The sequence below is a fragment of the Phyllobates terribilis genome, unplaced genomic scaffold (assembly GCF_046119375.1).
Source record: "Phyllobates terribilis strain yellow unplaced genomic scaffold, ASM4611937v1 Scaffold_593__1_contigs__length_1005967, whole genome shotgun sequence".
Lineage (NCBI taxonomy): Eukaryota > Metazoa > Chordata > Amphibia > Anura > Dendrobatidae > Phyllobates > Phyllobates terribilis.
Genome location: NW_027363353.1, coordinates 584,651 through 656,739, shown reverse-complemented (window position 1 = coordinate 656,739; position 72,089 = coordinate 584,651).

Here is a 72,089-nt window from a genome sequence, read left to right as displayed (position 1 = left end):
CAGTGTTATTGGGGTTCAGTAACGTCGGCTGATCCCCTGCTGTGTGTCCGGCAAATTCTCCTGCTCTGTCCACATTGTCACTACTACTGATTTTAAAGTTGCTCCAATTAGGCCTCTGTCTGGCTCCTCTCTGTTTTCATTATTTACCCTGGGCTCCAATACCACCAGTTGCTGCTCAGAAGTGCCGTCTGCACAGTCAACACTTGGTCCAGTGTTATTGGGGTTCAGTAACGTCAGCTGATCCCCTGCTGTGTGTCCGGCAATTTCTCCTGCTCTGTCCACATTGTCACTACTACTGATTTTAAAGTTGCTCCAATTAGGCCTCTTTCTGGCTCCTCTCTGTTTTCAGTATTTACCCTGGGCTCCAACACCGCCAGTTGCTGCTCAGAAGTGCCGTCTGCACAGTCAACGCTTGGTCCAGTGTTATTGGGGTTCAGTAACGTCAGATGATCCCCTGCTGTGTGTCCGGCAATTTCTCCTGCTCTGTCCACATCCACTCTGCTACTAATTTAAAACTTGCTCCAATTACACCTCTGGCTCCACTGTTTTCAGTATTTACCCTGGGCTCCAACACCGCCAGTTACTGCTCAGAAGTGCCGTCTGCACAGTCAACGCTTGGTCCAGTGTTCTTGGGGTTCAGTAATGTCAGCTGATGTGTCAGCTAATGTCAGTAATGTCTGCTGTGTGTCCGGCAATTTATCCTGCTCTGTCCACATCCACTCTACTACTAATTTAAAACTTGCTCCAATTAGGCCTCTGGCTCCACTTTGTTTTTAGTATTTACCCTGGGTTCCAGCACCGCCAGCTGTTTCCCAGCAGTGTCTTTGGCACGGGTACTCCCTCCTGCCCAGCCTGGTTCCAGCACGCCATCTGTTTCCAGGTAGTGTCAACGTCACTTTGCCTCCAATACGTTGTCCTGTTGTGTTGCGGTCGGGTTAGCCGACTCTATGGTGCCTGCAGTTTAGGTGATTCCTATGTGGGTTGCGGGATCTAGCAATGAAGGCTGGTTCCATAGTGCCAATAGGACAAGTACCCCCTGTAGGACTGTGGGTTTCGGTAACTTCAGCCGGCTCCCGGCCTTGCAACTTTTTTTTTCATGGGTACCTTCTGTTACCCATCCGAGTTCCAGTACCATCAGCTGGTTCTCAGCAGTGCCTTTGGCTTAGGTGCCTCCTTCTCGGTATCCGAGTTCCACCAACGTCTGCTGGTCCTTGGTAGTGCTTTCTGGCACAGGTACCTCCTGCTTAGTAACCAGGTTCCAGTACCGTCAGCTGGTCCTCGGTAGTTCCATTGGCTCTTGTACCTTCTGCTACCCATCCGGGTTCCAGTACCGTCAGCTGGTCCTCGGTAGTTCCATTGGCTCTCGTACCTTCTGCTACCCATCCGGGTTCCAGTACCGTCAGCTGGTTCTCGGCAGTGTCTTTGGCACGGGTACTCCCTCCTGCCCAGCCTGGTTCCAGCACGCCAGCTGTTTCCAGGTAGTGTCAACGTCACTTTGCCTCCAATACGTTGTCCTGTCGTGTTGCGGTCGGGTTAGCCGACTCTATGGTGCCTGCAGTTTAGGTGACTCCTATGTGGGCTGCGGGATCTCGCAATGAAGGCTGGTTCCATAGTGCCAATAGGACAAGTACCCCCTGTAGGACTGTGGGTTTCGGTAACTCCGGCCGGCTCCTGACCTTGCAACTTTTTTTTTCATGGGTACCTTCTGCTTCCCATCCGAGTTCCGTCAGCTGGTTCTCGGCAGTGCCTTTGGCTTAGGTGCCTCCTTCTCGGTATCCGAGTTCCACCAACGTCTGCTGGTCCTTGGTAGTGCTTTCTGGCACAGGTACCTCCTGCTTAGTAACCGCGTTCCAGTAGCGTCAGCTGGTCCTCGGTAGTTCCATTGGCTCTTGTACCTTCTGCTACCCATCCGGGCTCCAGTACCGTCAGCTGGTCCTCGGTAGTTCCATTGGCTCTTGTACCTTCTGCTACCCATCCGGGTTCCAGTACCATCAGCTGGTCCTCGGTAGTTCCATTGGCTCTTGTACCTTCTGCTACCCATCCAGGTTCCAGTACCGTCAGCTGGTTCTCAGCAGTGTCTTTGGCACGGGTACTTCCTCCTGCCCAGCCTGGTTCCAGCACGACAGCTGTTTCCAGGTAGCGTCAACGTCACTTTGCCTCCAATACGTTGTCCTGTCGTGTTGCGGTCGGGTTAGCCGACTCTATGGTGCCTGCAGTTTAGGTGACTCCTATGTGGGCTGCAGAATCTGGCAATGAAGGCTGGTTCCATAGTACCAATAGGACAAGCACCCCCTGTAGGACTGTGGGTTTCGGTAACTCCGGCCGGCTCGCGGCCTTGCAACATTTTTTTACATGGGTACCTTCTGCTACCCATCCGCTTTCCAGTACCGTCAGCTGGTTCTCGGCAGTGCCTTTGGCTTAGGTGCCTCCTTCGCGGTATCCAAGTTCCACCAACGTCTACTGGTCCTTGGTAGTGCTTTCTGGCACAGGTACCTCCTGCTTAGTAACCGAGTTCCAGTACCGTCAGCTGGTCTTCGGTAGTTCCATTGGCTCTTGTACCTTCTGCTACCCATCCGGGTTCCAGTACCATCAGCTGGTTCTCGGCAGTTCCTCAGCCTTCTTGTACCTTCTGCTACATTTCCAAGTTCAAGCTTTTGAAATGGTTTTTGGTAATCACTCTGGATCTCGCTGACGACGACCCTGAAGACGACGACCCTGAAGACCACCTCGAAGAAGACAAGGACCCTGAAGACGACGACCCTGAAGACGACGACCCTGAAGACCACCCCAAAGAAGACGAGGACCCCGAAGACGATGACCCTGAAGACGACGACCCTGAAGACCACCCCGAAGAAGACGAGGACTCCGAAGACAATGACCCTGAAGACGACGACCCTGAAGACCACCCCGAAGAAGACGATGAGCCTGAAGACGACGACCCTGAAGACCACCCCGAAGAAGACGACCCTGAAGACCACCCCGAAGAAGACAACGAGCCTGAAGACGACGACCCTGAAGACGACGACCCTGAAGACCACCCCGAAGAAGGCGAGGACCCCGAAGACAATGACCCTGAAGACGACGACCCTGAAGACCACCCCGAAGAAGACGAGGACCCCGAAGACGATGACCCTGAAGACCACCCCAAAGAAGACCAAGAAGATGACCCTGAAGAAGATGACCAAGACGACATAGAACAAGAAGACAACCACCAAGATACAGAAGAGCAAGAAACAGAAGACCAAGAAGCAGAAGAACAAGAAGATGCAGAACAAAAAGCAGAACATTAAGCATAAGACTAAAAATCAGAGCAAAATATATTATCTAAATTATAAGCAGGAGAAGACTAAGCAGTGTATGGGGGTGAGTCCGTTCCTCCTCGTGGTGCCCCTGGAAAAGACCTGTTGCTGCAGGCCAAACTGAACGCGGACAAGTCGGTGAGCAGGAAGCTGCAAACTCTGCTGAAGCACGGCAAGTGTGGCGGAAGCTGTAGCTGACTTTCTAAAATGAGCACACATGCGGCGCACTTTGACAAGCAGATGTGACAGATCTTGGTAGGTTTGAGAAACCGCTGAACCATGAGGTTAAGCACATGGGCCAGGCATGGTACGTGTGTGAGCTCGCCTTGCTTCAGAGCCACCACCAGGTTCCGGCCATTGTCACACATGACCATGCCTGGCTGTAGGTTCAGCGGTGTCAGCCACAGATATGCCTGCTCTTTCAGAGCTGTCCACAACTCTAAAGTGGTGTGCGGTTTGTCACCTAAGCATATTAGCTTCAGCACAACCTGTTGGCGCTTGACTGAGGCAGTGTTGCAGTGCTTCCAGCTTCTAACTGATGTGGTCATTTTGGAGATAGAGGCTGAAGAGGAGGAGGAGGTGCAGGAGCTGTAGAATGTGGGAGCAACCCTGATTGACCCAGGGCCCGCAATCCTCAGCGTCAGGAGGACGTGCTCCGTCCCAAGGTCCGACTGGGTCCCGGCTTCCACTATATTAACCCAGTGTGCCATCAGCGAGATGTACTGTCCCTGCCCACAAGCACTTGTCGACGTGTCCGTGGTTAGGTGGACTTTCCCTGTAACTGCGTTGTTGAGGGCATGGCCAATGTTGTGGGACACGTGCTCGTGTAATGCGGGGACGGCACACCTGGAGAAATAGTGGTGGCTGGGAACAGAGTAACGAGAGACAGCCGCCGCCATCAGGTTGTGGAAAGCTTCCGTCTCCACAAGCCTAAAAGGCAATATATTGAGTGCAAGCATTTGCAAAATGTGTGAATTTAGTACTGTGGCCTGTGGGGCGTTGACTGCATATTTGCGCTTGCGTTCCAAGGACTGGAGTAGGGACAACTGAACACTGCGCTGGGACAAGGACGTGGATGTGCTTGCTGATGGTGCTAGTTGAGAGTGTGCAATGATACGTGCAGGGCGTGAGGCATCTCGCATTCGCCATGGTCAGGGGATTGGCGTGCACGAACAACAGCGGAAAAAGCAGTGGTGTCACCCACAGACACTGTTTATGGACCCTGGGGTTCGTCCCACTTAGTCGGGTGCTTTGCTGCCATGTGCTTGATCATTCTGGTGGTGGTCAGGCTGCTAGTTTTGCTACCCCTGCTGATGCTGGCCTGGCAGGTGGTGCAAATGGCCTTTTGGGGTTATCCGCAGAGTCTTTAAAAACCAACTAGACTCGGGAAGACCTAACAGTTGTACTGGCAACTTTCGTCGTGTTGGCGTTTGCGAGGAACGCTTTCTCGCCTTGTGTCAGCGGCCACCACACTGCTTCTTCCTGCCTGTTGTAGTGCTATGCCTTCCTCCCCCTGTGTGCTGCTGTCCTTGCTCTGCATGTCCCCCTGCCAGGTTGGGTTAGTTACTATATCATCCACCACCTCGTCTTCCACTTCCCCTCCCTGGTCCTCCTCCTGACTTTCTGGCAATTGTGTCTCATCATCATTCACCTCTTGTGACAGTAATTGCACTTTCCCACCATTGCCTTTGTGGCACGCCAGGGGTCCGGTTGCATTGCCTCCCTCACAAGGGGTGATGCCATGCCTTGAAGCAAGGGGGGTCCCCTAATCATGTTTACCGGCATACAACACTTTCCTGGCTCCAGACCAGGAAGGGGAGCTCTACCCCTTAGCAACTGGAATCTGGAGGCGGGGTTAGTAGTAGTGAGTTGAGAGGAGTGGAAGACAGGACAGCGACGAGGAAGGACCTGGGGAGTGGAGCTGTAAACCAGCTCACCCCAGAGGGAAGCGCAGAAGAACCGGACACTGCAGTCAGAGGTTGTGGGGCACTGAAGGCCCAGCATCAGAAACCGGAGGGCAGGAGACTGCAGGTCTCCTGGCCCCATCAGACGCCCCGAGGCTCAGCAGGACCATAGGACCCAGCACCACCACATGGGAGTGACACTCCAAGAAGGCCCGAGCTGCCTGCCATACGGGTGAGGAACAGACGTTTTACTCAGGGACGAAGGCCGCAGCATATCTACAAGCAGCAGGGCCAAAGAGATTAGCGCAGAGGGAATGCCTACAACTTCACCTGGCGAGGTGGATTCCCAACTTGCTTCCAGGCCGCCCGGACCTCTACTACCAGCTAGTTCCCTTGTCCTGGTCTGCTTAACAAACGGCAAGTAAAGATAAGAGGAAACTGCCATTAAGTTATGGACTGGTCATTATCTGCGCCATCACCTGCATTACACTGCACTAACCACATCTACCCTATAGTATCACTACATCCTGCCCTGGAGCTAAGCTCTGCCTGTGGAGAGCTGAACCAACTCTGCTGCGTCACCATCAGCTCCAGGGGATCTGCACCGCAGCGGCGGCCCCATATAGCCACATACCACAGGTGTCGTCACGAACATTATCTCTATAAAAACTTTATTACCTTTTACTTTTCCCATTTTATTGACCGCCCTGGGTCACGGACCGGGTCACTGCCACTGTGACATCCCCCAGCATCGACCGGCCCGGCTACCGAGTACCCCACGGCCCAGGGGGCGCGTCACCTTCGTGTGACCGTGGCTGCTCAAATATTTGGGCATCGCTACACGCGTTCTCTTCTTGACTCGCTTGAAGCTGGCTGGGCGAGAGCCCCGAATCTACAAATGGAAAAGTGAACAGCTCTTCTGAGGGTCCAAGTGTGGGATCAGTTGTCTCCGGGCACTCGGCATGGTGGAAGGAAGGAGGATCAGGGTGAGGAATATGCAGTCCAGACTCACGGCTACTGAGACTTGACAGTGTGGAAGACAGGATGGTGGTGGCGGATAAATGACTGGAAGCATTATCTGCTATCCAACCAACAACCTTTTGACACTGCTCTGGGTTCAATAGTGGTGTTCTGCGGTCCCCTATTAATTGGGACTGGAAGGTCGAGCGACAAGATGTGGGTGTTTGTTGTGGCACAATTTCAGCTTCCCACGGCCACTGCATGCACCATCACCATCACGTCCACTTCCCTGTCCCTTGCCACGCACCTTGCCCATTTTAAATGGAGGACAATATTTTCCACGTTCACTAGAAATGGCTGATTTAGGAACGCAGTTATATGTGATACGTCTGATAAAGAACCACGGTTTTAAATAATAGGCCTGTAATTTACTAATATTATTCTACACAGACAACTAGTGTGAATAGCTTGACCGACACACTGCAATGAAATGGAAGGCAGAAATGGCTGATTTTGGAAAACTGTTATAGGTGATATGTCTGACAGAGAACCATGGTATTAAATAATAGGCCTGTAATTTAGTAATCTGTATGGCATTGCCTGTTCAGCAGTTGTCTTTAGTTTATGCCATACACCAAAGACAACTGCTTAACAGACAATGCCATACACCAAACACAACTGCTTAACAGGCAATGCCATACACCGAAGACAACTGCTTAGCAGACAATGCCATACACTAAAGACAACTGCTTAACAGACAATGCCATACACCAAAGACAACTGCTTAACAGACAATGCCATACACCAAAGACAACTGCTTAACAGACAATGCCATACACTAAAGACAACTGCTTAACAGGCAATGCCATACACTAAAGACAACTGCGTAACAGGCAATGCCATACACCAAAGACAACTGCTTAACAGACAATGCCAAACACCAAAGACAACTGCTTAACAGACACTGCCATACACCAAAGACAACTGCTTAACAGACAATGCCATACACTAAAGACAACTGCTTAACAGACAATGCCATACACCAAAGACAACTGCTTAACAGACAATGCCATACACTAAAGACAACTGCTTAACAGACACTGCCATACACCAAAGACAACTGCTTAACAGACAATGCCATACACCAAAGACAACTGCTTAACAGACAATGCCATACACCAAACACAACTGCTTAACAGGCAATGCCATACACCGAAGACAACTGCTTAGCAGACAATGCCATACACTAAAGACAACTGCTTAACAGACAATGCCATACACCAAAGACAACTGCTTAACAGACAATGCCATACACCAAAGACAACTGCTTAACAGACAATGCCATACACTAAAGACAACTGCTTAACAGGCAATGCCATACACTAAAGACAACTGCGTAACAGGCAATGCCATACACCAAAGACAACTGCTTAACAGACAATGCCAAACACCAAAGACAACTGCTTAACAGACACTGCCATACACCAAAGACAACTGCTTAACAGACAATGCCATACACTAAAGACAACTGCTTAACAGTCAATGCCATACACCAAAGACAACTGCTTAACAGGCAATGCCATACACCAAAGACAACTGCTTAACAGGCAATGCCATACACCAAAGACAACTGTTTAACAGGCAATGCCATACACCAAAGACAACTGCTTAACAGGCAATGCCATACACCAAAGACAACTGCTTAACAGGCAATGCCATACACCAAAGACAACTGCTTAACAGGCAATGCCATACACCAAAGACAACTGCTTAACAGGCAATGCCATACACCAAAGACAACTGCTTAACCGACAATGCCATACACCAAAGACAACTGCTTAACAGACAATGCCATACACTAAAGACAACTGCTTAACAGACAATGCCATTCACCAAAGACAACTGCTTAACAGACAATGCCATACACTAAAGACAACTGCTTAACAGACCCTGCCATACACCAAAGACAACTGCTTAACAGACAATGCCATACACCAAAGACAACTGCTTAACAGACAATGCCATTCACCAAAGACAACTGCTTAACAGACACTGCCATACACCAAAGACAACTGCTTAACAAGCAATGCCATACACCGAAGACAACTGCTTAACAGACAATGCCATACACCAAAGACAACTGCTTAACAGACAATGCCATTCACCAAAGACAACTGCTTAACAGACAATGCCATACACTAAAGAAAACTGCTTAACAGACAATGCCATACACCAAAGACAACTGCTTAACAGACAATGCCATACACCAAAGACAACTGCTTAACAGGCAATGCCATACACCAAAGACAACTGCTTAACAGACAATGCCATATACCAAAGACAACTGCTTAACAGACACTGCCATACACCAAAGACAACTGCTTAACAGACAATGCAATACACCAAAGACAACTGCTTAACAGGCAATGCCATACACCAAAGACAACTGCTTAACAGGCAATGCCATACACCAAAGACAAATGCTTAACAGACAATGCCATACACCAAAGACAACTGCTTAACAGGCAATGCCATACACCAAAGACAACTGCTTAACAGACAATGCCATACACCAAAGACAACTGCGTAACTGGCAATGCCATACACCAAAGACAACTACTTAACAGACAATGCCATACACCAAAGACAACTGCTTAACAGGCAATGCCATACACCAAAGACAACTGCTTAACAGGCAATGCCATACACCAAAGACAACTGCGTAACTGGCAATGCCATACACCAAAGACAACTACTTAACAGACAATGCCATACACCAAAGACAACTGCTTAACAGGCAATGCCATACACCAAAGACAACTGCTTAACAGACAATGCCATACACCAAAGACAACTGCTTAACAGACAATGCCATACACCAAAGACAACTGCTTAACAGGCAATGCCATACACCAAAGACAACTGCTTAACAGACACTGCCATACACTAAAGACAACTGTTTAACAGGCAATGCCATACACCAAAGACAACTACTTAACAGACAATGCCATACACCAAAGACAACTGCTGAACAGGCAACTCCATACACCAAAGACAACTGCTTAACAGACAATGCCATACACCAAAGACAACTGCTTAACAGGCAATGCCATACACCAAAGACAACTGCTTAACAGACAATGCCATAAACCAAAGACAACTGCTTAACAGACAATGCCATACACTAAAGACAACTGCTTAACAGGCAATGCTATAAACTAAAGACAACTGCTTAGCAGACAATACGATACACCAAAGACAACTGCTTAACAGGCAATGCCATACACAAATACAACTGCTTAACAGACAATGCCATACACTAAAGACAACTGCTTAACAGGCAATGCCATACACCAAAGACAACTGCTTAACAGACAATGCCATACACTAAAGACAACTGCTTAACAGGCAATGCCATACACCAAAGACAGCTGCTTAACAGACAATGCCATACACTAAAGACAACTGCTTAACAGGCAATGCCATACACCAAAGACAACTGCTTAACAGACAATGCCATACACCAAAGACAACTGCTTAACAGACCCTGCCATACACCAAAGACAACTGCTTAACAGACAATGCTATACACCAAAGACAACTGCTTAACAGACAATGCCATACACCAAAGACAACTGCTTAACAGACAATGCCATACACCAAAGACAACTGCTTAACAGACAATGCCATACACCAAAGACAACTGCTTAACAGGCAATGCCATACACCAAAGACAACTGCTTAACAGACAATGCCATACACCAAAGACAACTGCTTAACAGGCAATGCTATAAACTAAAGACAACTGCTTAGCAGACAATACGATACACCAAAGACAACGGCTTAACAGGCAATGCCATACACAAAAGACAACTGCTTAACAGACAATGCCATACACTAAAGACAACTGCTTAACAGGCAATGCCATACACCAAAGACAACTGCTTAACAGACAATGCCATACACCAAAGACAACTGCTTAACAGACAATGCCATACACTAAAGACAACTGCTTAACAGGCAATGCCATACACCAAAGACAACTGCTTAACAGGCAATGCCATACACCAAAGACAACTGCTTAACAGGCAATGCCATACACCAAAGACAACTGCTTAACAGGCAATGCCATACACCAAAGACAACTGCTTAACCGAAAATGCCATACACCAAAGACAACTGCTTAACAGACAATGCCATACACTAAAGACAACTGCTTAACAGACAATGCCATTCACCAAAGACAACTGCTTAACAGACAATGAAATACACCAAAGACAACTGCTTAACAGGCAATGCCATACACCAAAGACAACTGCTTAACAGACACTGCCATACAACAAAGACAACTGCTTAACAGGCAATGCCATACATCAAAGACAACTGCTTAACACACAATGCCATACACCAAAGACAACTGCTTAACAGGCAATGCCATACACCAAAGACAACTGCTTAACACACAATGCCATACACCAAAGACAACTGCTTAACAGACAATGCAATACACCAAAGACAACTGCTTAACAGGCAATGCCATACACGAAAGACAACTGCTTAACAGGCAATGCCATACACCAAAGACAACTGCTTAACAGGCAATGCCATACACCAAAGACAACTGCTTAACTGGCAATGCCATACACCAAAGACAACTGCTTAACAGACACTGCCATACACCAAAGACAACTGCTTAACAGACAATGCCATACACCAAAGACAACTGCTTAACAGACACTGCCATACACCAAAGACAACTGCTTAACTGGCAATTCCATACACCAAAGACAACTGCTTAACAGACACTGCCATACACCAAAGACAACTGCTTAACAGACAATGCCATACACCAAAGACAACTGCTTAACAGGCAATGCCATACACCAAAGACAACTGCTTAACAGACAATGCCATACACCAAAGACAACTGCTTAACAGGCAATGCCATACACCAAAGACAACTGCTTAACTGGCAATGCCATACACCAAAGACAACTGCTTAACAGACACTGCCATACACCAAAGACAACTGCTTAACAGACAATGCCATACACCAAAGACAACTGCATAACAGACACTGCCATACACCAAAGACAACTACATAACAGACAATGCCATACACCAAAGACAACTGCTTAACAGGCAATGCCATACACCAAAGACAACTGCTTAACAGACAATGCCATAAACTAAAGACAACTGCTTAACAGACAATGCCATACACCAAAGACAACTGCTTAACAGGCAATGCCATACACCAAAGACAACTGCTTAACAGACAATGCCATACACCAAAGACAACTGCTTAACAGACAATGCCATCCACCAAAGACAACTGCTTAACAGGCAATGCCATAAACCAAAGACAACTGCTTAACAGACAACGCCATAAACTAAAGACAGCTGCTTAGCAGACAAAGCCATACACCAAAGACAACTGCTTAACAGGCAATGCCATACACCAAAGACAACTGCTTAACAGGCAATGCCATACACCAAAGACAACTGCTTAACAGGCAACGCCATAAACTAAAGACAACTGCTTAGCAGACAATGCCATACACCAAAGACAACTGCTTAACAGGCAATGCCATAAACCAAAGACAACTGCTTAACAGACAACGCCATAAACTAAAGACAACTGCTTAGCAGACAATGCCATACACCAAAGACAACTGCTTAACAGGCAATGCCATACACCAAAGACAACTGCTTAACAGACAATGCCACACACCAAAGACAACTGCTTAACAGGCAATGCCATAAACTAAAGACAACTGCTTAGCAGACAATGCCATACACCAAAGACAACTGCTTAACAGGCAATGCCATAAACCAAAGACAACTGCTTAACAGACAATGCCATAAACCAAAGACAACTGCTTAACAGACAACGCCATAAACTAAAGACAACTGCTTAACAGACAATGCCATAAACCAAAGACAACTGCTTAACAGACAATGCCATACACCAAAGACAACTGCTTAACAGACAATGCCATACACCAAAGACAACTGCTTAACAGACAATGCCATACACCAAAGACAACTGCTTAACAGACAATGCCATACACCAAAGACAACTGCTTAACAGGTAATGCCATACACCAAAGACAACTGCTTAACAGACAATGCCATACACCAAAGACAACTGCTTAACAGACAATGCCATACACCAAAGACAACTGCTTAACAGACAATGCCATACACCAAACACAACTGCTTAACAGGCAATGCCATACACTAAAGACAACTGCTTAACAGGCAATGCCATACACTAAAGACAACTGCTTAACAGGCAATGCCATACACCAAAGACAACTGCTTAACAGACAATGCCATACACCAAAGACAACTGCTTAACAGACACTGCCATACACCAAAGACAACTGCTTAACAGACAATGCCATACACTAAAGACAACTGCTTAACAGACAATGCCATACACCAAAGACAACTGCTTAACAGACAATGCCATACACCAAAGACAACTGCTTAACAGGCAATGCCATACACCAAAGACAACTGCTTAACAGGCAATGCCATACACCAAAGACAACTGTTTAACAGGCAATGCCATACACCAAAGACAACTGCTTAACAGGCAATGCCATACACCAAAGACAACTGCTTAACCGGCAATGCGATACACCAAAGACAACTGCTTAACAGGCAATGCCATACACCAAAGACAACTGCTTAACAGGCAATGCCATACACCAAAGACAACTGCTTAACAGACAATGCCATACACCAAAGACAACTGCTTAACAGACAATGCCATACACCAAAGACAACTGCTTAACAGGCAATGCCATACACCAAAGACAACTGCTTAACAGACAATGCCATACACCAAAGACAACTGCTTAACAGGCAATGCTATAAACTAAAGACAACTGCTTAGCAGACAATACGATACACCAAAGACAACTGCTTAACAGGCAATGCCATACACAAAAGACAACTGCTTAACAGACAATGCCATACACTAAAGACAACTGCTTAACAGGCAATGCCATACACCAAAGACAACTGCTTAACAGACAATGCCATACACCAAAGACAACTGCTTAACAGACAATGCCATACACCAAAGACAACTGCTTAACAGACAATGCCATACACTAAAGACAACTGCTTAACAGGCAATGCCATACACCAAAGACAACTGCTTAACAGGCAATGCCATACACCAAAGACAACTGCTTAACAGGCAATGCCATACACCAAAGACAACTGCTTAACCGACAGTGCCATACACCAAAGACAACTGCTTAACAGTCAATGCCATACACTAAAGACAACTGCTTAACAGACAATGCCATTCACCAAAGACAACTGCTTAACAGACAATGCCATACACCAAAGACAACTGCTTAACAGGCAATGCCATACACCAAAGACAACTGCTTAACAGACACTGCCATACAACAAAGACAACTGCTTAACAGGCAATGCCATACACCAAAGACAACTGCTTAACAGACAATGCAATACACCAAAGACAACTGCTTAACAGGCAATGCCATACACCAAAGACAACTGCTTAACAGACAATGCCATACACCAAAGACAACTGCTTAACAGACAATGCCATACACCAAAGACAACTGCTTAACAGGCAATGCCATACATCAAAGACAACTGCTTAACACACAATGCCATACACCAAAGACAACTGCTTAACAGGCAATGCCATACACCAAAGACAACTGCTTAACACACAATGCCATACACCAAAGACAACTGCTTAACAGACAATGCAATACACCAAAGACAACTGCTTAACAGGCAATGCCATACACGAAAGACAACTGCTTAACAGGCAATGCCATACACCAAAGACAACTGCTTAACAGGCAATGCCATACACCAAAAACAACTGCTTAACTGGCAATGCCATACACCAAAGACAACTGCTTAACAGACACTGCCATACACCAAAGACAACTGCTTAACAGACAATGCCATACACCAAAGACAACTGCTTAACAGACACTGCCATACACCAAAGACAACTGCTTAACTGGCAATTCCATACACCAAAGACAACTGCTTAACAGACACTGCCATACACCAAAGACAACTGCTTAACAGACAATGCCATACACCAAAGACAACTGCTTAACAGGCAATGCCATACACCAAAGACAACTGCTTAACAGACAATGCCATACACCAAAGACAACTGCTTAACAGGCAATGCCATACACCAAAGACAACTGCTTAACTGGCAATGCCATACACCAAAGACAACTGCTTAACAGACACTGCCATACACCAAAGACAACTGCTTAACAGACAATGCCATACACCAAAGACAACTGCATAACAGACACTGCCATACACCAAAGACAACTACATAACAGACAATGCCATACACCAAAGACAACTGCTTAACAGGCAATGCCATACACCAAAGACAACTGCTTAACAGACAATGCCATAAACTAAAGACAACTGCTTAACAGACAATGCCATACACCAAAGACAACTGCTTAACAGGCAATGCCATACACCAAAGACAACTGCTTAACAGACAATGCCATACACCAAAGACAACTGCTTAACAGACAATGCCATCCACCAAAGACAACTGCTTAACAGGCAATGCCATAAACCAAAGACAACTGCTTAACAGACAACGCCATAAACTAAAGACAGCTGCTTAGCAGACAAAGCCATACACCAAAGACAACTGCTTAACAGGCAATGCCATACACCAAAGACAACTGCTTAACAGGCAATGCCATACACCAAAGACAACTGCTTAACAGGCAACGCCATAAACTAAAGACAACTGCTTAGCAGACAATGCCATACACCAAAGACAACTGCTTAACAGGCAATGCCATAAACCAAAGACAACTGCTTAACAGACAACGCCATAAACTAAAGACAACTGCTTAGCAGACAATGCCATACACCAAAGACAACTGCTTAACAGGCAATGCCATACACCAAAGACAACTGCTTAACAGACAATGCCACACACCAAAGACAACTGCTTAACAGGCAATGCCATAAACTAAAGACAACTGCTTAGCAGACAATGCCATACACCAAAGACAACTGCTTAACAGGCAATGCCATAAACCAAAGACAACTGCTTAACAGACAATGCCATAAACCAAAGACAACTGCTTAACAGACAACGCCATAAACTAAAGACAACTGCTTAACAGACAATGCCATAAACCAAAGACAACTGCTTAACAGACAATGCCATACACCAAAGACAACTGCTTAACAGACAATGCCATACACCAAAGACAACTGCTTAACAGACAATGCCATACACCAAAGACAACTGCTTAACAGACAATGCCATACACCAAAGACAACTGCTTAACAGGTAATGCCATACACCAAAGACAACTGCTTAACAGACAATGCCATACACCAAAGACAACTGCTTAACAGACAATGCCATACACCAAAGACAACTGCTTAACAGACAATGCCATACACCAAACACAACTGCTTAACAGGCAATGCCATACACTAAAGACAACTGCTTAACAGGCAATGCCATACACTAAAGACAACTGCTTAACAGGCAATGCCATACACCAAAGACAACTGCTTAACAGACAATGCCATACACCAAAGACAACTGCTTAACAGACACTGCCATACACCAAAGACAACTGCTTAACAGACAATGCCATACACTAAAGACAACTGCTTAACAGACAATGCCATACACCAAAGACAACTGCTTAACAGACAATGCCATACACCAAAGACAACTGCTTAACAGGCAATGCCATACACCAAAGACAACTGCTTAACAGGCAATGCCATACACCAAAGACAACTGTTTAACAGGCAATGCCATACACCAAAGACAACTGCTTAACAGGCAATGCCATACACCAAAGACAACTGCTTAACCGGCAATGCGATACACCAAAGACAACTGCTTAACAGGCAATGCCATACACCAAAGACAACTGCTTAACAGGCAATGCCATACACCAAAGACAACTGCTTAACAGACAATGCCATACACCAAAGACAACTGCTTAACAGACAATGCCATACACCAAAGACAACTGCTTAACAGGCAATGCCATACACCAAAGACAACTGCTTAACAGACAATGCCATACACCAAAGACAACTGCTTAACAGGCAATGCTATAAACTAAAGACAACTGCTTAGCAGACAATACGATACACCAAAGACAACTGCTTAACAGGCAATGCCATACACAAAAGACAACTGCTTAACAGACAATGCCATACACTAAAGACAACTGCTTAACAGGCAATGCCATACACCAAAGACAACTGCTTAACAGACAATGCCATACACCAAAGACAACTGCTTAACAGACAATGCCATACACCAAAGACAACTGCTTAACAGACAATGCCATACACTAAAGACAACTGCTTAACAGGCAATGCCATACACCAAAGACAACTGCTTAACAGGCAATGCCATACACCAAAGACAACTGCTTAACAGGCAATGCCATACACCAAAGACAACTGCTTAACCGACAGTGCCATACACCAAAGACAACTGCTTAACAGTCAATGCCATACACTAAAGACAACTGCTTAACAGACAATGCCATTCACCAAAGACAACTGCTTAACAGACAATGCCATACACCAAAGACAACTGCTTAACAGGCAATGCCATACACCAAAGACAACTGCTTAACAGACACTGCCATACAACAAAGACAACTGCTTAACAGGCAATGCCATACACCAAAGACAACTGCTTAACAGACAATGCAATACACCAAAGACAACTGCTTAACAGGTAATGCCATACACCAAAGACAACTGCTTAACAGACAATGCCATACACCAAAGACAACTGCTTAACAGACAATGCCATACACCAAAGACAACTGCTTAACAGGCAATGCCATACATCAAAGACAACTGCTTAACACACAATGCCATACACCAAAGACAACTGCTTAACAGGCAATGCCATACACCAAAGACAACTGCTTAACAGACAATGCCATACACCAAAGACAACTGCTTAACAGGCAATGCCATACACCAAAGACAACTGCTTAACTGGCAATGCCATACACCAAAGACAACTGCTTAACAGACACTGCCATACACCAAAGACAACTGCTTAACAGACAATGCCATACACCAAAGACAACTGCTTAACAGACACTGCCATACACCAAAGACAACTGCTTAACTGGCAATGCCATACACCAAAGACAACTGCTTAACAGACACTGCCATACACCAAAGACAACTGCTTAACAGACAATGCCATACACCAAAGACAACTGCTTAACAGGCAATGCCCTACACCAAAGACAACTGCTTAACAGACAATGCCATACACCAAAGACAACTGCTTAACAGGCAATGCCATACACCAAAGACAACTGCTTAACAGACACTGCCATACACCAAAGACAACTGCTTAACAGACAATGCCATACACCAAAGACAACTGCATAACAGACAATGCCATACACCAAAGACAACTGCTTAACAGACACTGCCATACACCAAAGACAACTGCTTAACAGACAATGCCATACACCAAAGACAACTGCATAACAGACACTGCCATACACCAAAGACAACTACTTAACAGACAATGCCATACACCAAAGACAACTGCTTAACAGACAATGCCATACACCAAAGACAACTGCTTAACAGACACTGCCATACACCAAAGACAACTGCTTAACAGACAATGCCATACACCAAAGACAACTGCATAACAGACACTGCCATACACCAAAGACAACTACTTAACAGACAATGCCATACACCAAAGACAGCTGCTTAACAGGCAATGCCATACACCAAAGACAACTGCTTAACAGACAATGCCATAAACTAAAGACAACTGCTTAACAGACAATGCCATACACCAAAGACAACTGCTTAACAGGCAATGCCATACACCAAAGACAACTGCTTAACAGACACTGCCATACACCAAAGACAACAGCTTAACAGACAATGCCATACACCAAAGACAACTGCATAACAGACACTGCCATACACCAAAGACAACTACTTAACAGACAATGCCATACACCAAAGACAACTGCTTAACAGGCAATGCCATACACCAAAGACAACTGCTTAACAGACAATGCCATACACCAAAGACAACTGCTTAACAGACACTGCCATACACCAAAGACAACTACTTAACAGACAATGCCATACACCAAAGACAACTGCTTAACAGGCAATGCCATACACCAAAGACAACTGCTTAACAGACACTGCCATACACCAAAGACAACTACTTAACAGACAATGCCATACACCAAAGACAACTGCTTAACAGACAATGCCATACACCAAAGACAACTGCTTAACAGACAATGCCATACACCAAAGACAACTGCTTAACAGACACTGCCATACACCAAAGACAACAGCTTAACAGACAATGCCATACACCAAAGACAACTGCATAACAGACACTGCCATACACCAAAGACAACTACTTAACAGACAATGCCATACACCAAAGACAACTGCTTAACAGGCAATGCCATACACCAAAGACAACTGCTTAACAGACAATGCCATAAACTAAAGACAACTGCTTAACAGACAATGCCATACACCAAAGACAACTGCTTAACAGGCAATGCCATACACCAAAGACAACTGCTTAACAGACAATGCCATACACCAAAGACAACTGCTTAACAGACAATGCCATCCACCAAAGACAACTGCTTAACAGGCAATGCCATAAACCAAAGACAACTGCTTAACAGACAACGCCATAAACTAAAGACAGCTGCTTAGCAGACAATGCCATACACCAAAGACAACTGCTTAACAGGCAATGCCATACACCAAAGACAACTGCTTAACAGACAATGCCATACACCAAAGACAACTGCATAACAGACACTGCCATACACCAAAGACAACTGCTTAACAGGCAATGCCATACACCAAAGACAACTGCTTAACAGACAATGCCACACACCAAAGACAACTGCTTAACAGGCAATGCCATACACCAAAGACAACTGCTTAACAGGCAACGCCATAAACTAAAGACAACTGCTTAGCAGACAATGCCATACACCAAAGACAACTGCTTAACAGGCAATGCCATAAACCAAAGACAACTGCTTAACAGACAACGCCATAAACTAAAGACAACTGCTTAGCAGACAATGCCATACACCAAAGACAACTGCTTAACAGGCAATGCCATACACCAAAGACAACTGCTTAACAGACAATGCCACACACCAAAGACAACTGCTTAACAGGCAATGCCATACACCAAAGACAACTGCTTAACAGACAATGCCATACACCAAAGACAACTGCTTAACAGACACTGCCATACACCAAAGACAACTGCTTAACAGACAATGCCATACACCAAAGACAACTGCATAACAGACACTGCCATACACCAAAGACAACTACTTAACAGACAATGCCATACACCAAAGACAGCTGCTTAACAGGCAATGCCATACACCAAAGACAACTGCTTAACAGACAATGCCATAAACTAAAGACAACTGCTTAACAGACAATGCCATACACCAAAGACAACTGCTTAACAGGCAATGCCATACACCAAAGACAACTGCTTAACAGACACTGCCATACACCAAAGACAACTGCTTAACAGACAATGCCATACACCAAAGACAACTGCTTAACAGGCAATGCCATACACCAAAGACAACTGCTTAACAGACAATGCCATACACCAAAGACAACTGCTTAACAGACACTGCCATACACCAAAGACAACTGCTTAACAGGCAATGCCATACACCAAAGACAACTGCTTAACAGGCAATGCCATACACCAAAGACAACTGTTTAACAGGCAATGCCATACACCAAAGACAACTGTTTAACAGGCAATGCCATACACCAAAGACAACTGCTTAACAGACAATGCCATACACCAAAGACAACTGCTTAACAGACAATGCCATACACCAAAGACAACTGCTTAACAGACAATGCCATACACTAAAGACAACTGCTTAACAGACAATGCCATACACTAAAGACAACTGCTTAACAGACAATGCCATACACCAAAGACAACTGCTTAACAGACAATGCCATACACCAAAGACAACTGCTTAACAGACAATGCCATACACTAAAGACAACTGCTTAACAGACAATGCCATACACCAAAGACAACTGCTTAACAGGCAATGCCATACACCAAAGACAACTGCTTAACAGGCAATGCCATACACCAAAGACAACTGCTTAACAGGCAATGCCATACACCAAAGACAACTGCTTAACAGACACTGCCATACACCAAAGACAACTGCTTAACAGACAATGCCATACACCAAAGACAACTGCTTAACAGACAATGCCATACACCAAAGACAACTGCTTAACAGACAATGCCATACACCAAAGACAACTGCTTAACAGACAATGCCATACACCAAAGACAACTGCTTAACAGACAATGCCATACACCAAAGACAACTGCTTAACAGGCAATGCCATACACCAAAGACAACTGCTTAACAGGCAATGCTATAAACTAAAGACAACTGCTTAGCAGACAATACGATACACCAAAGACAACTGCTTAACAGGCAATGCCATACACAAAAGACAACTGCTTAACAGACAATGCCATACACTAAAGACAACTGCTTAACAGGCAATGCCATACACCAAAGACAACTGCTTAACAGACAATGCCATACACCAAAGACAACTGCTTAACAGACAATGCCATACACCAAAGACAACTGCTTAACAGACAATGCCATACACTAAAGACAACTGCTTAACAGGCAATGCCATACACCAAAGACAACTGCTTAACAGGCAATGCCATACACCAAAGACAACTGCTTAACAGGCAATGCCATACACCAAAGACAACTGCTTAACCGACAATGCCATACACCAAAGACAACTGCTTAACAGACAATGCCATACACTAAAGACAACTGCTTAACAGACAATGCCATTCACCAAAGACAACTGCTTAACAGACAATGCCATACACCAAAGACAACTGCTTAACAGGCAATGCCATACACCAAAGACAACTGCTTAACAGACACTGCCATACAACAAAGACAACTGCTTAACAGGCAATTCCATACACCAAAGACAACTGCTTAACAGACAATGCAATACACCAAAGACAACTGCTTAACAGGCAATGCCATACACCAAAGACAACTGCTTAACAGGCAATGCCATACATCAAAGACAACTGCTTAACACACAATGCCATACACCAAAGACAACTGCTTAACAGGCAATGCCATACACCAAAGACAACTGCTTAACAGACAATGCCATACACCAAAGACAACTGCTTAACAGGCAATGCCATACACCAAAGACAACTGCTTAACTGGCAATGCCATACACCAAAGACAACTGCTTAACAGACACTGCCATACACCAAAGACAACTGCTTAACAGACAATGCCATACACCAAAGACAACTGCTTAACAGACACTGCCATACACCAAAGACAACTGCTTAACAGGCAATGCCATACACCAAAGACAACTGCTTAACAGACAATGCAATACACCAAAGACAACTGCTTAACAGGCAATGCCATACACCAAAGACAACTGCTTAACAGGCAATGCCATACATCAAAGACAACTGCTTAACACACAATGCCATACACCAAAGACAACTGCTTAACAGGCAATGCCATACACCAAAGACAACTGCTTAACAGACAATGCCATACACCAAAGACAACTGCTTAACAGGCAATGCCATACACCAAAGACAACTGCTTAACTGGCAATGCCATACACCAAAGACAACTGCTTAACAGACAATGCCATACACCAAAGACAACTGCTTTACACACAATGCCATACACCAAAGACAACTGCTTAACAGACAATGCCATACACCAAAGACAACTGCTTAACAGACACTGCCATACACCAAAGACAACTGCTTAACTGGCAATGCCATACACCAAAGACAACTGCTTAACAGACACTGCCATACACCAAAGACAACTGCTTAACAGACAATGCCATACACCAAAGACAACTGCTTAACAGGCAATGCCATACACCAAAGACAACTGCTTAACAGACAATGCCATACACCAAAGACAACTGCTTAACAGGCAATGCCATACACCAAAGACAACTGCTTAACTGGCAATGCCATACACCAAAGACAACTGCTTAACAGACACTGCCATACACCAAAGACAACTGCTTAACAGACAATGCCATACACCAAAGACAACTGCATAACAGACACTGCCATACACCAAAGACAACTACTTAACAGACAATGCCATACACCAAAGACAACTGCTTAACAGGCAATGCCATACACCAAAGACAACTGCTTAACAGACAATGCCATAAACTAAAGACAACTGCTTAACAGACAATGCCATACACCAAAGACAACTGCTTAACAGACAATGCCATCCACCAAACACAACTGCTTAACAGGCAATGCCATAAACCAAAGACAACTGCTTAACAGACAACGCCATAAACTAAAGACAGCTGCTTAGCAGACAAAGCCATACACCAAAGACAACTGCTTAACAGGCAATGCCATACACCAAAGACAACTGCTTAACAGGCAATGCCATACACCAAAGACAACTGCTTAACAGGCAACGCCATAAACTAAAGACAACTGCTTAGCAGACAATGCCATACACCAAAGACAACTGCTTAACAGGCAATGCCATAAACCAAAGACAACTGCTTAACAGACAACGCCATAAACTAAAGACAACTGCTTAGCAGACAATGCCATACACCAAAGACAACTGCTTAACAGGCAATGCCATACACCAAAGACAACTGCTTAACAGACAATGCCACACACCAAAGACAACTGCTTAACAGGCAATGCCATAAACTAAAGACAACTGCTTAGCAGACAATGCCATACACCAAAGACAACTGCTTAACAGGCAATGCCATAAACCAAAGACAACTGCTTAACAGACAATGCCATAAACCAAAGACAACTGCTTAACAGACAACGCCATAAACTAAAGACAACTGCTTAACAGACAATGCCATAAACCAAAGACAACTGCTTAACAGACAATGCCATACACCAAAGACAACTGCTTAACCGACAATGCCATACACCAAAGACAACTGCTTAACAGACAATGCCATACACCAAAGACAACTGCTTAACAGACAATGCCATACACCAAAGACAACTGCTTAACAGACAATGCCATACACCAAAGACAACTGCTTAACAGGTAATGCCATACACCAAAGACAACTGCTTAACAGACAATGCCATACACCAAACACAACTGCTTAACAGGCAATGCCATACACTAAAGACAACTGCTTAACAGGCAATGCCATACACCAAAGACAACTGCTTAACAGGCAATGCCATACACCAAAGACAACTGTTTAACAGGCAATGCCATACACCAAAGACAACTGCTTAACAGGCAATGCCATACACCAAAGACAACTGCTTAACAGGCAATGCCATACACCAAAGACAACTGTTTAACAGGCAATGCCATACACCAAAGACAACTGTTTAACAGGCAATGCCATACACCAAAGACAACTGCTTAACAGACAATGCCATACACCAAAGACAACTGCTTAACAGACACTGCCATACACCAAAGACAACTGCTTAACAGACAATGCCATACACTAAAGACAACTGCTTAACAGACAATGCCATACACCAAAGACAACTGCTTAACAGGCAATGCCATACACCAAAGACAACTGCTTAACAGGCAATGCCATACACCAAAGACAACTGTTTAACAGGCAATGCCATACACCAAAGACAACTGTTTAACAGGCAATGCCATACACCAAAGACAACTGCTTAACAGACAATGCCATACACCAAAGACAACTGCTTAACAGACACTGCCATACACCAAAGACAACTGCTTAACAGACAATGCCATACACTAAAGACAACTGCTTAACAGACAATGCCATACACCAAAGACAACTGCTTAACAGACAATGCCATACACCAAAGACAACTGCTTAACAGACAATGCCATACACTAAAGACAACTGCTTAACAGACAATGCCATACACCAAAGACAACTGCTTAACAGGCAATGCCATACACCAAAGACAACTGCTTAACAGGCAATGCCATACACCAAAGACAACTGCTTAACAGGCAATGCCATACACCAAAGACAACTGCTTAACAGACACTGCCATACACCAAAGACAACTGCTTAACAGACAATGCCATACACCAAAGACAACTGCTTAACAGACAATGCCATACACCAAAGACAACTGCTTAACAGACAATGCCATACACCAAAGACAACTGCTTAACAGACAATGCCATACACCAAAGACAACTGCTTAACAGACAATGCCATACACCAAAGACAACTGCTTAACAGGCAATGCCATACACCAAAGACAACTGCTTAACAGGCAATGCTATAAACTAAAGACAACTGCTTAGCAGACAATACGATACACCAAAGACAACTGCTTAACAGGCAATGCCATACACAAAAGACAACTGCTTTACAGACAATGCCATACACTAAAGACAACTGCTTAACAGGCAATGCCATACACCAAAGACAACTGCTTAACAGACAATGCCATACACCAAAGACAACTGCTTAACAGACAATGCCATACACCAAAGACAACTGCTTAACAGACAATGCCATACACTAAAGACAACTGCTTAACAGGCAATGCCATACACCAAAGACAACTGCTTAACAGGCAATGCCATACACCAAAGACAACTGCTTAACCGACAATGCCATACACCAAAGACAACTGCTTAACCGACAATGCCATACACCAAAGACAACTGCTTAACAGACAATGCCATACACTAAAGACAACTGCTTAACAGACAATGCCATTCAGCAAAGACAACTGCTTAACAGACAATGCCATACACCAAAGACAACTGCTTAACAGGCAATGCCATACACCAAAGACAACTGCTTAACAGACACTGCCATACAACAAAGACAACTGCTTAACAGGCAATGCCATACACCAAAGACAACTGCTTAACAGACAATGCAATACACCAAAGACAACTGCTTAACAGGCAATGCCATACACCAAAGACAACTGCTTAACAGGCAATGCCATACATCAAAGACAACTGCTTAACACACAATGCCATACACCAAAGACAGCTGCTTAACAGACAATGCCATACACCAAAGACAACTGCTTAACAGACAATGCCATACACCAAAGACAACTGCTTAACAGGCAATGCCATACACCAAAGACAACTGCTTAACTGGCAATGCCATACACCAAAGACAACTGCTTAACAGACACTGCCATACACCAAAGACAACTGCTTAACAGACAATGCCATACACCAAAGACAACTGCTTAACAGACACTGCCATACACCAAAGACAACTGCTTAACAGGCAATGCCATACACCAAAGACAACTGCTTAACAGACAATGCAATACACCAAAGACAACTTCTTAACAGGCAATGCCATACACCAAAGACAACTGCTTAACAGGCAATGCCATACACCAAAGACAACTGCTTAACAGGCAATGCCATACACCAAAGACAACTGCTTAACTGGCAATGCCATACACCAAAGACAACTGCTTTACAGACAATGCCATACACCAAAGACAACTGCTTTACAGACAATGCCATACACCAAAGACAACTGCTTAACAGACAATGCCATACACCAAAGACAACTGCTTAACAGACACTGCCATACACCAAAGACAACTGCTTAACTGGCAATGCCATACACCAAAGACAACTGCTTAACAGACACTGCCATACACCAAAGACAACTGCTTAACAGACAATGCCATACACCAAAGACAACTGCTTAACAGGCAATGCCATACACCAAAGACAACTGCTTAACAGACAATGCCATACACCAAAGACAACTGCTTAACAGGCAATGCCATACACCAAAGACAACTGCTTAACTGGCAATGCCATACACCAAAGACAACTGCTTAACAGACACTGCCATACACCAAAGACAACTGCTTAACAGACAATGCCATACACCAAAGACAACTGCATAACAGACACTGCCATACACCAAAGACAACTGCTTAACTGGCAATGCCATACACCAAAGACAACTGCTTAACAGACAATGCCATACACCAAAGACAACTGCTTTACAGACAATGCCATACACCAAAGACAACTGCTTAACAGACAATGCCATACACCAAAGACAACTGCTTAACAGACACTGCCATACACCAAAGACAACTGCTTAACTGGCAATGCCATACACCAAAGACAACTGCTTAACAGACACTGCCATACACCAAAGACAACTGCTTAACAGACAATGCCATACACCAAAGACAACTGCTTAACAGGCAATGCCATACACCAAAGACAACTGCTTAACAGACAATGCCATACACCAAAGACAACTGCTTAACAGGCAATGCCATACACCAAAGACAACTGCTTAACTGGCAATGCCATACACCAAAGACAACTGCTTAACAGACACTGCCATACACCAAAGACAACTGCTTAACAGACAATGCCATACACCAAAGACAACTGCATAACAGACACTGCCATACACCAAAGACAACTACTTAACAGACAATGCCATACACCAAAGACAACTGCTTAACAGGCAATGCCATACACCAAAGACAACTGCTTAACAGACAATGCCATAAACTAAAGACAACTGCTTAACAGACAATGCCATACACCAAAGACAACTGCTTAACAGGCAATGCCATACACCAAAGACAACTGCTTAACAGACAATGCCATACACCAAAGACAACTGCTTAACAGACAATGCCATCCACCAAAGACAACTGCTTAACAGGCAATGCCATAAACCAAAGACAACTGCTTAACAGACAACGCCATAAACTAAAGACAGTTGCTTAGCAGACAAAGCCATACACCAAAGACAACTGCTTAACAGGCAATGCCATACACCAAAGACAACTGCTTAACAGGCAATGCCATACACCAAAGACAACTGCTTAACAGGCAACGCCATAAACTAAAGACAACTGCTTAGCAGACAATGCCATACACCAAAGACAACTGCTTAACAGGCAATGCCATAAACCAAAGACAACTGCTTAACAGACAACGCCATAAACTAAAGACAACTGCTTAGCAGACAATGCCATACACCAAAGACAACTGCTTAACAGGCAATGCCATACACCAAAGACAACTGCTTAACAGACAATGCCACACACCAAAGACAACTGCTTAACAGGCAATGCCATAAACTAAAGACAACTGCTTAGCAGACAATGCCATACACCAAAGACAACTGCTTAACAGGCAATGCCATAAACCAAAGACAACTGCTTAACAGACAATGCCATAAACCAAAGACAACTGCTTAACAGACAACGCCATAAACTAAAGACAACTGCTTAACAGACAATGCCATAAACCAAAGACAACTGCTTAACAGACAATGCCATACACCAAAGACAACTGCTTAACCGACAATGCCATACACCAAAGACAACTGCTTAACAGACAATGCCATACACCAAAGACAACTGCTTAACAGACAATGCCATACACCAAAGACAACTGCTTAACAGGTAATGCCATACACCAAAGACAACTGCTTAACAGACAATGCCATACACCAAACACAACTGCTTAACAGGCAATGCCATACACTAAAGACAACTGCTTAACAGGCAATGCCATACACTAAAGACAACTGCTTAACAGGCAATGCCATACACCAAAGACAACTGCTTAACAGACAATGCCATACACCAATGACAACTGCTTAACAGACACTGCCATAGACCAAAGACAACTGCTTAACAGACAATGCCATACACTAAAGAAAACTGCTTAGCAGACACTGCCATACACCAAAGACAACTGCTTAACAGACAATGCCATACACCAAAGACAACTGCTTAACAGACAATGCCATACACTAAAGACAACTGCTTAACAGACAATGCCATACACCAAAGACAACTGCTTAACAGGCAATGCCATACACCAAAGACAACTGCTTAACAGGCAATGCCATACACCAAAGACAACTGTTTAACAGGCAATGCCATACACCAAAGACAACTGCTTAACAGGCAATGCCATACACCAAAGACAACTGCTTAACCGACAATGCCATACACCAAAGACAACTGCTTAACAGACAATGCCATACACTAAAGACAACTGCTTAACAGACAATGCCATTCACCAAAGACAACTGCTTAACAGACAATGCCATACACCAAAGACAACTGCTTAACAGGCAATGCCATACACCAAAGACAACTGCTTAACAGACACTGCCATACAACAAAGACAACTGCTTAACAGGCAATGCCATACACCAAAGACAACTGCTTAACAGACAATGCAATACACCAAAGACAACTGCTTAACAGGCAATGCCATACACCAAAGACAACTGCTTAACAGGCAATGCCATACATCAAAGACAACTGTTTAACAGACAATGCCATACACCAAAGACAACTGCTTAACAGGCAATGCCATACACCAAAGACAACTGCTTAACAGACAATGCCATACACCAAAGACAACTGCTTAACAGGCAATGCCATACACCAAAGACAACTGCTTAACTGGCAATGCCATACACCAAAGACAACTGCTTAACAGACACTGCCATACACCAAAGACAACTGCTTAACAGACAATGCCATACACCAAAGACAACTGCTTAACAGACACTGCCATACACCAAAGACAACTGCTTAACTGGCAATGCCATACACCAAAGACAACTGCTTAACAGACACTGCCATACACCAAAGACAATGCCATACACCAAAGACAACTGCTTAACAGGCAATGCCCTACACCAAAGACAACTGCTTAACAGACAATGCCATACACCAAAGACAACTGCTTAACAGGCAATGCCATACACCAAAGACAACTGCTTAACTGGCAATGCCATACACCAAAGACAACTGCTTAACAGACACTGCCATACACCAAAGACAACTGCTTAACAGACAATGCCATACACCAAGACAACTGCATAACAGACACTGCCATACACCAAAGACAACTACTTAACAGACAATGCCATACACCAAAGACAACTGCTTAACAGGCAATGCCATACACCAAAGACAACTGCTTAACAGACAATGCCATAAACTAAAGACAACTGCTTAACAGACAATGCCATCCACCAAAGACAACTGCTTAACAGGCAATGCCATAAACCAAAGACAACTGCTTAACAGACAATGCCATACACCAAAGACAACTGCTTAACAGGCAATGCCATAAACCAAAGACAACTGCTTAACAGGCAACGCCATAAACTAAAGACAACTGCTTAGCAGACAATGCCATACACCAAAGACAACTGCTTAACAGGCAATGCCATAAACCAAAGACAACTGCTTAACAGACAACGCCATAAACTAAAGACAACTGCTTAGCAGACAATGCCATACACCAAAGACAACTGCTTAACAGGCAATGCCATACACCAAAGACAACTGCTTAACAGACAATGCCACACACCAAAGACAACTGCTTAACAGGCAATGCCTTAAACTAAAGACAACTGCTTAGCAGACAATGCCATACACCAAAGACAACTGCTTAACAGGCAATGCCATAAACCAAAGACAACTGCTTAACAGACAATGCCATAAAAGAAAGACAACTGCTTAACAGACAATGCCATAAACTAAAGACAACTGCTTAACAGACAATGCCATAAACCAAAGACAACTGCTTAACAGACAATGCCATACACCAAAGACAACTGCTTAACAGACAATGCCATACACCAAAGACAACTGCTTAACAGACAATGCCATACACCAAAGACAACTGCTTAGCAGACAATGCCATACACCAAAGACAACTGCTTAACAGGCAATGCCATAAACTAAAGACAACTGCTTAACAGACAATGCCATACACCAAAGACAACTGCATAACAGACACTGCCATACACCAAAGACAACTACTTAACAGACAATGCCATACACCAAAGACAACTGCTTAACAGGCAATGCCATACACCAAAGACAACTGCTTAACAGGCAACGCCATAAACTAAAGACAACTGCTTAGCAGACAATGCCATACACCAAAGACAACTGCTTAACAGGCAATGCCATAAACCAAAGACAACTGCTTAACAGACAACGCCATAAACTAAAGACAACTGCTTAGCAGACAATGCCATACACCAAAGACAACTGCTTAACAGGCAATGCCATACACCAAAGACAACTGCTTAACAGACAATGCCACACACCAAAGACAACTGCTTAACAGGCAATGCCATAAACCAAAGACAACTGCTTAACAGGCAATGCCATACACCAAAGACAACTGCTTAACAGGCAACGCCATAAACTAAAGACAACTGCTTAGCAGACAATGCCATACACCAAAGACAACTGCTTAACAGGCAATGCCATAAACCAAAGACAACTGCTTAACAGACAACGCCATAAACTAAAGACAACTGCTTAGCAGACAATGCCATACACCAAAGACAACTGCTTAACAGGCAATGCCATACACCAAAGACAACTGCTTAACAGACAATGCCACACACCAAAGACAACTGCTTAACAGGCAATGCCATACACCAAAGACAACTGCTTAACAGGCAATGCCATAAACCAAAGACAACTGCTTAACAGACAATGCCATAAACCAAAGACAACTGCTTAACAGACAACGCCATAAACTAAAGACAACTGCTTAACAGACAATGCCATAAACCAAAGACAACTGCTTAACAGACAATGCCATACACCAAAGACAACTGCTTAACAGACAATGCCATACACCAAAGACAACTGCTTAACAGGCAATGCCATACACCAAAGACAACTGCTTAACAGACAATGCCATATACCAAAGACAACTGCTTAACAGACACTGCCATACACCAAAGACAACTGCTTAACAGACAATGCAATACACCAAAGACAACTGCTTACAGGCAATGCCATACACCAAAGACAACTGCTTAACAGGCAATGCCATACACCAAAGACAAATGCTTAACAGACAATGCCATACACCAAAGACAACTGCTTAACAGGCAATGCCATACACCAAAGACAACTGCGTAACTGGCAATGCCATACACCAAAGACAACTACTTAACAGACAATGCCATACACCAAAGACAACTGCTTAACAGGCAATGCCATACACCAAAGACAACTGCTTAACAGGCAATGCCATACACCAAAGACAACTGCGTAACTGGCAATGCCATACACCAAAGACAACTACTTAACAGACAATGCCATACACCAAAGACAACTGCTTAACAGGCAATGCCATACACCAAAGACAACTGCTTAACAGACAATGCCATACACCAAAGACAACTGCTTAACAGGCAATGCCATACACCAAAGACAACTGCTTAACAGACACTGCCATACACTAAAGACAACTGTTTAACAGGCAATGCCATACACCAAAGACAACTACTTAACAGAAAATGCCATACACCAAAGACAACTGCTGAACAGGCAACTCCATACACCAAAGACAACTGCTTAACAGACAATGCCATACACCAAAGACAACTGCTTAACAGGCAATGCCATACACCAAAGACAACTGCTTAACAGACAATGCCATACACCAAAGACAACTGCTTAACAGACAATGCCATAAACCAAAGACAACTGCTTAACAGACAACGACATAAACTAAAGACAGCTGCTTAGCAGACAAAGCCATACACCAAAGACAACTGCTTAACAGGCAATGCCATACACCAAAGACAACTGCTTAACAGGCAATGCCATACACCAAAGACAACTGCTTAACAGGCAACGCCATAAACTAAAGACAACTGCTTAGCAGACAATGCCATACACCAAAGACAACTGCTTAACAGGCAACGCCATACACCAAAGACAACTGCTTAACAGACAATGCCACACACCAAAGACAACTGCTTAACAGGCAATGCCATAAACTAAAGACAACTGCTTAGCAGACAATGCCATACACCAAAGACAACTGCTTAACAGGCAATGCCATAAACCAAAGACAACTGCTTAACAGACAATGCCATAAACCAAAGACAACTGCTTAACAGACAACGCCATAAACTAAAGACAACTGCTTAACAGACAATGCCATAAACCAAAGACAACTGCTTAACAGACAATGCCATACACCAAAGACAACTGCTTAACAGACAATGCCATACACCAAAGACAACTGCTTAACAGACAATGCCATACACCAAAGACAACTGCTTAACAGACAATGCCATACACCAAAGACAACTGCTTAACAGGTAATGCCATACACCAAAGACAACTGCTTAACAGACAATGCCATACACCAAAGACAACTGCTTAACAGACAATGCCATACACCAAAGACAACTGCTTAACAGACAATGCCATACACCAAACACAACTGCTTAACAGGCAATGCCATACACTAAAGACAACTGCTTAACAGGCAATGCCATACACTAAAGACAACTGCTTAACAGGCAATGCCATACACCAAAGACAACTGCTTAACAGACAATGCCATACACCAAAGACAACTGCTTAACAGACACTGCCATACACCAAAGACAACTGCTTAACAGACAATGCCATACACTAAAGACAACTGCTTAACAGACAATGCCATACACCAAAGACAACTGCTTAACAGACAATGCCATACACCAAAGACAACTGCTTAACAAACAATGCCATACACTAAAGACAACTGCTTAACAGACAATGCCATACACCAAAGACAACTGCTTAACAGGCAATGCCATACACCAAAGACAACTGCTTAACACGCAATGCCATACACCAAAGACAACTGTTTAACAGGCAATGCCATACACCAAAGACAACTGCTTAACAGGCAATGCCATACACCAAAGACAACTGCTTAACAGGCAATGCCATACACCAAAGACAACTGCTTAACAGGCAATGCCATACACCAAAGACAACTGTTTAACAGGCAATGCCATACACCAAAGACAACTGTTTAACAGGCAATGCCATACACCAAAGACAACTGCTTAACAGACAATGCCATACACCAAAGACAACTGCTTAACAGACACTGCCATACACCAAAGACAACTGCTTAACAGACAATGCCATACACTAAAGACAACTGCTTAACAGACAATGCCATACACCAAAGACAACTGCTTAACAGGCAATGCCATAAACCAAAGACAACTGCTTAACAGACAATGCCATAAAAGAAAGACAACTGCTTAACAGACAATGCCATAAACTAAAGACAACTGCTTAACAGACAATGCCATAAACCAAAGACAACTGCTTAACAGACAATGCCATACACCAAAGACAACTGCTTAACAGACAATGCCATACACCAAAGACAACTGCTTAACAGACAATGCCATACACCAAAGACAACTGCTTAGCAGACAATGCCATACACCAAAGACAACTGCTTAACAGGCAATGCCATAAACTAAAGACAACTGCTTAACAGACAATGCCATACACCAAAGACAACTGCATAACATACACTGCCATACACCAAAGACAACTACTTAACAGACAATGCCATACACCAAAGACAACTGCTTAACAGGCAATGCCATACACCAAAGACAACTGCTTAACAGGCAACGCCATAAACTAAAGACAACTGCTTAGCAGACAATGCCATACACCAAAGACAACTGCTTAACAGGCAATGCCATAAACCAAAGACAACTGCTTAACAGACAACGCCATAAACTAAAGACAACTGCTTAGCAGACAATGCCATACACCAAAGACAACTGCTTAACAGGCAATGCCATACACCAAAGACAACTGCTTAACAGACAATGCCACACACCAAAGACAACTGCTTAACAGGCAATGCCATAAACCAAAGACAACTGCTTAACAGGCAATGCCATACACCAAAGACAACTGCTTAACAGGCAACGCCATAAACTAAAGACAACTGCTTAGCAGACAATGCCATACACCAAAGACAACTGCTTAACAGGCAATGCCATAAACCAAAGACAACTGCTTAACAGACAACGCCATAAACTAAAGACAACTGCTTAGCAGACAATGCCATACACCAAAGACAACTGCTTAACAGGCAATGCCATACACCAAAGACAACTGCTTAACAGACAATGCCACACACCAAAGACAACTGCTTAACAGGCAATGCCATACACCAAAGACAACTGCTTAACAGGCAATGCCATAAACCAAAGACAACTGCTTAACAGACAATGCCATAAACCAAAGACAACTGCTTAACAGACAACGCCATAAACTAAAGACAACTGCTTAACAGACAATGCCATAAACCAAAGACAACTGCTTAACAGACAATGCCATACACCAAAGACAACTGCTTAACAGACAATGCCATACACCAAAGACAACTGCTTAACAGACAATGCCATACACCAAAGACAACTGCTTAACAGACAATGCCATAAACCAAAGACAACTGCTTAACAGACAATGCCATACACCAAAGACAACTGCTTAACAGACAATGCCATACACCAAAGACAACTGCTTAACAGACAATGCCATACACCAAAGACAACTGCTTAACAGACAATGCCATACACCAAAGACAACTGCTTAACAGACAATGCCATACACTAAAGACAACTGCTTAACAGACCCTGCCATACACCAAAGACAACTGCTTAACAGACAATGCCATACACCAAAGACAACTGCTTAACAGACAATGCCATTCACCAAAGACAACTGCTTAACAGACACTGCCATACACCAAAGACAACTGCTTAACAAGCAATGCCATACACCGAAGACAACTGCTTAAAAGACAATGCCATACACCAAAGACAACTGCTTAACAGACAATGCCATTCACCAAAGACAACTGCTTAACAGACAATGCCATACACTAAAGACAACTGCTTAACAGACAATGCCATACACCAAAGACAACTGCTTAACAGACAATGCCATACACCAAAGACAACTGCTTAACAGGCAATGCCATACACCAAAGACAACTGCTTAACAGACAATGCCATATACCAAAGACAACTGCTTAACAGACACTGCCATACACCAAAGACAACTGCTTAACAGACAATGCAATACACCAAAGACAACTGCTTAACAGGCAATGCCATACACCAAAGACAACTGCTTAACAGGCAATGCCATACACCAAAGACAAATGCTTAACAGACAATGCCATACACCAAAGACAACTGCTTAACAGGCAATGCCATACACCAAAGACAACTGCGTAACTGGCAATGCCATACACCAAAGACAACTACTTAACAGACAATGCCATACACCAAAGACAACTGCTTAACAGGCAATGCCATACACCAAAGACAACTGCTTAACAGGCAATGCCATACACCAAAGACAACTGCGTAACTGGCAATGCCATACACCAAAGACAACTACTTAACAGACAATGCCATACACCAAAGACAACTGCTTAACAGGCAATGCCATACACCAAAGACAACTGCTTAACAGACAATGCCATACACCAAAGACAACTGCTTAACAGGCAATGCCATACACCAAAGACAACTGCTTAACAGACACTGCCATACACTAAAGACAACTGTTTAACAGGCAATGCCATACACCAAAGACAACTACTTAACAGACAATGCCATACACCAAAGACAACTGCTGAACAGGCAACTCCATACACCAAAGACAACTGCTTAACAGACAATGCCATACACCAAAGACAACAGCTTAACAGGCAATGCCATACACCAAAGACAACTGCTTAACAGACAATGCCATACACCAAAGACAACTGCTTAACAGACAATGCCATAAACCAAAGACAACTGCTTAACAGACAACGACATAAACTAAAGACAGCTGCTTAGCAGACAAAGCCATACACCAAAGACAACTGCTTAACAGGCAATGCCATACACCAAAGACAACTGCTTAACAGGCAATGCCATACACCAAAGACAACTGCTTAACAGGCAATGCCATAAACTAAAGACAACTGCTTAGCAGACAATGCCATACACCAAAGACAACTGCTTAACAGGCAACGCCATACACCAAAGACAACTGCTTAACAGACAATGCCACACACCAAAGACAACTGCTTAACAGGCAATGCCATAAACTAAAGACAACTGCTTAGCAGACAATGCCATACACCAAAGACAACTGCTTAACAGGCAATGCCATAAACCAAAGACAACTGCTTAACAGACAATGCCATAAACCAAAGACAACTGCTTAACAGACAACGCCATAAACTAAAGACAACTGCTTAACAGACAATGCCATAAACCAAAGACAACTGCTTAACAGACAATGCCATACACCAAAGACAACTGCTTAACAGACAATGCCATACACCAAAGACAACTGCTTAACAGACAATGCCATACACCAAAGACAACTGCTTAACAGACAATGCCATACACCAAAGACAACTGCTTAACAGGTAATGCCATACACCAAAGACAACTGCTTAACAGACAATGCCATACACCAAAGACAACTGCTTAACAGACAATGCCATACACCAAAGACAACTGCTTAACAGACAATGCCATAAACCAAACACAACTGCTTAACAGGCAATGCCATACACCAAAGACAACTGCTTAACACGCAATGCCATACACCAAAGACAACTGTTTAACAGGCAATGCCATACACCAAAGACAACTGCTTAACAGGCAATGCCATACACCAAAGACAACTGCTTAACAGGCAATGCCATACACCAAAGACAACTGCTTAACAGGCAATGCCATACACCAAAGACAACTGTTTAACAGGCAATGCCATACACCAAAGACAACTGTTTAACAGGCAATGCCATACACCAAAGACAACTGCTTAACAGACAATGCCATACACCAAAGACAACTGCTTAACAGACACTGCCATACACCAAAGACAACTGCTTAACAGACAATGCCATACACTAAAGACAACTGCTTAACAGACAATGCCATACACCAAAGACAACTGCTTAACAGGCAATGCCATAAACCAAAGACAACTGCTTAACAGACAATGCCATAAAAGAAAGACAACTGCTTAACAGACAATGCCATAAACTAAAGACAACTGCTTAACAGACAATGCCATAAACCAAAGACAACTGCTTAACAGACAATGCCATACACCAAAGACAACTGCTTAACAGACAATGCCATACACCAAAGACAACTGCTTAACAGACAATGCCATACACCAAAGACAACTGCTTAGCAGACAATGCCATACACCAAAGACAACTGCTTAACAGGCAATGCCATAAACTAAAGACAACTGCTTAACAGACAATGCCATACACCAAAGACAACTGCATAACAGACACTGCCATACACCAAAGACAACTACTTAACAGACAATGCCATACACCAAAGACAACTGCTTAACAGGCAATGCCATACACCAAAGACAACTGCTTAACAGGCAACGCCATAAACTAAAGACAACTGCTTAGCAGACAATGCCATACACCAAAGACAACTGCTTAACAGGCAATGCCATAAACCAAACACAACTGCTTAACAGACAACGCCATATACTAAAGACAACTGCTTAGCAGACAATGCCATACACCAAAGACAACTGCTTAACAGGCAATGCCATACACCAAAGACAACTGCTTAACAGACAATGCCACACACCAAAGACAACTGCTTAACAGGCAATGCCATAAACCAAAGACAACTGCTTAACAGGCAATGCCATACACCAAAGACAACTGCTTAACAGGCAACGCCATAAACTAAAGACAACTGCTTAGCAGACAATGCCATACACCAAAGACAACTGCTTAACAGGCAATGCCATAAACCAAAGACAACTGCTTAACAGACAACGCCATAAACTAAAGACAACTGCTTAGCAGACAATTCCATACACCAAAGACAACTGCTTAACAGGCAATGCCATACACCAAAGACAACTGCTTAACAGACAATGCCACACACCAAAGACAACTGCTTAACAGGCAATGCCATACACCAAAGACAACTGCTTAACAGGCAATGCCATAAACCAAAGACAACTGCTTAACAGACAATGCCATAAACCAAAGACAACTGCTTAACAGACAACGCCATAAACTAAAGACAACTGCTTAACAGACAATGCCATAAACCAAAGACAACTGCTTAACAGACAATGCCATACACCAAAGACAACTGCTTAACAGACAATGCCATACACCAAAGACAACTGCTTAACAGACAATGCCATACACCAAAGACAACTGCTTAACAGACAATGCCATAAACCAAAGACAACTGCTTAACAGACAATGCCATACACCAAAGACAACTGCTTAACAGACAATGCCATACACCAAAGACAACTGCTTAACAGACAATGCCATACACCAAAGACAACTGCTTAACAGACAATGCCATACACCAAAGACAACTGCTTAACAGACAATGCCATACACTAAAGACAACTGCTTAACAGACCCTGCCATACACCAAAGACAACTGCTTAACAGACAATGCCATACACCAAAGACAACTGCTTAACAGACAATGCCATTCACCAAAGACAACTGCTTAACAGACACTGCCATACACCAAAGACAACTGCTTAACAAGCAATGCCATACACCGAAGACAACTGCTTAAAAGACAATGCCATACACCAAAGACAACTGCTTAACAGACAATGCCATTCACCAAAGACAACTGCTTAACAGACAATGCCATACACTAAAGACAACTGCTTAACAGACAATGCCATACACCAAAGACAACTGCTTAACAGACAATGCCATACACCAAAGACAACTGCTTAACAGGCAATGCCATACACCAAAGACAACTGCTTAACAGACAATGCCATATACCAAAGACAACTGCTTAACAGACACTGCCATACACCAAAGACAACTGCTTAACAGACAATGCAATACACCAAAGACAACTGCTTAACAGGCAATGCCATACACCAAAGACAACTGCTTAACAGGCAATGCCATACACCAAAGACAAATGCTTAACAGACAATGCCATACACCAAAGACAACTGCTTAACAGGCAATGCCATACACCAAAGACAACTGCGTAACTGGCAATGCCATACACCAAAGACAACTACTTAACAGACAATGCCATACACCAAAGACAACTGCTTAACAGGCAATGCCATACACCAAAGACAACTGCTTAACAGGCAATGCCATACACCAAAGACAACTGCGTAACTGGCAATGCCATACACCAAAGACAACTACTTAACAGACAATGCCATACACCAAAGACAACTGCTTAACAGGCAATGCCATACACCAAAGACAACTGCTTAACAGACAATGCCATACACCAAAGACAACTGCTTAACAGGCAATGCCATACACCAAAGACAACTGCTTAACAGACACTGCCATACACTAAAGACAACTGTTTAACAGGCAATGCCATACACCAAAGACAACTACTTAACAGACAATGCCATACACCAAAGACAACTGCTGAACAGGCAACTCCATACACCAAAGACAACTGCTTAACAGACAATGCCATACACCAAAGACAACAGCTTAACAGGCAATGCCATACACCAAAGACAACTGCTTAACAGACAATGCCATACACCAAAGACAACTGCTTAACAGACAATGCCATAAACCAAAGACAACTGCTTAACAGACAACGACATAAACTAAAGACAGCTGCTTAGCAGACAAAGCCATACACCAAAGACAACTGCTTAACAGGCAATGCCATACACCAAAGACAACTGCTTAACAGGCAATGCCATACACCAAAGACAACTGCTTAACAGGCAATGCCATAAACTAAAGACAACTGCTTAGCAGACAATGCCATACACCAAAGACAACTGCTTAACAGGCAACGCCATACACCAAAGACAACTGCTTAACAGACAATGCCACACACCAAAGACAACTGCTTAACAGGCAATGCCATAAACTAAAGACAACTGCTTAGCAGACAATGCCATACACCAAAGACAACTGCTTAACAGGCAATGCCATAAACCAAAGACAACTGCTTAACAGACAATGCCATAAACCAAAGACAACTGCTTAACAGACAACGCCATAAACTAAAGACAACTGCTTAACAGACAATGCCATAAACCAAAGACAACTGCTTAACAGACAATGCCATACACCAAAGACAACTGCTTAACAGACAATGCCATACACCAAAGACAACTGCTTAACAGACAATGCCATACACCAAAGACAACTGCTTAACAGACAATGCCATACACCAAAGACAACTGCTTAACAGGTAATGCCATACACCAAAGACAACTGCTTAACAGACAATGCCATACACCAAAGACAACTGCTTAACAGACAATGCCATACACCAAAGACAACTGCTTAACAGACAATGCCATAAACCAAACACAACTGCTTAACAGGCAATGCCATACACCAAAGACAACTGCTTAACACGCAATGCCATACACCAAAGACAACTGTTTAACAGGCAATGCCATACACCAAAGACAACTGCTTAACAGGCAATGCCATACACCAAAGACAACTGCTTAACAGGCAATGCCATACACCAAAGACAACTGCTTAACAGGCAATGCCATACACCAAAGACAACTGTTTAACAGGCAATGCCATACACCAAAGACAACTGTTTAACAGGCAATGCCATACACCAAAGACAACTGCTTAACAGACAATGCCATACACCAAAGACAACTGCTTAACAGACACTGCCATACACCAAAGACAACTGCTTAACAGACAATGCCATACACTAAAGACAACTGCTTAACAGACAATGCCATACACCAAAGACAACTGCTTAACAGGCAATGCCATAAACCAAAGACAACTGCTTAACAGACAATGCCATAAAAGAAAGACAACTGCTTAACAGACAATGCCATAAACTAAAGACAACTGCTTAACAGACAATGCCATAAACCAAAGACAACTGCTTAACAGACAATGCCATACACCAAAGACAACTGCTTAACAGACAATGCCATACACCAAAGACAACTGCTTAACAGACAATGCCATACACCAAAGACAACTGCTTAGCAGACAATGCCATACACCAAAGACAACTGCTTAACAGGCAATGCCATAAACTAAAGACAACTGCTTAACAGACAATGCCATACACCAAAGACAACTGCATAACAGACACTGCCATACACCAAAGACAACTACTTAACAGACAATGCCATACACCAAAGACAACTGCTTAACAGGCAATGCCATACACCAAAGACAACTGCTTAACAGGCAACGCCATAAACTAAAGACAACTGCTTAGCAGACAATGCCATACACCAAAGACAACTGCTTAACAGGCAATGCCATAAACCAAACACAACTGCTTAACAGACAACGCCATATACTAAAGACAACTGCTTAGCAGACAATGCCATACACCAAAGACAACTGCTTAACAGGCAATGCCATACACCAAAGACAACTGCTTAACAGACAATGCCACACACCAAAGACAACTGCTTAACAGGCAATGCCATAAACCAAAGACAACTGCTTAACAGGCAATGCCATACACCAAAGACAACTGCTTAACAGGCAACGCCATAAACTAAAGACAACTGCTTAGCAGACAATGCCATACACCAAAGACAACTGCTTAACAGGCAATGCCATAAACCAAAGACAACTGCTTAACAGACAACGCCATAAACTAAAGACAACTGCTTAGCAGACAATTCCATACACCAAAGACAACTGCTTAACAGGCAATGCCATACACCAAAGACAACTGCTTAACAGACAATGCCACACACCAAAGACAACTGCTTAACAGGCAATGCCATACACCAAAGACAACTGCTTAACAGGCAATGCCATAAACCAAAGACAACTGCTTAACAGACAATGCCATAAACCAAAGACAACTGCTTAACAGACAACGCCATAAACTAAAGACAACTGCTTAACAGACAATGCCATAAACCAAAGACAACTGCTTAACAGACAATGCCATACACCAAAGACAACTGCTTAACAGACAATGCCATACACCAAAGACAACTGCTTAACAGACAATGCCATACACCAAAGACAACTGCTTAACAGACAATGCCATAAACCAAAGACAACTGCTTAACAGACAATGCCATACACCAAAGACAACTGCTTAACAGACAATGCCATACACCAAAGACAACTGCTTAACAGACAATGCCATACACCAAAGACAACTGCTTAACAGACAATTCCATACACCAAAGACAACTGCTTAACAGACAATGCCATACACTAAAGACAACTGCTTAACAGACCCTGCCATACACCAAAGACAACTGCTTAACAGACAATGCCATACACCAAAGACAACTGCTTAACAGACAATGCCATTCACCAAAGACAACTGCTTAACAGACACTGCCATACACCAAAGACAACTGCTTAACAAGCAATGCCATACACTGAAGACAACTGCTTAACAGACAATGCCATACACCAAAGACAACTGCTTAACAGACAATGCCATTCACCAAAGACAACTGCTTAACAGACAATGCCATACACTAAAGACAACTGCTTAACAGACAATGCCATACACCAAAGACAACTGCTTAACAGACAATGCCATACACCAAAGACAACTGCTTAACAGGCAATGCCATACACCAAAGACAACTGCTTAACAGACAATGCCATATACCAAAGACAACTGCTTAACAGACACTGCCATACACCAAAGACAACTGCTTAACAGACAATGCAATACACCAAAGACAACTGCTTAACAGGCAATGCCATACACCAAAGACAACTGCTTAACAGGCAATGCCATACACCAAAGACAAATGCTTAACAGACAATGCCATACACCAAAGACAACTGCTTAACAGGCAATGCCATACACCAAAGACAACTGCGTAACTGGCAATGCCATACACCAAAGACAACTACTTAACAGACAATGCCATACACCAAAGACAACTGCTTAACAGGCAATGCCATACACCAAAGACAACTGCTTAACAGGCAATGCCATACACCAAAGACAACTGCGTAACTGGCAATGCCATACACCAAAGACAACTACTTAACAGACAATGCCATACACCAAAGACAACTGCTTAACAGGCAATGCCATACACCAAAGACAACTGCTTAACAGACAATGCCATACACCAAAGACAACTGCTTAACAGGCAATGCCATACACCAAAGACAACTGCTTAACAGACACTGCCATACACTAAAGACAACTGTTTAACAGGCAATGCCATACACCAAAGACAACTACTTAACAGACAATGCCATACACCAAAGACAACTGCTGAACAGGCAACTCCATACACCAAAGACAACTGCTTAACAGACAATGCCATACACCAAAGACAACTGCTTAACAGGCAATGCCATACACCAAAGACAACTGCTTAACAGACAATGCCATACACCAAAGACAACTGCTTAACAGACAATGCCATAAACCAAAGACAACTGCTTAACAGACAACGACATATACTAAAGACAGCTGCTTAGCAGACAAAGCCATACACCAAAGACAACTGCTTAACAGGCAATGCCATACACCAAAGACAACTGCTTAACAGGCAATGCCATACACCAAAGACAACTGCTTAACAGGCAATGCCATAAACTAAAGACAACTGCTTAGCAGACAATGCCATACACCAAAGACAACTGCTTAACAGGCAATGCCATACACCAAAGACAACTGCGTAACTGGCAATGCCATACACCAAAGACAACTACTTAACAGACAATGCCATACACCAAAGACAACTGCTTAACAGGCAATGCCATACACCAAAGACAACTGCTTAACAGGCAATGCCATACACCAAAGACAACTGCGTAACTGGCAATGCCATACACCAAAGACAACTACTTAACAGACAATGCCATACACCAAAGACAACTGCTTAACAGGCAATGCCATACACCAAAGACAACTGCTTAACAGACAATGCCATACACCAAAGACAACTGCTTAACAGGCAATGCCATACACCAAAGACAACTGCTTAACAGACACTGCCATACACTAAAGACAACTGTTTAACAGGCAATGCCATACACCAAAGACAACTACTTAACAGACAATGCCATACACCAAAGACAACTGCTGAACAGGCAACTCCATACACCAAAGACAACTGCTTAACAGACAATGCCATACACCAAAGACAACTGCTTAACAGGCAATGCCATACACCAAAGACAACTGCTTAACAGACAATGCCATACACCAAAGACAACTGCTTAACAGACAATGCCATAAACCAAAGACAACTGCTTAACAGACAACGACATAAACTAAAGACAGCTGCTTAGCAGACAAAGCCATACACCAAAGACAACTGCTTAACAGGCAATGCCATACACCAAAGACAACTGCTTAACAGGCAATGCCATACACCAAAGACAACTGCTTAACAGGCAACGCCATAAACTAAAGACAACTGCTTAGCAGACAATGCCATACACCAAAGACAACTGCTTAACAGGCAACGCCATACACCAAAGACAACTGCTTAACAGACAATTCCACACACCAAAGACAACTGCTTAACAGGCAATGCCATAAACTAAAGACAACTGCTTAGCAGACAATGCCATACACCAAAGACAACTGCTTAACAGGCAATGCCATAAACCAAAGACAACTGCTTAACAGACAATGCCATAAACTAAAGACAACTGCTTAACAGACAACGCCATAAACTAAAGACAACTGCTTAACAGACAATGCCATAAACCAAAGACAACTGCTTAACAGACAATGCCATACACCAAAGACAACTGCTTAACAGACAATGCCATACACCAAAGACAACTGCTTAACAGACAATGCCATACACCAAAGACAACTGCTTAACAGACAATGCCATACACCAAAGACAACTGCTTAACAGGTAATGCCATACACCAAAGACAACTGCTTAACAGACAATGCCATACACCAAAGACAACTGCTTAACAGACAATGCCATACACCAAAGACAACTGCTTAACAGACAATGCCATACACCAAACACAACTGCTTAACAGGCAATGCCATACACTAAAGACAACTGCTTAACAGGCAATGCCATACACTAAAGACAACTGCATAACAGGCAATGCCATACACCAAAGACAACTGCTTAACAGACAATGCCATACACCAAAGACAACTGCTTAACAGACACTGCCATACACCAAAGACAACTGCTTAACAGACAATGCCATACACTAAAGACAACTGCTTAACAGACAATGCCATACACCAAAGACAACTGCTTAACAGACAATGCCATACACCAAAGACAACTGCTTAACAGACAATGCCATACACTAAAGACAACTGCTTAACAGACAATGCCATACACCAAAGACAACTGCTTAACAGGCAATGCCATACACCAAAGACAACTGCTTAACACGCAATGCCATACACCAAAGACAACTGTTTAACAGGCAATGCCATACACCAAAGACAACTGCTTAACAGGCAATGCCATACACCAAAGACAACTGCTTAACAGGCAATGCCATACACCAAAGACAACTGCTTAACAGGCAATGCCATACACCAAAGACAACTGTTTAACAGGCAATGCCATACACCAAAGACAACTGCTTAACAGACAATGCCATACACCAAAGACAACTGCTTAACAGACACTGCCATACACCAAAGACAACTGCTTAACAGACAATGCCATACACTAAAGACAACTGCTTAACAGACAATGCCATACACCAAAGACAACTGCTTAACAGGCAATGCCATACACCAAAGACAACTGCTTAACAGGCAATGCCATACACCAAAGACAACTGTTTAACAGGCAATGCCATACACCAAAGACAACTGTTTAACAGGCAATGCCATACACCAAAGACAACTGCTTAACAGACAATGCCATACACCAAAGACAACTGCTTAACAGACACTGCCATACACCAAAGACAACTGCTTAACAGACAATGCCATACACTAAAGACAACTGCTTAACAGACAATGCCATACACCAAAGACAACTGCTTAACAGACAATGCCATACACCAAAGACAACTGCTTAACAGACAATGCCATACACTAAAGACAACTGCTTAACAGACAATGCCATACACCAAAGACAACTGCTTAACAGGCAATGCCATACACCAAACACAACTGCTTAACAGGCAATGCCATACACCAAAGACAACTGCTTAACAGACACTGCCATACACCAAAGACAACTGCTTAACAGACAATGCCATACACCAAAGACAACTGCTTAACAGACAATGCCATACACCAAAGACAACTGCTTAACAGACAATGCCATACACCAAAGACAACTGCTTAACAGACAATGCCATACACCAAAGACAACTGCTTAACAGACAATGCCATACACCAAAGACAACTGCTTAACAGGCAATGCCATACACCAAAGACAACTGCTTAACAGGCAATGCTATAAACTAAAGACAACTGCTTAGCAGACAATACGATACACCAAAGACAACTGCTTAACAGGCAATGCCATACACAAAAGACAACTGCTTAACAGACAATGCCATACACTAAAGACAACTGCTTAACAGGCAATGCCATACACCAAAGACAACTGCTTAACAGACAATGCCATTCACCAAAGACAACTGCTTAACAGACAATGCCATACACCAAAGACAACTGCTTAACAGACAATGCCATACACTAAAGACAACTGCTTAACAGGCAATGCCATACACCAAAGACAACTGCTTAACAGGCAATGCCATACACCAAAGACAACAGCTTAACAGGCAATGCCATACACCAAAGACAACTGCTTAACCGACAATGCCATACACCAAAGACAACTGCTTAACAGACAATGCCATACACTAAAGACAACTGCTTAACAGACAATGCCATTCACCAAAGACAACTGCTTAACAGACAATGCCATACACCAAAGACAACTGCTTAACAGGCAATGCCATACACCAAAGACAACTGCTTAACAGACACTGCCATACAACAAAGACAACTGCTTAACAGGCAATGCCATACACCAAAGACAACTGCTTAACAGACAATGCAATACACCAAAGACAACTGCTTAACAGGCAATGCCATACACCAAAGACAACTGCTTAACAGGCAATGCCATACATCAAAGACAACTGCTTAACACACAATGCCATACACCAAAGACAACTGCTTAACAGGCAATGCCATACACCAAAGACAACTGCTTAACAGACAATGCCATACACCAAAGACAACTGCTTAACAGGCAATGCCATACACCAAAGACAACTGCTTAACTGGCAATGCCATACACCAAAGACAACTGCTTAACAGACACTGCCATACACCAAAGACAACTGCTTAACAGACAATGCCATACACCAAAGACAACTGCTTAACAGACACTGCCATACACCAAAGACAACTGCTTAACAGGCAATGCCATACACCAAAGACAACTGCTTAACAGACAATGCAATACACCAAAGACAACTGCTTATCAGGCAATGCCATACACCAAAGACAACTGCTTAACAGGCAATGCCATACATCAAAGACAACTGCTTAACACACAATGCCATACACCAAAGACAACTGCTTAACAGGCAATGCCATACACCAAAGACAACTGCTTAACAGACAATGCCATACACCAAAGACAACTGCTTAACAGGCAATGCCATACACCAAAGACAACTGCTTAACTGGCAATGCCATACACCAAAGACAACTGCTTAACAGACAATGCCATACACCAAAGACAACTGCTTTACAGACAATGCCATACACCAAAGACAACTGCTTAACAGACAATGCCATACACCAAAGACAACTGCTTAACAGACACTGCCATACACCAAAGACAACTGCTTAACTGGCAATGCCATACACCAAAGACAACAGCTTAACAGACACTGCCATACACCAAAGACAACTGCTTAACAGACAATGCCATACACCAAAGACAACTGCTTAACAGGCAATGCCATACACCAAAGACAACTGCTTAACAGACAATGCCATACACCAAAGACAACTGCTTAACAGGCAATGCCATACACCAAAGACAACTGCTTAACTGGCAATGCCATACACCAAAGACAACTGCTTAACAGACACTGCCATACACCAAAGACAACTGCTTAACAGACAATGCCATACACCAAAGACAACTGCATAACAGACACTGCCATACACCAAAGACAACTACTTAACAGACAATGCCATACACCAAAGACAACTGCTTAACAGGCAATGCCATACACCAAAGACAACTGCTTAACAGACAATGCCATAAACTAAAGACAACTGCTTAACAGACAATGCCATACACTAAAGACAACTGCTTAACAGGCAATGCCATACACCAAAGACAACTGCTTAACAGACAATGCCATACACCAAAGACAACTGCTTAACAGACAATGCCATCCACCAAAGACAACTGCTTAACAGGCAATGCCATAAACCAAAGACAACTGCTTAACAGACAACGCCATAAACTAAAGACAGCTGCTTAGCAGACAAAGCCATACACCAAAGACAACTGCTTAACAGGCAATGCCATACACCAAAGACAACTGCTTAACAGGCAATGCCATACACCAAAGACAACTGCTTAACAGGCAACGCCATAAACTAAAGACAACTGCTTAGCAGACAATGCCATACACCAAAGACAACTGCTTAACAGGCAATGCCATAAACCAAAGACAACTGCTTAACAGACAACGCCATAAACTAAAGACAACTGCTTAGCAGACAATGCCATACACCAAAGACAACTGCTTAACAGGCAATGCCATACACCAAAGACAACTGCTTAACAGACAATGCCACACACCAAAGACAACTGCTTAACAGGCAATGCCATAAACTAAAGACAACTGCTTAGCAGACAATGCCATACACCAAAGACAACTGCTTAACAGGCAATGCCATAAACCAAAGACAACTGCTTAACAGACAATGCCATAAACCAAAGACAACTGCTTAACAGACAACGCCATAAACTAAAGACAACTGCTTAACAGACAACGCCATAAACCAAAGACAACTGCTTAACAGACAATGCCATACACCAAAGACAACTGCTTAACCGAGAATGCCATACACCAAAGACAACTGCTTAACAGACAATGCCATACACCAAAGACAACTGCTTAACAGACAATGCCATACACCAAAGACAACTGCTTAACAGGTAATGCCATACACCAAAGACAACTGCTTAACAGACAATGCCATACACCAAACACAACTGCTTAACAGGCAATGCCATACACTAAAGACAACTGCTTAACAGGCAATGCCATACACTAAAGACAACTGCTTAACAGGCAATGCCATACACCAAAGACAACTGCTTAACAGACAATGCCATACACCAAAGACAACTGCTTAACAGGCAATGCCATACACCAAAGACAACTGCTTAACAGACAATGCCACACACCAAAGACAACTGCTTAACAGGCAATGCCATAAACTAAAGACAACTGCTTAGCAGACAATGCCATACACCAAAGACAACTGCTTAACAGGCAATGCCATAAACCAAAGACAACTGCTTAACAGACAATGCCATAAACCAAAGACAACTGCTTAACAGACAACGCCATAAACTAAAGACAACTGCTTAACAGACAATGCCATAAACCAAAGACAACTGCTTAACAGACAATGCCATACACCAAAGACAACTGCTTAACCGACAATGCCATACACCAAAGACAACTGCTTAACAGACAATGCCATACACCAAAGACAACTGCTTAACAGACAATGCCATACACCAAAGACAACTGCTTAACAGGTAATGCCATACACCAAAGACAACTGCTTAACAGACAATGCCATACACCAAACACAACTGCTTAACAGGCAATGCCATACACTAAAGACAACTGCTTAACAGGCAATGCCATACACTAAAGACAACTGCTTAACAGGCAATGCCATACACCAAAGACAACTGATTAACAGACAATGCCATACACTAAAGAAAACTGCTTAGCAGACACTGCCATACACCAAAGACAACTGCTTAACAGACAATGCCATACACCAAAGACAACTGCTTAACAGACAATGCCATACACCAAAGACAACTGCTTAACAGACAATGCCATACACCAAAGACAACTGCTTAACAGGCAATGCCATACACCAAAGACAACTGTTTAACAGGCAATGCCATACACCAAAGACAACTGCTTAACAGGCAATGCCATACTCCAAAGACAACTGCTTAACAGGCAATGCCATACACCAAAGACAACTGCTTAACAGGCAATGCCATACACCAAAGACAACTGCTTAACAGGCAATGCCATACACCAAAGACAACTGCTTAACAGACACTGCCATACACCAAAGACAACTGCTTAACAGACAATGCCATACACCAAAGACAACTGCTTAACAGACAATGCCATACACCAAAGACAACTGCTTAACAGGCAATGCCATACACTAAAGACAACTGCTTAACAGACAATGCCATACACCAAAGACAACTGCTTAACAGGCAATGCTATAAACTAAAGACAACTGCTTAGCAGACAATACGATACACCAAAGACAACTGCTTAACAGGCAATGCCATACACAAAAGACAACTGCTTAACAGACAATGCCATACACTAAAGACAACTGCTTAACAGGCAATGCCATACACCAAAGACAACTGCTTAACAGACAATGCCATACACCAAAGACAACTGCTTAACAGACAATGCCATACACCAAAGACAACTGCTTAACAGACAATGCCATACACTAAAGACAACTGCTTAACAGGCAATGCCATACACCAAAGACAACTGCTTAACAGGCAATGTCATACACCAAAGACAACTGCTTAACAGGCAATGCCATACACCAAAGACAACTGCTTAACCGACAATGCCATACACCAAAGACAACTGCTTAACAGACAATGCCATACACTAAAGACAACTGCTTAACAGACAATGCCATTCACCAAAGACAACTGCTTAACAGACAATGCCATACACCAAAGACAACTGCTTAACAGGCAATGCCATACACCAAAGACAACTGCTTAACAGACACTGCCATACAACAAAGACAACTGCTTAACAGGCAATGCCATACACCAAAGACAACTGCTTAACAGACAATGCAATACACCAAAGACAACTGCTTAACAGGCAATGCCATACACCAAAGACAACTGCTTAACAGGCAATGCCATACATCAAAGACAACTGTTTAACAGACAATGCCATACACCAAAGACAACTGCTTAACAGGCAATGCCATACACCAAAGACAACTGCTTAACAGACAATGCCATACACCAAAGACAACTGCTTAACAGGCAATGCCATACACCAAAGACAACTGCTTAACTGGCAATGCCATACACCAAAGACAACTGCTTAACAGACACTGCCATACACCAAAGACAACTGCTTAACAGACAATGCCATACACCAAAGACAACTGCTTAACAGACACTGCCATACACCAAAGACAACTGCTTAACTGGCAATGCCATACACCAAAGACAACTGCTTAACAGACACTGCCATACACCAAAGACAACTGCTTAACAGACAATGCCATACACCAAAGACAACTGCTTAACAGGCAATGCCCTACACCAAAGACAACTGCTTAACAGACAATGCCATACACCAAAGACAACTGCTTAACAGGCAATGCCATACACCAAAGACAACTGCTTAACTGGCAATGCCATACACCAAAGACAACTGCTTAACAGACACTGCCATACACCAAAGACAACTGCTTAACAGACAATGCCATACACCAAAGACAACTGCATAACAGACACTGCCATACACCAAAGACAACTACTTAACAGACAATGCCATACACCAAAGACAACTGCTTAACAGGCAATGCCATACACCAAAGACAACTGCTTAACAGACAATGCCATAAACTAAAGACAACTGTTTAACAGACAATGCCATACACCAAAGACAACTGCTTAACAGGCAATGCCATACACCAAAGACAACTGCTTAACAGACAATGCCATACACCAAAGACAACTGCTTAACAGGCAATGCCATACACCAAAGACAACTGCTTAACTGGCAATGCCATACACCAAAGACAACTGCTTAACAGACACTGCCATACACCAAAGACAACTGCTTAACAGACAATGCCATACACCAAAGACAACTGCTTAACAGACACTGCCATACACCAAAGACAACTGCTTAACTGGCAATGCCATACACCAAAGACAACTGCTTAACAGACACTGCCATACACCAAAGACAACTGCTTAACAGACAATGCCATACACCAAAGACAACTGCTTAACAGGCAATGCCCTACACCAAAGACAACTGCTTAACAGACAATGCCATACACCAAAGACAACTGCTTAACAGGCAATGCCATACACCAAAGACAACTGCTTAACTGGCAATGCCATACACCAAAGACAACTGCTTAACAGACACTGCCATACACCAAAGACAACTGCTTAACAGACAATGCCATACACCAAAGACAACTGCATAACAGACACTGCCATACACCAAAGACAACTACTTAACAGACAATGCCATACACCAAAGACAACTGCTTAACAGGCAATGCCATACACCAAAGACAACTGCTTAACAGACAATGCCATAAACTAAAGACAACTGCTTAACAGACAATGCCATACACCAAAGACAACTGCTTAACAGGCAATGCCATACACCAAAGACAACTGCTTAACAGACAATGCCATACACCAAAGACAACTGCTTAACAGACAATGCCATCCACCAAAGACAACTGCTTAACAGGCAATGCCATAAACCAAAGACAACTGCTTAACAGACAATGCCATACACCAAAGACAACTGCTTAACAGGCAATGCCATAAACCAAAGACAACTGCTTAACAGGCAACGCCATAAACTAAAGACAACTGCTTAGCAGACAATGCCATACACCAAAGACAACTGCTTAACAGGCAATGCCATAAACCAAAGACAACTGCTTAACAGACAACGCCATAAACTAAAGACAACTGCTTAGCAGACATTGCCATACACCAAAGACAACTGCTTAACAGGCAATGCCATACACCAAAGACAACTGCTTAACATACAATGCCACACACCAAAGACAACTGCTTAACAGGCAATGCCATAAACTAAAGACAACTGCTTAGCAGTCAATGCCATACACCAAAGACAACTGCTTAACAGGCAATGCCATAAACCAAAGACAACTGCTTAACAGACAATGCCATAAAAGAAAGACAACTGCTTAACAGACAATGCCATAAACTAAAGACAACTGCTTAACAGACAATGCCATAAACCAAAGACAACTGCTTAACAGACAATGCCATACACCAAAGACAACTGCTTAACAGACAATGCCATACACCAAAGACAACTGCTTAACAGACAATGCCATACACCAAAGACAACTGCTTAGCAGACAATGCCATACACCAAAGACAACTGCTTAACAGGCAATGCCATAAACTAAAGACAACTGCTTAGCAGACAATGCCATACACCAAAAACAACTGCTTAACAGGCAATGCCATAAACCAAAGACAACTGCTTAACAGACAATGCCATAAACCAAAGACAACTGCTTAACAGACAACGCCATAAACTAAAGACAACTGCTTAGCAGACAATGCCATACACCAAAGACAACTGCTTAACAGACAATGCCATACACCAAAGACAACTGCTTAACAGACAATGCCATACACCAAAGACAACTGCTTAACAGGCAATGCCATAAACTAAAGACAACTGCTTAGCAGACAATGCCATACACCAAAGACAACTGCTTAACAGGCAATGCCATAAACCAAAGACAACTGCTTAACAGACAATGCCATACACCAAAGACAACTGCTTAACAGACACTGCCATACACCAAAGACAACTGCTTAACAGACAACGCCATAAACCAAAGACAACTGCTTAACAGACACTGCCATACACCAAAGAACACTGCTTAACAGGCAATGCCATAAACCAAAGACAACTGCTTAACAGACACTGCCATACACCAAAGACAACTGCTTAACAGACAATGCCATACACCAAAGACAACTGCTTAACAGACAATGCCATACACCAAAGACAACTGCTTAACAGGCAATGCCATACACCAAAGACAACTGCTTAACAGACAATGCCATACACCAAAGACAACTGCTTAACAGGCAATGCCATAAACTAAAGACAACTGCTTAGCAGACAATGCCATACACCAAAGACAACTGCTTAACAGACAATGCCATACACTAAAGACAACTGCTTAACAGGCAATGCCATAAACCAAAGACAACTGCTTAACAGGCAATGCCATACACCAAAGACAACTGCTTAACAGACAATGCCATACACCAAAGACAACTGCTTAACAGCCAATGCCATAAACTAAAGAAAACTGCTTAGCAGACAATGCCATACACCAAAGACAACTGCTTAACAGGCAATGCCATACACCAAAGACAACTGCTTAACAGACAATGCCATACACCAAAGACAACTGCTTAACAGACAATGCCATACACCAAAGACAACCGCTTAACAGGCAATGACATAAACCAAAGACAACTGCTTAACAGACAACGCCATAAACTAAAGACAGCTGCTTAGCAGACAATGCCATACACCAAAGACAACTGCTTAACAGCCAATGCCATACACCAAAGACAACCGCTTAACAGGCAATGCCATAAACCAAAGACAGCTGCTTAACAGACAACGCCATAAACTAAAGACAACTGCTTAGCAGACAACGCCATACACCAAATACAACTGCTTAACAGGCAATGCCATACACCAAAGACAACTGCTTAACAGACAACGCCATAAACTAAAGACAGCTGCTCAGCAGACAATGCCATACACCAAAGACAACTGCTTAACAGGCAATGCCATAAACCAAAGACAACTGCTTAACAGACAACGCCATAAACTAAAGACAGCTGCTCAGCAGACAATGCCATACACCAAAGACAACTGCTTAACAGGCAATGCCATACACCAAAGACAACTGCTTAACAGACAATGCCATACACCAAAGACAACCGCTTAACAGGCAATGCCATAAACCAAAGACAACTGCTTAACAGACAATGCCATACACCAAAGACACCTGCTTAACAGGCAATGCCACACACCAAAGACAACTGCTTAACAGACAATGCCATACACCAAAGACAACTGTTTAACAGGTAATGCCATAAACCAAAGACAACTGCTTAACAGACAATGCCATACACCAAAGACAACTGCTTAACAGGCAATGCCACACACCAAAGACAACTGCTTAACAGGCAATGCCATACACCAAAGACAACTGCTTAACAGACAATGCCATACACCAAAGACAACTGCTTAACAGACAATGCCATAAACTAAAGACAACTGCTTAGCAGACAATGCCATACACCAAAGACAACTGCTTAACAGGCAATGCCATACACCAAAGACAACTGCTTAACAGGCAATGCCATACACCAAAGACAACTGCTTAACAGGCAATGCCATACACCAAAGACAACTGCTTATCAGACACTGCCATACACCAAAGACAACTGCTTAACAGGCAATGCCATACACCAAAGACAACTGCTTAACAGAAAATGCCATACACCAAAGACAACTGCTTAACAGGCAATGCCATACACCAAAGACAACTGCTTAACAGACAATGCCATACACCAAAGACAACTGCTTAACAGGCAATGCCATAAACTAAAGACAGCTGCTTAGCAGACAATGCCATACACCAAAGACAACTGCTTAACAGACAATGCCATACACTAAAGACAACTGCTTAACAGGCAATGCCATAAACCAAAGACAACTGCTTAACAGACACTGCCATACACCAAAGACAACTGCTTAACAGGCAATGCCATACACCAAAGACAACTGCTTAACAGACAATGCCATACACCAAAGACAACTGCTTAACAGGCAATGCCATAAACTAAAGACTACTGCTTAGCAGACAATGCCATACACCAAAGACAACTGCTTAACAGGCAATGCCATACACCAAAGACAACTGCTTAACAGACACTGCCATACACCAAAGACAACTGCTTAACAGGCAATGCCATAAACTAAAGACAACTGCTTAGCAGACATTGCCATACACCAAAGACAACTGCTTAACAGACAATGCCATACACCAAAGACAACTGCTTAACAGACAATGCCATACACCAAAGACAACTGCTTAACAGGCAATGCCATACACCAAAGACAACTGGTTAACAGACAACACCATAAACTAAAGACAGCTGATTAGCAGACAATGCCATACACCAAAGACAACTGCTTAACAGGCAATGCCATACACCAAAGACAACTGCTTAACAGACAATGCCATACACCAAAGACAACTGCTTAACAGGCAATGCCATACACCAAAGACAACCGCTTAACAGGCAATGCCATAAACCAAAGACAACTGCTTAACAGACAACGCCATAAACTAAAGACAACTGCTTAGCAGACAACGCCATACACCAAAGACAACTGCTTAACAGGCAATGTCATACACTAAAGACAACTGCTTAGCAGACAATGCCATACACCAAAGACAACTGCTTAACAGGTAATGCCATAAACCAAAGACAACTGCTTAACAGACAACGCCATAAACTAAAGACAGCTGCTCAGCAGACAATGCCATACACCAAAGACAACTGCTTAACAGGCAATGCCATACACCAAAGACAACTGCTTAACAGGCAATGCTATAAACTAAAGACAACTGCTTAGCAGACAATACGATACACCAAAGACAACTGCTTAACAGGCAATGCCATACACCAAAGACAACTGCTTAACAGACAATGCCATACACTAAAGACAACTGCTTAACAGGCAATGCCATACACCAAAGACAACTGCTTAACAGACACTGCCATACACCAAAGACAACTGCTTAACAGACAATGCCATAAACCAAAGACAACTGCTTAACAGACAATGCCATACACCAAAGACAACTGCTTAACAGGCAATGCCATACACCAAAGACAACTGCTTAACAGGCAATGCCATACACCAAAGACAACTGCTTAACAGGCAATGCCATACACCAAAGACAACTGCTTAACCGACAATGCCATACACCAAAGACAACTGCTTAACAGACAATGCCATACACTAAAGACAACTGCTTAACAGACAATGCCATTCACCAAAGACAACTGCTTAACAGACATTGCCATACACCAAAGACAACTGCTTAACAGGGAATGCCATACACCAAAGACAACTGCTTAACAGACACTGCCATACAACAAAAACAACTGCTTAACAGGCAATGCTATAAACTAAAGACAACTGCTTAGCAGACAATACGATACACCAAAGACAACTGCTTAACAGGCAATGCCATACACCAAAGACAACTGCTTAACAGACAATGCAATACACCAAAGACAACTGCTTAACAGGCAATGCCATACACCAAAGACAACTGCTTAACAGACAGTGCCATACAAAAAGACAACTGCTTAACAGACAATGCCATACACCAAAGACAACTGCTTAACAGACAATGCCATACACTAAAGACAACTGCTTAACAGGCAATGCCATACACCAAAGACAACTGCTTAACAGACACTGCCATACACCAAAGACAACTGCTTAACAGACAATGCCATAAACCAAAGACAACTGCTTAACAGACAATGCCATACACCAAAGACAACTGCTTAACAGGCAATGCCATACACCAAAGACAACTGCTTAACAGGCAATGCCATTCACCAAAGACAACTGCTTAACAGGCAATGCCATACACCAAAGACAACTGCTTAACAGACAATGCAATACACCAAAGACAACTGCTTAACAGGCAATGCCATACACCAAAGACAACTGCTTAACAGGCAATACCATACATCAAAGACAACTGCTTAACTCACAATGCCATACACCAAAGACAACTGCTTAACAGGCAATGCTATACACCAAAGACAACTGCTTAACAGACAATGCCATACACCAAAGACAACTGCTTAACAGGCAATGCCATACACCAAAGACAACTGCTTAACTGGCAATGCCATACACCAAAGACAACTGCTTAACAGACACTGCCATACACCAAAGACAACTGCTTAACAGACAATGCCATACACCAAAGACAACTGAATAACAGACACTGCCATACACGAAAAACAACTACTTAACAGACAATGCCATACACCAAAGACAACTGAATAACAGACACTGCCATACACGAAAGACAACTACTTAACAGACAATGCCATACACCAAAGACAACTGCTTAACAGGCAATGCCATACACCAAAGACAACTGCTTAACAGACGATGCCATCCACCAAAGACAACTGCTTAACAGACAATGCCATCCACCAAAGCCAACTGCTTATCAGACACTGCCATACACCAAAGACAACTGCTTAACAGGCAGTGCCATACACCAAAGACAACTGCTTAACAGACAATGCCATACACCAAAGACAACTGCTTAACAGGCAATGCCATACACCAAAGACAACTGCTTATCAGACACTGCCATACACCAAAGACAACTGCTTAACAGGCAATGCCATACACCAAAGACAACTGCTTAACAGACAATGCCATCCACCAAAGACAACTGCTTAACAGGCAATGCCATAAACCAAAGACAACTGCTTATCAGACAATGCCATACACCAAAGACAACTGCTTAACAGACAATGCCATACACCAAAGACAACTGCTTAACAGGCAATGCCATACACCAAAGACAACTGCTTAACAGGCAATGCCATACACCAAAGACAACTGCTTAGCAGACAATGCCATAAACTAAAGACAACTGCTTAACAGACAATGCCATACACCAAAGACAACTGCTTAACAGGCAATGCCATACACCAAAGACAACTGCTTAACAGACAATGCCATCCACCAAAGACAACTGCTTAACAGGCAATGCCATAAACCAAAGACAACTGCTTAACAGACAACGCCAGAAAATAAAGACAGCTGCTTAGCAGACAATGCCATAAACCAAAGACAAATGCTTAACAGACAACGCCATAAACTAAAGACAGCTGCTTAGCAGACAATGCCATACACCAAAGACAACTGCTTAACAGGCAATGCCATACACCAAAGACAACTGCTTAACAGGCAACGCCATAAACTAAAGACAACTGCTTAGCAGACAATGCCATACACCAAAGACAACTGCTTAACAGGCAATGCCATACACCAAAGACAACTACTTAACAGGCAATGCCATACACCAAAGACAACTGCTTAACAGGCAATGCCATACACCAAAGACAACTGCTTAGCAGACAATGCCATAAACTAAAGACAACTGCTTAACAGACAATGCCACACACCAAAGACAACTGCTTCACAGACAATGCCATACACCAAAGACAACTGCTTAACAGGCAATGCCATACACCAAAGACAACTGCTTAACAGGCAATGCCATACACCAAAGACAACTGCTTAGCAGACAATGCCATACACCAAAGACAACTGCTTAGCAGACAATGCCATAAACTAAAGACAACTGCTTAACAGACAATGCCATACACCAAAGACAACTGCTTAACAGGCAATGCCATACACCAAAGACAACTGCTTAACAGACAATGCCATCCACCAAAGACAACTGCTTAACAGGCAGTGCCATAAACTAAAGACAAATGCTTAACAGACAACGCCATAAACTAAAGACAGCTGCTTAGCAGACAATGCCATAAACCAAAGACAAATGCTTAACAGACAACGCCATAAACTAAAGACAGCTGCTTAGCAGACAATGCCATACACCAAAGACAACTGCTTAACAGGCAATGCCATACACCAAAGACAACTGCTTAACAGGCAACGCCATAAACTAAAGACAACTGCTTAGCAGACAATGCCATACACCAAAGACAACTGCTTAACAGGCAATGCCATAAACCAAAGACAACTGCTTAACAGACAACGCCATACACCAAAGACAACTGCTTAACAGGCAATGCCATACACCAAAGACAACTGCTTAACAGACAATGCCACACACCAAAGACAACTGCTTAACAGGCAATGCCATAAACTAAACACAACTGCTTAGGAGACAATGCCATACACCAAAGACAACTGCTTAACAGGCAACGCCATACACCAAAGACAACTGCTTAACAGGCAATGCCATACACCAAAGACAACTGCTTAACAGACAATGCAATACACCAAAGACAACTGCTTAACAGACAATGCCATACACCAAAGACAACTGCTTAACAGGCAATGCCATACACCAAAGACAACTGCTTAACAGGCAATGCCATACACCAAAGACAACTGCTTAACAGGCAATGCCATAAACCAAAGACAACTGCTTAACAGACAATGCCATAAACCAAAGACAACTGCTTAACAGACAACGCCATAAACTAAAGACAACTGCTTAACAGACAATGCCATAAACCAAAGACAACTGCTTAACAGACAATGCCATACACCAAAGACAACTGCTTAACAGACAACGCCATAAACCAAAGACAACTGCTTAACAGACAACGCCATAAACTAAAGACAACTGCTTAACAGACAATGCCATAAACCAAAGACAACTGCTTAACAGACAACGCCATAAACTAAAGACAACTGCTTAACAGACAATGCCATAAACCAAAGACAACTGCTTAACAGACAATGCCATACACCAAAGACAACTGCTTAACAGACAATGCCATACACCAAAGACAACTGCTTAACAGACAACGCCATACACCAAAGACAACTGCTTAACAGACAATGCCATACACCAAAGACAACTGCTTAACAGACAATGCCATACACCAAAGACAACTGCTTAACAGGCAATGCCATAAACTAAAGACAACTGCTTAGCAGACAATGCCATACACCAAAGACAACTGCTTAACAGGCAATGCCATAAACCAAAGACAACTGCTTAACAGACAATGCCATAAACCAAAGACAACTGCTTAACAGACAACGCCATAAACTAAAGACAACTGCTTAGCAGACAATGCCATACACCAAAGACAACTGCTTAACAGGCAATGCCATACACCAAAGACAACTGCTTATCAGACAATGCCATACACCAAAGACAACTGCTTAACAGACAATGCCATACACCAAAGACAACTGCTTAACAGGCAATGCCATAAACTAAAGACAACTGCTTAGCAGACAATGCCATACACCAAAGACAACTGCTTAACAGGCAATGCCATAAACCAAAGACAACTGCTTAACAGACAACGCCATAAACCAAAGACAACTTCTTAACAGACAACGCCATAAACTAAAGACAACTGCTTAGCAGACAATGCCATACACCAAAGACAACTGCTTAACAGGCAATGCCATACACCAAAGACAACTGCTTAACAGACAATGCCATACACCAAAGACAACTGCTTAACAGACAATGCCATAAACTAAAGACAACTGCTTAGCAGACAATGCCATACACCAAAGACAACTGCTTAACAGGCAATGCCATAAACCAAAGACAACTGCTTAACAGACAATGCCATACACCAAAGACAACTGCTTAACAGACACTGCCATACACCAAAGACAACTGCTTAACAGACAACGCCATAAACCAAAGACAACTGCTTAACAGACACTGCCATACACCAAAGAACACTGCTTAACAGGCAATGCCATAAACCAAAGACAACTGCTTAACAGACATTGCCATACACCAAAGACAACTGCTTAACAGACAATGCCATACACCAAAGACAACTGCTTAATAGACAATGCCATACACCAAAGACAACTGCTTAACAGGCAATGCCATACACCAAAGACAACTGCTTAACAGACAATGCCATACACCAAAGACAACTGCTTAACAGGCAATGCCATAAACTAAAGACAACTGCTTAGCAGACAATGCCATACACCAAAGACAACTGCTTAACAGACAATGCCATACACTAAAGACAACTGCTTAACAGGCAATGCCATACACCAAAGACAACTGCTTAACAGACAATGCCATACACCAAAGACAACTGCTTAACAGGCAATGCCACACACCAAAGACAACTGCTTAACAGACAATGCCATACACCAAAGACAACTGTTTAACAGGTAATGCCGTAAACCAAAGACAACTGCTTAACAGACAATGCCATACACCAAAGACAACTGCTTAACAGGCAATGCCACACACCAAAGACAACTGCTTAACAGGCAATGCCATACACCAAAGACAACTGCTTAACAGACAATGCCATACACCAAAGACAACTGCTTAACAGACAATGCCATAAACTAAAGACAACTGCTTAGCAGACAATGCCATACACCAAAGACAACTGCTTAACAGGCAATGCCATACACCAAAGACAACTGCTTAACAGGCAATGCCATACACCAAAGACAACTGCTTAACAGGCAATGCCATACACCAAAGACAACTGCTTATCAGACACTGCCATACACCAAAGACAACTGCTTAACAGGCAATGCCATACACCAAAGACAACTGCTTAACAGACAATGCCATACACCAAAGACAACTGCTTAACAGGCAATGCCATACAACAAAGACAACTGCTTAACAGACAATGCCATACACCAAAGACAACTGCTTAACAGGCAATGCCATAAACTAAAGACAACTGCTTAGCAGACAGTGCCATACACCAAAGACAACTGCTTAACAGACAATGCCATACACTAAAGACAACTGCTTAACAGGCAATGCCATAAACCAAAGACAACTGCTTAACAGACACTGCCATACACCAAAGACAACTGCTTAACAGGCAATGCCATACACCAAAGACAACTGCTTAACAGACAATGCCATACACCAAAGACAACTGCTTAACAGGCAATGCCATAAACTAAAGACTACTGCTTAGCAGACAATGCCATACACCAAAGACAACTGCTTAACAGGCAATGCCATACACCAAAAACAACTGCTTAACAGACACTGCCATACACCAAAGACAACTGCTTAACAGGCAATGCCATAAACTAAAGACAACTGCTTAGCAGAGATTGCCATACACCAAAGACAACTGCTTAACAGACAATGCCATACACCAAAGACAACTGCTTAACAGACAATGCCATACACCAAAGACAACTGCTTAACAGGCAATGCCATACACCAAAGACAACTGCTTAACAGACAACGCCATAAACTAAAGACAGCTGATTAGCAGACAATGCCATACACCAAAGACAACTGCTTAACAGGCAATGCCATACACCAAAGACAACTGCTTAACAGACAATGCCATACACCAAAGACAACTGCTTAACAGGCAATGCCATACACCAAAGACAACCGCTTAACAGGCAATGCCATAAACCAAAGACAACTGCTTAACAGACAACACCATAAACTAAAGACAACTGCTTAGCAGACAACGCCATACACCAAAGACAACTGCTTAACAGGCAATGCCATACACTAAAGATAACTGCTTAGCAGACAATGCCATACACCAAAGACAACTGCTTAACAGACAATGCCATAAACTAAAGACAACTGCTTAGCAGACAATGCCATACACCAAAGACAACTGCTTAACAGGCAATGCCATACACCAAAGACAACTGCTTAACAGGCAATGCCATACACCAAAGACAACTGCTTAACAGGCAATGCCATACACCAAAGACAACTGCTTATCAGACACTGCCATACACCAAAGACAACTGCTTAACAGGCAATGCCATACACCAAAGACAACTGCTTAACAGACAATGCCATACACCAAAGACAACTGCTTAACAGGCAATGCCATACACCAAAGACAACTGCTTAACAGACAATGCCATACACCAAAGACAACTGCTTAACAGGCAATGCCATAAACTAAAGACAACTGCTTAGCAGACAATGCCATACACCAAAGACAACTGCTTAACAGACAATGCCATACACTAAAGACAACTGCTTAACAGGCAATGCCATAAACCAAAGACAACTGCTTAACAGACAATGCCATACACCAAAGACAACTGCTTAACAGGCAATGCCATACACCAAAGACAACTGCTTAACAGACAATGCCATACACCAAAGACAACTGCTTAACAGGCAATGCCATAAACTAAAGACTACTGCTTAGCAGACAATGCCATACACCAAAGACAACTGCTTAACAGGCAATGCCATACACCAAAAACAACTGCTTAACAGACACTGCCATACACCAAAGACAACTGCTTAACAGGCAATGCCATAAACTAAAGACAACTGCTTAGCAGACATTGCCATACACCAAAGACAACTGCTTAACAGACAATGCCATACACCAAAGACAACTGCTTAACAGACAATGCCATACACCAAAGACAACCGCTTAACAGGCAATGACATAAACCAAAGACAACTGCTTAACAGACGCCATAAACTAAAGACAGCTGCTTAGCAGACAATGCCATACACCAAAGACAACTGCTTAACAGCCAATGCCATACACCAAAGACAACCGCTTAACAGGCAATGCCATAAACCAAAGACAGCTGCTTAACAGACAACGCCATAAACTAAAGACAACTGCTTAGCAGACAACGCCATACACCAAAGACAACTGCTTAACAGACAATGCCATACACCAAAGACAACTGCTTAACAGGCAATGCCATACACCAAAGACAACTGCTTAACAGACAACGCCATAAACTAAAGACAGCTGCTCAGCAGACAATGCCATACACCAAAGACAACTGCTTAATAGGCAATGCCATAAACCAAAGACAACTGCTTAACAGACAACGCCATAAACTAAAGACAGCTGCTCAGCAGACAATGCCATACACCAAAGACAACTGCTTAACAGGCAATGCCATACACCAAAGACAACTGCTTAACAGACAATGCCATACACCAAAGACAACCGCTTAACAGGCAATGCCATAAACCAAAGACAACTGCTTAACAGACAATGCCATACACCAAAGACAACTGCTTAACAGGCAATGCCACACACCAAAGACAACTGCTTAACAGACAATGCCATACACCAAAGACAACTGTTTAACAGGTAATGCCGTAAACCAAAGACAACTGCTTAACAGACAATGCCATACACCAAAGACAACTGCTTAACAGGCAATGCCACACACCAAAGACAACTGCTTAACAGGCAATGCCATACACCAAAGACAACTGCTTAACAGACAATGCCATACACCAAAGACAACTGCTTAACAGACAATGCCATAAACTAAAGACAACTGCTTAGCAGACAATGCCATACACCAAAGACAACTGCTTAACAGGCAATGCCATACACCAAAGACAACTGCTTAACAGGCAATGCCATACACCAAAGACAACTGCTTAACACGCAATGCCATACACCAAAGACAACTGCTTATCAGACACTGCCATACACCAAAGACAACTACTTAACAGGCAATGCCATACACCAAAGACAACTGCTTAACAGACAATGCCATACACCAAAGACAACTGCTTAACAGGCAATGCCATACACCAAAGACAACTGCTTAACAGACAATGCCATACACCAAAGACAACTGCTTAACAGGCAATGCCATAAACTAAAGACAACTGCTTAGCAGACAGTGCCATACACCAAAGACAACTGCTTAACAGACAATGCCATACACTAAAGACAACTGCTTAACAGGCAATGCCATAAACCAAAGACAACTGCTTAACAGACACTGCCATACACCAAAGACAACTGCTTAACAGGCAATGCCATACACCAAAGACAACTGCTTAACAGACAATGCCATACACCAAAGACAACTGCTTAACAGGCAATGCCATAAACTAAAGACTACTGCTTAGCAGACAATGCCATACACCAAAGACAACTGCTTAACAGGCAATGCCATACACCAAAAACAACTGCTTAACAGACACTGCCATACACCAAAGACAACTGCTTAACAGGCAATGCCATAAACTAAAGACAACTGCTTAGCAGACATTGCCATACACCAAAGACAACTGCTTAACAGACAATGCCATACACCAAAGACAACTGCTTAACAGACAATGCCATACACCAACGACAACTGCTTAACAGGCAATGCCATACACCAAAGACAACTGCTTAACAGACAACGCCATAAACTAAAGACAGCTGATTAGCAGACAATGCCATACACCAAAGACAACTGCTTAACAGACAATGCCATACACCAAAGACAACTGCTTAACAGGCAATGCCATACACCAAAGACAACCGCTTAACAGGCAATGCCATAAACCAAAGACAACTGCTTAACAGACAACACCATAAACTAAAGACAACTGCTTAGCAGACAACGCCATACACCAAAGACAACTGCTTAACAGGCAATGCCATACACTAAAGACAACTGCTTAGCAGACAATGCCATACACCAAAGACAACTGCTTAACAGACAATGCCATAAACTAAAGACAACTGCTTAACAGACAACACCATAAACTAAAGACAACTGCTTAGCAGACAACGCCATACACCAAAGACAACTGCTTAACAGGCAATGCCATACACTAAAGATAACTGCTTAGCAGACAATGCCATACACCAAAGACAACTGCTTAACAGACAATGCCATAAACTAAAGACAACTGCTTAGCAGACAATGCCATACACCAAAGACAACTGCTTAACAGGCAATGCCATACACCAAAGACAACTGCTTAACAGGCAATGCCATACACCAAAGACAACTGCTTAACAGGCAATGCCATACACCAAAGACAACTGCTTATCAGACACTGCCATACACCAAAGACAACTGCTTAACAGGCAATGCCATACACCAAAGACAACTGCTTAACAGACAATGCCATACACCAAAGACAACTGCTTAACAGGCAATGCCATACACCAAAGACAACTGCTTAACAGACAATGCCATACACCAAAGACAACTGCTTAACAGGCAATGCCATAAACTAAAGACAACTGCTTAGCAGACAATGCCATACACCAAAGACAACTGCTTAACAGACAATGCCATACACTAAAGACAACTGCTTAACAGGCAATGCCATAAACCAAAGACAACTGCTTAACAGACACTGCCATACACCAAAGACAACTGCTTAACAGGCAATGCCATACACCAAAGACAACTGCTTAACAGACAATGCCATACACCAAAGACAACTGCTTAACAGGCAATGCCATAAACTAAAGACTACTGCTTAGCAGACAATGCCATACACCAAAGACAACTGCTTAACAGGCAATGCCATACACCAAAAACAACTGCTTAACAGACACTGCCATACACCAAAGACAACTGCTTAACAGGCAATGCCATAAACTAAAGACAACTGCTTAGCAGACATTGCCATACACCAAAGACAACTGCTTAACAGACAATGCCATACACCAAAGACAACTGCTTAACAGACAATGCCATACACCAAAGACAACCGCTTAACAGGCAATGACATAAACCAAAGACAACTGCTTAACAGACAACGCCATAAACTAAAGACAGCTGCTTAGCAGACAATGCCATACACCAAAGACAACTGCTTAACAGCCAATGCCATACACCAAAGACAACCGCTTAACAGGCAATGCCATAAACCAAAGACAGCTGCTTAACAGACAATGCCATAAACTAAAGACAACTGCTTAGCAGACAACGCCATACACCAAAGACAACTGCTTAACAGACAATGCCATACACCAAAGACAACTGCTTAACAGGCAATGCCATACACCAAAGACAACTGCTTAACAGACAACGCCATAAACTAAAGACAGCTGCTCAGCAGACAATGCCATACACCAAAGACAACTGCTTAATAGGCAATGCCATAAACCAAAGACAACTGCTTAACAGACAACGCCATAAACTAAAGACAGCTGCTCAGCAGACAATGCCATACACCAAAGACAACTGCTTAACAGGCAATGCCATACACCAAAGACAACTGCTTAACAGACAATGCCATACACCAAAGACAACCGCTTAACAGGCAATGCCATAAACCAAAGACAACTGCTTAACAGACAATGCCATACACCAAAGACAACTGCTTAACAGGCAATGCCACACACCAAAGACAACTGCTTAACAGACAATGCCATACACCAAAGACAACTGTTTAACAGGTAATGCCGTAAACCAAAGACAACTGCTTAACAGACAATGCCATACACCAAAGACAACTGCTTAACAGGCAATGCCACACACCAAAGACAACTGCTTAACAGGCAATGCCATACACCAAAGACAACTGCTTAACAGACAATGCCATACACCAAAGACAACTGCTTAACAGACAATGCCATAAACTAAAGACAACTGCTTAGCAGACAATGCCATACACCAAAGACAACTGCTTAACAGGGAATGCCATACACCAAAGACAACTGCTTAACAGGCAATGCCATACACCAAAGACAACTGCTTAACACGCAATGCCATACACCAAAGACAACTGCTTATCAGACACTGCCATACACCAAAGACAACTGCTTAACAGGCAATGCCATACACCAAAGACAACTGCTTAACAGACAATGCCATACACCAAAGACAACTGCTTAACAGGCAATGCCATACACCAAAGACAACTGCTTAACAGACAATGCCATACACCAAAGACAACTGCTTAACAGGCAATGCCATAAACTAAAGACAACTGCTTAGCAGACAGTGCCATACACCAAAGACAACTGCTTAACAGACAATGCCATACACTAAAGACAACTGCTTAACAGGCAATGCCATAAACCAAAGACAACTGCTTAACAGACACTGCCATACACCAAAGACAACTGCTTAACAGGCAATGCCATACACCAAAGACAACTGCTTAACAGACAATGCCATACACCAAAGACAACTGCTTAACAGGCAATGCCATAAACTAAAGACTACTGCTTAGCAGACAATGCCATACACCAAAGACAACTGCTTAACAGGCAATGCCATACACCAAAAACAACTGCTTAACAGACACTGCCATACACCAAAGACAACTGCTTAACAGGCAATGCCATAAACTAAAGACAACTGCTTAGCAGACATTGCCATACACCAAAGACAACTGCTTAACAGACAATGCCATACACCAAAGACAACTGCTTAACAGACAATGCCATACACCAAAGACAACTGCTTAACAGGCAATGCCATACACCAAAGACAACTGCTTAACAGGCAATGCCATACACCAAAGACAACTGCTTAACAGACAACGCCATAAACTAAAGACAGCTGATTAGCAGACAATGCCATACACCAAAGACAACTGCTTAACAGGCAATGCCATACACCAAAGACAACTGCTTAACAGACAATGCCATACACCAAAGACAACTGCTTAACAGGCAATGCCATACACCAAAGACAACCGCTTAACAGGCAATGCCATAAACCAAAGACAACTGCTTAACAGACAACACCATAAACTAAAGACAACTGCTTAGCAGACAACGCCATACACCAAAGACAACTGCTTAACAGGCAATGCCATACACTAAAGACAACTGCTTAGCAGACAATGCCATACACCAAAGACAACTGCTTAACAGACAATGCCATAAACTAAAGACAACTGCTTAGCAGACAATGCCATACACCAAAGACAACTGCTTAACAGGCAATGCCATAAACCAAAGACAACTGCTTAACAGACAATGCCATAAACCAAAGACAACTGCTTAACAGACAACGCCATAAACTAAAGACAACTGCTTAGCAGACAATGCCATACACCAAAGACAACTGCTTAACAGGCAATGCCATACACCAAAGACAACTGCTTATCAGACAATGCCATACACCAAAGACAACTGCTTAACAGACAATGCCATACACCAAAGACAACTGCTTAACAGGCAATGCCATAAACTAAAGACAACTGCTTAGCAGACAATGCCATACACCAAAGACAACTGCTTAACAGGCAATGCCATAAACCAAAGACAACTGCTTAACAGACAACGCCATAAACCAAAGACAACTTCTTAACAGACAACGCCATAAACTAAAGACAACTGCTTAGCAGACAATGCCATACACCAAAGACAACTGCTTAACAGGCAATGCCATACACCAAAGACAACTGCTTAACAGACAATGCCATACACCAAAGACAACTGCTTAACAGACAATGCCATAAACTAAAGACAACTGCTTAGCAGACAATGCCATACACCAAAGACAACTGCTTAACAGGCAATGCCATAAACCAAAGACAACTGCTGAACAGACAATGCCATACAACAAAGACAACTGCTTAACAGACACTGCCATACACCAAAGACAACTGCTTAACAGACAACGCCATAAACCAAAGACAACTGCTTAACAGACACTGCCATACACCAAAGAACACTGCTTAACAGGCAATGCCATAAACCAAAGACAACTGCTTAACAGACATTGCCATACACCAAAGACAACTGCTTAACAGACAATGCCATACACCAAAGACAACTGCTTAATAGACAATGCCATACACCAAAGACAACTGCTTAACAGGCAATGCCATACACCAAAGACAACTGCTTAACAGACAATGCCATACACCAAAGACAACTGCTTAACAGGCAATGCCATAAACTAAAGACAACTGCTTAGCAGACAATGCCATACACCAAAGACAACTGCTTAACAGACAATGCCATACACTAAAGACAACTGCTTAACAGGCAATGCCATACACCAAAGACAACTGCTTAACAGACAATGCCATACACCAAAGACAACTGCTTAACAGGCAATGCCACACACCAAAGACAACTGCTTAACAGACAATGCCATACACCAAAGACAACTGTTTAACAGGTAATGCCGTAAACCAAAGACAACTGCTTAACAGACAATGCCATACACCAAAGACAACTGCTTAACAGGCAATGCCACACACCAAAGACAACTGCTTAACAGGCAATGCCATACACCAAAGACAACTGCTTAACAGACAATGCCATACACCAAAGACAACTGCTTAACAGACAATGCCATAAACTAAAGACAACTGCTTAACAGACAATGCCATACACCAAAGACAACTGCTTAACAGGCAATGCCATACACCAAAGACAACTGCTTAACAGGCAATGCCATACACCAAAGACAACTGCTTAACAGGCAATGCCATACACCAAAGACAACTGCTTATCAGACACTGCCATACACCAAAGACAACTGCTTAACAGGCAATGCCATACACCAAAGACAACTGCTTAACAGACAATGCCATACAACAAAGACAACTGCTTAACAGACAATGCCATACACCAAAGACAACTGCTTAACAGGCAATGCCATAAACTAAAGACAACTGCTTAGCAGACAGTGCCATACACCAAAGACAACTGCTTAACAGACAATGCCATACACTAAAGACAACTGCTTAACAGGCAATGCCATAAACCAAAGACAACTGCTTAACAGACACTGCCATACACCAAAGACAACTGCTTAACAGGCAATGCCATACACCAAAGACAACTGCTTAACAGACAATGCCATACACCAAAGACAACTGCTTAACAGGCAATGCCATAAACTAAAGACTACTGCTTAGCAGACAATGCCATACACCAAAGACAACTGCTTAACAGGCAATGCCATACACCAAAAACAACTGCTTAACAGACACTGCCATACACCAAAGACAACTGCTTAACAGGCAATGCCATAAACTAAAGACAACTGCTTAGCAGAGATTGCCATACACCAAAGACAACTGCTTAACAGACAATGCCATACACCAAAGACAACTGCTTAACAGACAATGCCATACACCAAAGACAACTGCTTAACAGGCAATGCCATACACCAAAGACAACTGCTTAACAGACAACGCCATAAACTAAAGACAGCTGATTAGCAGACAATGCCATACACCAAAGACAACTGCTTAACAGGCAATGCCATACACCAAAGACAACTGCTTAACAGACAATGCCATACACCAAAGACAACTGCTTAACAGGCAATGCCATACA